This window comes from Triticum aestivum, chromosome 3D, assembly GCF_018294505.1.
Source record: "Triticum aestivum cultivar Chinese Spring chromosome 3D, IWGSC CS RefSeq v2.1, whole genome shotgun sequence".
Lineage (NCBI taxonomy): Eukaryota > Viridiplantae > Streptophyta > Magnoliopsida > Poales > Poaceae > Triticum > Triticum aestivum.
The window spans coordinates 526,320,479-526,390,843 of NC_057802.1; the positions used below are offsets into that span (position 1 = coordinate 526,320,479).

The 70,365-nt window shown below is 45.7% G+C and overlaps 4 protein-coding genes across 10 annotated transcripts; 2 read left to right on the top strand and 2 right to left on the bottom strand.

The window, feature by feature from the left end:
* The first annotated feature begins 26,337 nt into the window (after positions 1-26,337).
* Positions 26,338-33,231, top strand: LOC123080227 (protein BLISTER). The gene is made up of 13 exons (XM_044503128.1): positions 26,338-26,706; positions 27,058-27,703; positions 27,787-28,337; positions 28,953-29,072; positions 29,680-29,745; positions 30,037-30,147; positions 31,045-31,121; positions 31,360-31,427; positions 31,693-31,806; positions 31,890-32,071; positions 32,192-32,260; positions 32,481-32,633; positions 32,815-33,231. Exons 1-13 carry the CDS (start codon positions 26,635-26,637, stop codon positions 32,890-32,892), a joined length of 2,307 nt encoding a protein of 768 aa, XP_044359063.1. The 5' UTR covers positions 26,338-26,634; the 3' UTR covers positions 32,893-33,231.
* A 120-nt stretch (positions 33,232-33,351) lies between these two features.
* On the bottom strand, positions 33,352-39,565 carry LOC123080228 (uncharacterized). Its single transcript, XM_044503129.1, has 13 exons — positions 39,355-39,565; positions 39,163-39,274; positions 38,818-38,900; positions 38,651-38,716; positions 38,400-38,500; positions 38,050-38,168; positions 37,684-37,724; positions 37,129-37,217; positions 34,729-34,909; positions 34,500-34,616; positions 34,245-34,289; positions 33,853-33,984; positions 33,352-33,756 (listed from the first exon to the last, which is right to left on the bottom strand). Exons 1-13 carry the CDS (start codon positions 39,460-39,462, stop codon positions 33,622-33,624), a joined length of 1,329 nt encoding a protein of 442 aa, XP_044359064.1. The 5' UTR covers positions 39,463-39,565; the 3' UTR covers positions 33,352-33,621.
* Positions 39,566-45,871: 6,306 nt separating this feature from the next.
* On the top strand, positions 45,872-51,684 carry LOC123080229 (snRNA-activating protein complex subunit). Of its 6 annotated transcripts, none has more exons than XM_044503131.1 (11): positions 45,872-46,515; positions 46,613-46,665; positions 46,785-46,851; positions 46,942-47,030; positions 47,414-47,888; positions 48,438-48,526; positions 50,134-50,233; positions 50,329-50,424; positions 50,516-50,641; positions 50,730-50,990; positions 51,201-51,684. In XM_044503131.1, exons 1-11 carry the CDS (start codon positions 46,366-46,368, stop codon positions 51,480-51,482), a joined length of 1,788 nt encoding a protein of 595 aa, XP_044359066.1. In that variant the 5' UTR covers positions 45,872-46,365; the 3' UTR covers positions 51,483-51,684. The 6 variants fall into 6 exon arrangements, with proteins under 6 accessions (XP_044359066.1, XP_044359065.1, XP_044359070.1 ...); XM_044503130.1 differs by having other exon boundaries at positions 45,873-46,521; XM_044503135.1 differs by having other exon boundaries at positions 45,873-46,515; positions 46,942-47,018; positions 47,423-47,888.
* A 1,118-nt stretch (positions 51,685-52,802) lies between these two features.
* On the bottom strand, positions 52,803-54,549 carry LOC123080231 (acyl-[acyl-carrier-protein] desaturase 4, chloroplastic). Of its 2 annotated transcripts, none has more exons than XM_044503136.1 (3): positions 54,299-54,549; positions 53,675-54,221; positions 52,803-53,569 (listed from the first exon to the last, which is right to left on the bottom strand). In XM_044503136.1, exons 1-3 carry the CDS (start codon positions 54,430-54,432, stop codon positions 52,994-52,996), a joined length of 1,257 nt encoding a protein of 418 aa, XP_044359071.1. In that variant the 5' UTR covers positions 54,433-54,549; the 3' UTR covers positions 52,803-52,993. The 2 variants fall into 2 exon arrangements, with proteins under 2 accessions (XP_044359071.1, XP_044359072.1); XM_044503137.1 differs by having other exon boundaries at positions 54,308-54,539.
* Between the last annotated feature and the right edge of the window lie 15,816 nt (positions 54,550-70,365).

Below are 70,365 nucleotides of genomic sequence, written 5' to 3' on the forward strand. Positions count from 1 at the left end.
GTTCCCTCCATGGAGAAGACGATCGAACAATGGCAGAAGGAAGGGTGAAGGCAAATGGAGGAGGGAGGAAGAGCGTGCGACAGCAGTTCCAAATCGAGAGGGAAAGGCGAAGAGTCGGTGGACGGTTGCCAGTTTGCCACGGTACACGAAGAGGCGCCCCGGCCTACACGTCCTTTCGGAAATTGTACAAAAGGACTCGCCGTCGTCTCACTGACATGTTGGAACGGGACCACATGTCAACGAAACATCGTGTGTAATTTCTCGTGCAAAATGCGATCTGGCCGCGTTGGCCCGAGGTGCCGCATTATTTCTCGACTTTATTTTTTTAATGGCGTGCCGTTCAGTATTGAAGCACGACTAACTGGTACTGTTTGCAGAGAAAATATAAACTACTCTACCACTACTCCACCTCTAGTACTAGTAGTATAAAAAGATATATAGGCTGGAGCTTCAGAGCTTTCTTGCTAAGGGCTGCCCACTTGCTTCTCACACTATCACCCTCTCTCCAGATCTAAAAAAGACGGCCTCTCTCTCCCTCCTCACCGGTGGTCACAGATCCGCCGGGGAAGAAAAGGGCGTGCAGTGTTGACGCACTCGTCGTCGGCGAGCGAGGTCACGCACTGACGACAAGGCTGTCCTCTCAGACCTAGCGCCCGCGCGGGATGGCCTCCGTCCCCAAGCTCGCTGTCGTAGTGCGTGTGGAGGATGATGACCACGAGCGAAGCCACTTCCCGCCGACCCTCAGGTATGCTACCTATTTTCGAACCACACCCTTGTTCTATTGCCCCATCTGCCATGTCGCTGCATGTGGATCTTTTTCCACTCCACCATCTTACCAATTTGCTATCCTCTGCTCTGCTGGTCACGTAGACGAAAACCTTAATTTCACTATTAAAGGAAACCCTACTTCATGCAGACTAATCCATGTCTAGGTTGAATAAGGAAAGGAAGGGAGACTGTACTGTCCAAGAGAGTAGGCATCGAACCCGCATCTAGGTTAAGAAGGGGAAAATCAGTAGCTAAGGAACGAGTCTCGTGTCTCTTGGTTGAAGAAGGGTAGAAAGGCATGACAACGCAATAGAGAATGACCAGGTCGATCGGTTTGTTGTCCACACATAAGAAAAAGGTGGCTAAACATAACAAAAATGGGACGTAATCCACATATGCTGCCTGGATATTTGTTGCTCTGGGCAACCATACCTCCCTCACCACTCTATGCGTCCGTGGAGGTACATCGTACTAGTGCGCCCACTGTCCGAATGGGCCTCACATGCTCTTAGTCTAAGTTTTTTGCTGTTAGTATAACGCCAGCAGTCAAGTCAAGCAATGCTACTACTAAAGTGATGCCACATTTAACTAATGTCGCACTCAGTCTAATGCCACCGATAAATTTAAGCAATGCCATTTAATGTCATTGGATTATTTCAGGGTTAGCTGTTGATTGTGGATGTATTAAAGATTTTTCAACTAAGGCATTCTAATGATGTTGCACAGCCAGTATACCAATGATGAAACTTGTTACTACCTTCAGATTTTTGCACTGTTAATGCTTATAGATTACATACCTCACTTTCATGAGATAAGTTAATTTTTTTGTACAGTGTCACCAAAATGCCAAGGCGCTGATGTCATTTTATTTTGGTTAAACTGCACAAAAAATTATGAAGACAAGAGGAAAGGTTAAGAGTGGGCACCTCCTCCTCCGGCTGTTCTCTTGATTCGTCCGATCAAGTTTTTATGTTTGATCGATTATCAAGATTGGGATAGCAATTTTCTGGCCAACACTAGGTGCTTCATTGCTTCAGAAAGAACTATATATGCCTTTCTGACATTAGCCTCTGTTGCCTTATTTATTCCTTCAAAAAGGTGGTTAGAAACAGTCTTGCTACCTTTTCCCATTAAGAAATTGGAATGCTTATATTTGTGAGTCTATGCTTCAACTAGTGCCACTTTTATAGTAATCACACTTTCAATATCTATGCAAACAGGGATGCTCGAGTTTAGTGGAACTGCACAAAAATTCCAACTGGTTCAACATTAGGAGCATGTTTTCTCCCAAACCTTTATATCCAATTGGTGGCACTATGAGCTGTTCATTAAGCAGGTACATGGTTTGCTACTATCTTGCTACTCTTTTTGTACTGTCATTAGATAGTAATACTAGTGGTTTGCATGTGAATTTATTGGCAGGGTGGACCTACATTGGAGGTGCAGGACATGATTCAATGAGTGGATGCTCAATTTCGGTTGTATCGATTTCACCTCTTCCATCACTGCGAACATGGATATCCTTGGTCTGATGAAGAATAGGCGCTATATTTCTGCTCTGAACAAGCAAATCAATTCAGTATGAAATTGTCTAGGGAAAAGCATGACTGTATCAAATTGTCCAGTGCAAAACATGACAAATCTAAGCGGAAGAGACATGTTTAAACCGAAAATACAAGGTGGGGTATATGTTTACTAGCTGCTTGATATTTGTGTAGACAGAGATGTCTGCCCGTTGCTATTTAGCAAACACACAAAGTGACCGCAATTTTGGTTGAACTGCACAAGAGAATAGTATAGTCACTGCATGCAGTGCCATTTGAAAATAGACACAGAAAGATTGGATAGTCACTTCATGTACTGCAGAAAAGTAGTACTGTACTATTTATTGGCCAACACTAGGTGCTTCATTGCTTTGGTCTGATTATACAATGGGCATCATTTCGCCTAAGTTAAAGTTTGTATTCCGAAAATAGTCTCGCCGTGTGATCAAGAGAAGACCAAATCATATTGCAGTGGATGTTCCTCCATCATGCGTGGTTCATTCCCATGGTTCCAACTGTTGGTGAAACCACTTACGTTTGCAAGAGGAATTGTATACTTCACAAACAAATTTTTCATTCAGTCTGTACTAAATGTTGGCCAAGAGAAGCATCCATGTTAGTAGGAAGAACATATGTTTTTTCTAGATCTTTGCTTTTGGAGCTACATATTTGTATATGATCTGTGAATCATTGAGATGCATTAACATGTTGATCTTATGTATGGGAATCGTACTAGTTGGTTTTAGTTGTGGCTGATCTTTGCTTTTGGAGCTACCTATTTGTATATGATCTGTGAATCATTGAGATGCATTAACAGTTCCTTATATTTGTTCGCTCAGTGTTTACAAGTTACCGATCGATCACTAGCTAGCCTACTAATGCGCTCCTGGCTGTTTTAGTTGCGACGAAAGATCCGAAGTGGCAGTTTTTTGAATAGAAATGCCTACCTCTGAAGAAACTGACAAGCTGCTCTGAAGAAAATGCCATGCGAATCTAAAGAAACTGCTAGCAAAAACGTTCGCAAATGCCTTATCTCCCAGCTAAAGTTCATAAATTAATGCCCTTGGCTGCGACTCGTTGCATGCTGCTCTGCGTACTGGCTGCGAGCGATTTTGAGTGCCCGCATGCAGCCGGCCGTAATTAAGGCAGCTAACTGATGCGAAAAAAGATGCGCTTTAATTGTTGCGGGCCTTTTAAATCCGTGGAATCATTATTGACAAGGAGGGAGATGATTCGAGTGCACTCGTTTGACCGTAAGGCCGGCGTGCGACCCAGCACGGACGGGACAGGACGGCACAGTCAGAATTTCAGTTTCTCTAGTTTTCCACGGCAAGCTGGCACGCTAAGCCATGCCTGCTTCATTATGCATTGAATTCCGATGACCGTCGCGCTACCTTCCGCTTATAAGTACTGTTTCTCGGCCTTCTATGTTGGCACCGTGACCCAACTCGCCCTATCCTCATAAGCCCCCACCGGCCCGACGTTGCTCGCCACTTATCCTCGCTCTCGCCACGTCCGCCATGCCCCCGCCCGTCCGCGATAGGCGTGGCCGGAGGCGGTCACCGCCGGAACTAGTGTTCGGTTTTTCACCGAAAGGCAGACAGAGGGAGGAGGCATTCTATCAGTCTTTAGATGGCAATGCGGAGATCAAGGACTTGTTGGAGCGCGACCGCCTGGCGGAGGAGCAGGAGTTGTTGGAGCGCGACCACTTGGCGGATGAGCAGCGTATCACCGATTTGCGCCGCCAGCGGGACATGGAGCAGCAGCGCACCGACGCTCCGAGTCGCGAGTAGAGCGCCCGCACGTGGGCCGACTATGTGGAGGCCGGCGCCCGGCAAATAGCCCTGGAGGCTGTCGGGCACGCACGCGTTCACGACGCCGATTTTTACTACCAGCTCGTCAAGTGGGTTTCCCGCTTAGAAGCCGAAGCTTCGGTGGACCACACCGGCATGGAAAGGGCCAACGCGCGCGAGCAACGCGCCCTATCGCACCTCTGGCAAGTCCGAGGCGAGGTGGAGGACGCCGGTGCCGGCGTTTAGCGTGTACCGCAGATGGCGGCCGGCATCGTCTAGTTAGCTAAGAGTAAGTTAGTACTTGTACGCTACTAGAGTATTAGTCAAAGTAGATAGTTAACTTGGCTATGATGGTTGTCAACGTGGAAGTTCAGTACTCTATATGTGAATCAGACCTATTACTTTGCTCTGAATGTTGAACTTTCCGTTTGAACATATGGAATGGGCTATTATTTTTTTAAATGGGTTGTATTTGTCCTCCACGGGTTTAGAGGCTGACTTGTGGGCCTACCAAGTTGATGCGTACACAACCAGGAGATGATTGTACGTGGAGAGGATGACAGCAGGGACCCGCCAAGGTCATGGCAGTACGCAAGCAAAGTGCCTCCTTATTTCAATCCAATAAAAAAATGGCTCCTTGTAATGGATTTCTGACATCTGGGTCCCATGCCATTGTCAACGTAGTCAATAAACGAGAGAGTTGCACAACGAGCGGCTGACATCAGGGACCCAGCAGCTCGCCCAGTTATTTTTGTTTTGGGTTAATTTGATAAATGCCACTCCAAATCTGGTGTTTCTAAGAAATGCCATTGCAATTTCCAAACTTTGAAAAATGCCATTTCATGCCATCCCCAGTGGCATTTTTCGAAGTCTGGAGTGGCGTTTTTCAAAGTTTGCAAATTGCAGTGGCGTTTTCCAAAGTTTGCAAAAATTGCAGTGGCATTTTTATGAATCACCATATTTGTTGTGGCATTTATCTAATTTGTTTTTGAGACGGAAGCAGGGTGTCAACTGGGCTGTGCGGGGCACTCTGGCATGTCTAGACAGCCTTCTCTTTTATGTTTACCACAGACCAGCCCAGTAGTTTTTTTTCTTTCTGAAAATGGCTAGCCCAGTTTTTTTGTGATTTGCCAAGTAAGTCGCTTTGTCAAGCCTATTGGGCTGCAAATCTTTCAAGACGAGGAGAGCTTCATTCGGCTGGACGAGAAAATGGCCTATCAGTAATGAGGAATGGGCTGTACATTTTTAAAACACATCAAACCGGCAATTACTTTCAAATTTCTTTTTTTCATTTCAAGATTTTAAATTGCATTAATTTTTATGCGTGGACAATTTGTTGGATTTTATATTGATATACATTTATTTTTAAAATCAGTTTGAATGTGACTCAAAATTTCGGGATTAAAAACAGTTCGGACCGCACCGAAATATGCAACATTTCGTATAATTTTTTAACCGTGGCCACAATATGGGCTGTAATGCTAACAAAAAGAATATGGGCTCCAAAAGAAACCTTCAGAATTCGCAAATGGGCTGTAAATTATTAGAAATAATGGCAGATGGGTTGTATGCTGTTTTCCACAGATTTGAGGCTTTCCTAAAAAAAGGTTGACGAACAAGCAGTGACTGTTGGATGGCCATCCAACGGCCGTCGTGCTTCTTCAATCTCTGCTCTTCCTGCTCCAGCCGCTCAAACAAGCGTCGGCGGGACTGCCTGCTCCCTCCTCCCCGCGGCCGGCTCTGCTGACGCGCAGGCCTCACCGCCCCATCGTACTCCCATCGCTGGCCTAGTCATCCCTCTACTCACCCACACCTGCTATTATTCTCCGGTGACGGCAGGCGAACCAGTAAACCCTCGTACAGTCGTACTCCCCTCCGCGTGGGAAACAACTGCCGAGTCTTCCCTGCCTCCGCGTCGTTCCCTTCCTAGGCCTCGCCGTCATCCACCGCCCTGGTGCTCTCGGCGCGGCCTGGTCAACGTGGTCAACGACCAACATGCATCTGAAGTGGACTGTACGTGGAGAGGTCGACAGCTGGGTCCACGGCCGCACGCAAAGAAATGCCTCCTTATTACGCGCAAAATAATGATTCCTCCACCTGACATCAGGGACCTACCGAAAGGGCCTCTGTATTTCACGAAAAAAACGTTACCGCCGCTGACAGCTCGGACCCACCAGCTATATCTTCGCACGCAAGGAAGTGCCTCCTTATTACGCACAAAAAGATGAATACTCCCCCTGCTAGCTGGGACCCACCATGGTGGGAGGCTGACTTGTGGGCCTACTAAGTTGACTGGGACGGGGCCTTTGTCAACTTTAGTCAATATGAACGATTCTAGCTCCAGTGACCGTACGATGTCCATCCAACGGCCGTAGTGCTTCTTCAACCTCTGGTCTTCTTACTCCAGCCGCCCAAAGCAGCGTCGGTCGTGCCGCATGCTCCTGCCTCCCGTGGCCGGCTGTGCTGCCACGGAGGCCTCACCGCCCCCTACTATTCCCACCGCTGGCCAGGCCCTGCGGCGACGGCAGCCTCACACCGTAGCCGAACCAGTGAACCCTCGTACTCCTCTCCGCGCGGGATTCCACTGCCGCGTCTTCCCCGGCTCCCCGTCGTCCCCTTCCTAGGCCTCGCCGTCATCCACCGCCCTGGTGCTCTCGGTGCGGCGTGGTCAACGTGGTCAAGGAACGACTTCCATCGGACGTGGACTGTACGTGGAGAGGCTGACTGCTGGGTCCACGGCCGCAGCAAGGAAGTGCCTCCTTATTACACGGAAAATAATTATTCCTCCACCAGACAGCTGGGACCCACCGGACGGGCCACTTTGTTTCGCGAAAAAACGTTTCCCCCTGACTGCTGGGACCCACCAGCTACATCTTCGCACGCAAGGAAGTGCGTCCGGGCAAAAAAAACGATTCGCCCCCCTGACTGCTGGGACCCACCAGCTACATCTTCGCAGGCAAGGAAGTGCCTGACAGTCGGGACCCACCTGGTCGAAGCGTACGTAGCATTGTCATTCTGGTCGCGAACGTGTACGTACTATATACTGGTGGATGTAGAGGCGTGCACGTGTCGTAGTATAGGCGCGTACGTGTCGTAGTAGAGGCGCGCACGTAGCATGTACACGTACATACAGCGGCCAGGGTGCAAGAAAGAAAATACGGCCACGTATGTGTACATACGGGCGGGGTCTCGAACGCCTACTCGCGCATACGTACGGCCAGGGCTCGTGTACATGGCTGGGTCGGAACGGAGAAACAGCATCGTCGTCGTGTTCATGGGGAGGCAACGGAATGCGTTGTGTTCATGGGGAGGCAACGGAATGCGTCGTGTTCATCGGGAGGCAACGGAACGCGTGGGAGCCAACCGGCTGGGTCCGAACGGAATGCGTGGTCGTGTTCATCGGGAGGGCTTGGACGGAACAGGCGATGGAAACGAGGCCTGGCGTACCGTAGAACGGAGGAAACAGACCTCCTACGGTCGAAATGGGGGTCCTGTTGATCGGGAGGGGTGTGGTGTACCGCAAAACGGAGGAAACGGACCTCCTACGGTCGAAACGGGGGTCCTGTTGATCGGGAGGGGTGTGGCGTACCGCAAAACGGAGGAAACGGACCTCCTACGGTCGAAACGGGGGTCCTGTTGATCGGGAGGGGTGTGGCGTACCGCAAAACGGGACTCCACGGGATACTGTTCATCTCCACCGTCGACCTCCTCCAGCCTCCACGGGCTCCTGTTCATCCAGCCTCCACCGCGCGCTACTCCACCGGCTACTGTTCAACCACCCCTCCACCGTCTACTGTCCATCCAGCCCTCCACACCACGGGGTCCTGTTCAACCACCCCTCCACGGGCACCCCTCCACCGTCTACTGTTCATCCAGCCCTCCACACCACGGGGTCCTGTTCAACCACCCCTCCACGGGCACCCCTCCACCGTCTACTGTTCATCCAGCCCTCCACCACACCACGGGGTCCTTTTCATCCAGAGGCAACGCCACCGCTCACTGTTCATCCAACCCCCCCTGCAACGCTCACTGTTCATCCCAGAGGCAGCATCGATCGGCTTCAGTTAGCAGCAGTAGCGAAGGAATCGCTCGATCGGGTTCAGTTAACAGCCATCCATCGATCGCTCGGGTTCAGTAACGCGTACCCTGTAGTGCAATCGCTCGGGTTCAGTTAGAACCCAACGCCTCGCTCGGGTTCAGTTAGAGCCAACGCCTCGCACACATGCGCGTACGTGTACGAGAGAAACGCGCATCGCTCGGCCCCCGACCTCCCACCGTAACCGGGAACTCCCGAAATTTTCCTCGCCCTCGCTTCTACCACGGTTTTTTCCGTCATGGACGGCCCAAAGAATGTCATGCAGCTGCGTCTCCGGCCCGCCCAGGACGAAAAGCCCATTTTCTGTCATGATTTTTTGTCATAGAAGTAGGAGCCCACCACATCTATGATGATACCGGGTTTTGTCACAATTATCGTCATAGAAGTGTCATATGTATGAGAGAAATTTTTTTCGTTCGGCCCAAAATGTCACGGATGTGTCTTTTTTTGTAGTGATCTCACACCGCTTCCCTAGGAGGTAATGTCGCCATGTCTTCAGGGCATGAACCACTGCTGCTAACTCAAGATCATGAGTAGCATAGTTCTCTTCATGAGGACGTAGCAGTCTGGATAGATATGCAACGACTCTGCCTTCTTGCATAAGAACACCTCCAAGCCCGGCTCTCGACGCATCACAATATATCACAAATTCCTTGTGTATATCTGGTGTGGCCAGAACTGGGGCAGTGGTCAATCTCATCTTAAGTTCCTGGAAGCTTTCTTCGCACTTTGGCGTCCATTCAAACTTTTTGTCCTTCTTCAAGAGCTGGGTCATGGGTTGGGCAATGCTTGAGAATCCTTCAACGAACTTGCGGTAATATCCCGCGAGTCCGAGGAAGCTTCTGACTTCCTTCACATTTCTCGGGGTTTGCCATTCAGTCACGGCTTGGATCTTGGTGGGATCCACTGACAATCCTTCGGCAGTCAATTTATGACCCAAGAATCCAACCTCATGCACCCAAAATTCGCACTTGCTGTAACTTGGCGTACAGTTGGTGCTCTCGAAGCTTGTCTAGGACCATCCTCAAGTGTTGCTCGTGCTCTTCTTCCGTCTTCGAGAAGACAAGAATGTCATCAATGAAGACGACAACAAACTTGTCCAAATATTCCATGAAGACCTTATTCATGAGATACATGAAGTAAGCTGGGGCATTGGTCAATCCAAAGGACATGACCGTGCACTCATACAGGCCGTATCTGGTTACAAATGCCGTCTTGGGAATATGTTGGGGTCTGATTTTCAGCTGGTAGTACCCAGATCTGAGGTCGATCTTGGAGAACACCTTGGCCCCATTGAGTTGATCAAACAGATCTTCAATCTTGGGAAGTGGATACTTGTTCTTGATTGTAACTTCATTGAGGGAACGATAGTCAATGCATAAGCGGATAGTACTGTCCTTCTTTGCCACAAACAGAACAGGTGATCCCCAAGGGGAGGCACTAGGGCGGATAAATCCCTTCCTCAACTGCTCTTCCAGTTGCTTCTTCAACTCTGCTAACTCTTCTGATCCCATTCTATAAGGCTTCTTATAGATGGGTCCTGCTCCGGGCATGAGCTCAATAATGAACTCAATGTCTCGGTCAGGAGGCATTCCCGGTAGCTCATCAGGAAAGACATCGGGGTATTCGCATACTACCGGCACTTGCTACAACCCAACTTCAGTCAGACAGTTGACTTGGGTAACTTGGGCAGAAGAGGAGTTGGAGGTAAATTTAACCTTGACTCCTTGGTCATTGGTCACAGCGACTATCCGGTTGGCACAATCTAACAAGCCTTGGTGCTTAATGAGCCAATTCATTCCTAAGATCACGTCCAAGCCTTGTGATCTTAAGACGATAAGAACTGCTAGGAAGTCTACCCCGTTAATGATGATTCTGACTCCCTTACAGCCTACCTTGGCTCTCATCTCTGCTCCGGGGGTTTGTACCACCATAGGGTTATTCAGGGGTGTAGGGGTCATGCCACTTTTTAATGCAAACTCTTGGGTGACAAATGATTGCGTGGCTCCAGAATGAAACAAGACAGTTGCAGGTGCTGAGTTAACAAGGAACGTACCCAGCACGACGTCCGGGTCTTCCTGGGCTTCTTCTGCAGTGACATGATTCACCTGACCCTTGCCATTGTTGGGCGGGTTGCGGGGAGCCTGGTTCCTTGGTGGCATTCCGCGGCCTTGTCCTGGGTTCTGCGCATTGGGGCGCGGGGCATCGGGCTTCTTGTTGGGGCAATACTTAGAATAGTGTCCTGGCTGACCACATCCAAAGCAAGTGACTTGATTGGGGTTGTTGCTCTTGCCGGCATTGTTATTGGGGTTGTTGTAAGCTGGCCTGGGGTTGGCGTACTGCTGAGGCTGATAGTTGGTGCGGGGTGCAGGGGCTCTTGGCTGCTGATAGGTTGGCTTGACCGGGGCTGGCTGCCACGGGCGAGGCTTCTGGTTGCTGGAGCTACCCTTGCTGATCATCTTGCGCTTACGGGTATCATCCATGGCACGTCGCTTGTCCTCAAGCATGAGTGCCTTGTTCACCAAATCAGGAAAGGTTGGGCAGTCACACACAACAAGTGAGTACTGCAGAGTCTGGTTAAGGCCTTCCATGAAGCGCTCTCTTTTGGCAGCATCAGTGCTGACATCCTCAGGAGCATACCTTGACAGAACACTGAACTTCTGCATGTACTCCTTGACAGTTCTACTTCCTTGCTTCATGGCTCGGAACTCACGCTTCTTGATGGCCATGATTCCGAAAGGAATATGGGCCTTGCGGAATTCTGTCTTGAAGTCATTCCAGGTGATGTTTTGCCCAGCATGCATGACCTTGAATCCATCCCACCAAGCTCTGGCAGTTCCCCTGAGACAGTGGGCAGCATATGCCACCCCCTCGCGGTCTTCAGTGCAGTCAACTAGTTCCAACAGATCCTCAATGGTGCGGACCCAGTCGTCTGCATCCAGGGGTTCAGCAGTCTCGATGAAGGTGGGTGGTGCATGCTTCTTGAACTCTGCCAACGTGGAGCGTCCATTGCCGTTCCCCGCCGGCTGGCGGTTGACAGCTTGAGCAATCATCTGGAGGGCTGCAATGCTGGCTTGGCGTTCCTCTCGGAAGGCTTGGAGAAGCTGAGCCATGTCCATGTTTGGAGGCGGTGGTGGAGCTTGTCCTTGGGTTTGGTCTTGGCTGGCTCCTGCTCCGGTTTCTTGCTGCTGAGTAGAGGTACCAGTACGTGTTACAACAGGCATCCTGTTGGAGCGGTCAAGGTCTCATGATTGGGAAAGATGAGGGAAAGCAATATAGATGGGATGCCTAGTAAGGGGGTGGGCGTGACACAATTTTAAGTCAAGCAAGGGCCAAACTCATGCATTAAAACCAAATGGGGGATGTAGTTGTTTACAAGTTCCCGAAGGGAAGGTACGACTTCCATCAAAATAAGTTGAAAGCAAACACAACACAACATGGTTTCATTTGAACCATTACATGGACTCGACTTCGCATAAGGGGTACACGACCTATCCTACCTTAAGGGTTACGGACTGGCCTATCCTAGTCCTGAACGGTGTCTAAGTGGTGGAATGCTCGGTCGCGTATTCCGGCTCCTCTGGGTCTTCCTCCTCATCTTCATCTGTCTCAGTATCTTCGTCACTTGAGGGAGTGGGGGAGTGGAGGAGCTGAACACGGTGCTGCTTCGCCGGTGGCACCATGAAGAGGTTGCAATATTCCTTCGCCGTCATACGGCGTGGCCGAGATGATCCCTTGGCATGCGTAGCCTGTGGGGGTCGCTCGCCTCGATAGGCAACAACGGGCTGTCCAGGGGGTGCACCATCCTTCTTGATCCTGTCCGCCTTTGTCTAAGCTAGGCGGAGGAGTTCCTTGGTCTCATGGAGTTCCCTCCGAAGCTCCATCGACTCCGAGGCCAAGTGTTGTGCAAGGCTGTCAGCACACAAGCTGAAGTAGGTCTGGAAACGGAGGGGAAGCCCCTCGTCCATGGGTGGAGCTGGTGCGCTGCTCTCGTCATCACCCTCCTTACGATAAGGTAGGTAACGAGTGGCTGGCTCACTTGCCATCTCTGGCAGAAGATCTCGCAGGCGAGTCAGCGCCTTGAGTGCAGCAGTCTCAACGGCGAGGAGAAGGGTCGCCATCTGGGGTCCTTCAAAGAACCAGCTTGTCAGAGAGTCGTTCGCCCACACGACTACCTCCACGTGATACTCCTTCTTGGTGTTGTTGACCCAGTGCTCGTGATAGGAGAAGGTGGGGGCTCGAGTGAATTGGCACTTCTTGAGGTTGTCCTCAAGAAGCATGGGAAATCCAGTGGTCAGGAGGTCCTCGGGTACGACGGCCATCTACAAAAGTGGAAGGGGAAGGGTCAATAGAGGAGATATGACCCATGTTTGGGATATTTTTTTTAGAAAACGTAGGTATATATGTAATTTTGTAGATAGTCTCACTCTAACTAACGTCCATGCTAACTAAGGCTTCCTACAGTCAGGATGGCTCTGATACCAGCTCTGTGGGGACCCCGACTCATAAGTCGTGATCACCGAATGCACGTGCACAGTGATCCCAGAGATCAATGCTCGCTGAACACACAGAAGCTGAATAACAAGAGTCTTACATCCATACATACCGTATTACACAAATTATGACCATTATGGTCAAGTCTTACATAGATAAAGCCACAAGGGCTGAGTACCAAATAAACTTAAGCAGCGGAAATCTTCGTCGATAAGTAGAACCCATGCCATCTGCCTTAAACCTACAGGCATTCTGACTGGGAAATGTCCTAGTTCGCATGTTCGTCTCCAAAGAACTCTTCTTCGAACTCCTGTTATTCCATGCCTGGCCAATTAAATAATCAGTGGCAAGCCAATGAGTACTTTGAATGTACTCGCAAGCAACCCATGTTTTGGTTCAAGATACAACAATGCATGATATAGGTAAATTTTTGCAGAAATCTAGTTTTTGTTGTGCTATGACATGTTCAACAATTGGCAAATCATGCATCATACAATTTCAAGTAACCATAGGGTCTGGTTACAGATATCAACATAAATGGAGTGCGCATCAACCCGACTCAATCATGTCAAGTCCTTTGACTTGACCCCAGTAGTTCTCCCCACTTGTCCAAACACACACACTGGTTTATAAACATGTGGACGTAGCCCAAGAGCGGTTACCCAACTGTACTTGACCATGGACACGGCTATTCGAATAGTTTTACACTCTGCAGAGGTTGCACACTTTACCCACAAGATCCGGGGAACTTTCGTGTCATCCACGACCCGCGGTACCTCAAGTACCCGGGGTAAGCACCCGATCACTATCTTTCCCTAGACGACACTAACATAGAGTCCACTCGATTGGTAGTAACCCCCGTGTCCAACATTTCACATCTTAAAATTGTGGAGCCTCGCTCTCATACTCATCACATACCACAAGCACGGGGTACCAACGGTGTGTCCGGTGCCCTGTAAAAACAGTCATGGCCGCCCTACCTGGCACGGCCCCATCCCGAGAGAGCGCAACAACAACTCTCCCATCACTAGGAATGCGGGCTCCAAGCTAGTATCGACATAGGTAATCAATAATGCCCTTTCCCATATAAGGGTAGAGTGGTTGCGCATGTAAGGTTGGAATAACGGTCGCAACTTAAACCAATCCATTTTGAAAACAACTCACACACTTGCCTCGGTACACCACTTCGTCATCAAGTGGCTACCCAACTCATCATCTCTCCCCCGGGCGTAAGTGGCACCCGATGGGGTTTTTCAAAAGTCTTTTTGGAAATACTTTGTCTCCATCACCATGCATATTCCTGCCCCTTTTTGCGTAGCAACTACTTTAGCATCCTGTCTACTCCCACCGGCACAACCCAAGGAGGTTGGGTCATGCACAATGCAAGTATCAACAAGGAAGTAACGAAGGCAAACCATCAAAGTGGTTCCACCTCATCATGATTCTGTTGCAACAACAACATGGTGCTATATGTCATGCATAAAAAAAGGGTTTCATAGACATGGTCAAAGGGCTGCTTGCCTGGCTCAGCAAAGTCTTCTGGGTCTTCAAAGTCTTCTGGTCCAAATCCTTCGTCATCAACGCAATCTATCGTCGCAAAATAATAACGAGAAAAATAAGGCAATAATAAAACAGAAAAACCAAAGTGCTCAGAAAAAGGTCAACTCATTTTTTTTAAATACTAGGGTTAAAACTAAGAAAGGGAAAATTCTTATTTTTGGATTTGGAGCTACAGGGACAGAGCAATGGATTTTTAAACAAGGATTTAATTGCTCATATTTGAATTTGAATTTGAACAGTACGGAAAAGTTGGTTGGGCATGTATGAAAACTACACCATTAAATAGGTGGGACTTTTACAAGATTTTAGGAACTGGAATTATTGCATTTGGATGAATATTTAATCCTGTGGAATTTTTGCAAGTCTAACAGAAAAGAAAAAGGAAAAGGAGCACTGTGCAACTAGGCCAGAACAGCCGCAGCGCAGCAGGCCCAGTCCGAGAGGCGGCCCAGCACACTGGTGCACGCGCGCGCGCCAGGTATAAAACTGACGGGCGGGGCCCAGGTGTCAGCAAGAGAGAGAGACGATGGAGGGGAGAGGCCGACAGGCGGGGCCCGTCTGTCATCCCTAACCCCGAGTCCAGACGGCCGGCGAGCTCACCGGCGACGATGTAGGGCACGGCGAGGTCGGGCGAGGGCACGGCTGGGCTCAGCGTCGTGTCGCTGTTTGGGTGGAGGTGGACTTGGTCACCGGAACAGCCTGGTTCGCCGGCGACGAGGTCACGCGGCGGAGGTGCTTCGGGCGTCGGTGGGTCCGGCCGTTCCCGGCTGCAAAAAGAGTGGGGGAAGAGAGGGGAAGGGTCAGTGGTACCGCGCCTGTACCGTGCGAACACCGACGAGCCGAGGCGGCGGAGCTCGAGCTCGATCTCGAGCTCGAGCGGCTCTGGAGACAAATGGGTGGTGCGGGAGGTGGATTAGGAGTGTGGAGGAGCGACAGGGAGTGAGAGAGAGGCTCGAGGTCGCCTTATATAGGCTGGCCGAGGTCCACCGTAGGCGCAGCCTACGGGTGTCCGCGGGATCGGCTCGGGTGGCCGTCAGAGAGGGAATGGAGGGCTCGGGGGTGTTCGTGGGAGTGGTCTAGGGTGCCAGGGAGAGAGAGGAGGAGCGGGACGAGCTGCGAGCGGGCCACAAGAGCGGCGCAAGCATTGGCCGAGCAGGGCGGCGTTCTGGCGCGAGCTGCAGGAGAGAGAGGAGGGCGCGGGAGCAAGTGGGCGGCCTGATGGCATGGAGCGGACGTCGAGGGGCATCGACTGGCGCGCGGGGGAGGCTCGAGATGGCCGGGAGACGCGGCATCAACGGTCGGGTGCCCTGCTAGGCGCTCCAGAGCGCGACTTTAGCCGGCATCCGCGGCTTTCCCGCGTCCGCGCGCATCCACTTGCGTCTGGCAGCTGAAGGGGGCATGGGAAAAAGCTGGGGAGAGCCTTGGATGCTCTGGAAGGCTGAGAGGAGAGAAGGAGGCTGAGAGAGAGGGAGGAATCCACTGTCCAGAGAAGAAAAATGGGGTTCTCCCCCCTTCATCATTGCTTCCTCGGGCAGCAAAGCACACAGGTGCTAGAGGGGGACTAGGAGGGGTCATGGCAGAAAGTTGAGCCCACGGAGATTAGTGGTAGAGGTCAAAAATGGCATTTTGGAAAAGTGTCAGAAGGTGTTTGATATTGGTTTGGGCAAGTATACGATTTCCATTTGCCATGAGACTCCACAGGGTGAAATGACACATATAATTAGGGCCTTCCACCAATTTGGAGCTTATTTGGGCAAAGTTGCCAATGCAACTTTTGTAAACCCTAGAAATTAGCAGAAATGAACTTGTGTAGATCTAGTTGAGCAAATCACTTCTCCTTGATCCACCACTTAGTTTAGTGGCCTCATTTGGTCATGTGAACATGCTCACAAAAGTTGGGGTCAAGGAGAGAAAGTTGGTAGTACAAAGTTGTTCATATTTGATTCTGGTCAGAGAGGGTTCTGGGGCATTTTGGTGAACCAAAATGACCTTGATTGATATGATGCTTTGCAAGGTGATCACAAAATGCATTTGTGACTTGCTGGATTTTCCTTGGATTTTTATGAAAATATTTCCTGTAGAAATATTTCAAATCCTTGAAATGGGCAGAAATGGTTTTGGGAGGTTTTTTCCAATATTTTGAACATGACCATGTGTTGAAACTCTTATATATGGAAAATATATGTCCACTGAGTTTCCCTGATTTTTTTCAAATATTTTTGAAACAATAAAATATTTTTCCCCTATTAAAGACCATTTCTGGCCTTAAGAAAAAGCTTTTAAATAAAATAGTAAAATAACTTTTAAAATTATATTCTTGTGGTTTATGGGAATCCTATATCTAATAGGTTTAATATATACTCTTTGAAATATTTTTCATACCCCAAATTAAGTACTTGTAGTGCAAACCTCAATTCAGGGGGTTTTGGAAAACTAATTTTTGAAAATACTATTTGGCCAATTTATTTTTGTAAGAAAATACTATATTGCATTATACACATGGCATGATCACTGGGCAGAAGTTTGGGGCAAGGAGATGAAGTACAGAAGGTGGAGTAGTTGACTTTAAAGAGCACTTGAAAAACCACACAGAGAAAACCAACTCCAGAATAAAAGCCAAATAATGCAAAAGTTTTTGTTGGTTCAAATCTTCATGCTTTATTAATGCAAAAGACATGTTACAAAATGCAGGGTGTGACAATATGCTAGGGTGATGGTGGATGAAATCACAGAAGGATTTGAGGACCTCCAGCTTGACCACCCTACGGGTGAAGGGGAGACTCGGCTGGGTTCTTGTCTGAAGACTCCATGCCTATGGCAGAAGGAGCTCATCAACCTTCCGAACTGGATGCCTCCGCCTTCTCCTCCTCCTCCTCCGGTGAGTCAGGGCACTCCGCCTCCTCCTCCGGCGAGTGACGATCAGGGCACTCAGCCTCCTTCTCCGGCGCGTGGCGGCACTCCGCCTCCTTCTCCGCCTGCGCCGGCGCGCCCGAGCAGCCACCAGCCCCCTCCTTCTCTGCCTCGCCAGCAAGGGCGGAAGAGACCCGCCGCTGCCCCGGCTGCTCCGGCGCGTCGTAGTCCTTCTCCTCCGCCTCGTAAGCAAGCACGAAAGAAGACAGCCGCAGCCGCTCCGTCTGCTCCGGTGTCTAGCAGTACAGCCAGAGGCGGGAGGCAATACAGATACGGTCCACCTCTCAAGCCTCTAGAGAAGTTACCGTACGAGATGACCACGGAAGAAAATAAGAAGATCGTGGAAAAAGAAGTGAAGGACTTCTTTGAAGGGGTGAAAGCAAAGAGACATCCACCTCCGGAGGAGAAGGTAGATCCGGTGAAAGCAAAGCGCACTATCGATGCCCTTAGGAAACCACCAAAGTCTCCGCCAAAAACCAACTATGAGCGCATTACTTTAAAGGCATATATCGAAGCGGAGCGGTCGGGAAGTACTGTCAGTGATCAAAGGTTAAAAGAACGACGAGCAGCTGGGAAAAAAATTGCCCAACTCGGCGAACAAGCGAACCAATCGTCCCCCCCGCTCAATGTGTCTAGCGACATCGTCGCTAATGCTTCAGGGATGGTGCCCGGTTATATCAATCTTGGAGATTACCTGCCCGACGATGTACATTATGATTTCTTGGAGGTGGACGAACACAGATACGAGTACGGGAAGCCTCTCGTCAAAGATGAAAAATCTCTAACAACGATGATGCGAAGATTCCATAATTGGTACATGAAAACCTGCAGAGAGTCTGGGGGGACGAATACTTTGTATCTGAGAATTAAAGAGGAGCGCGACCTCGTTGGAACTGATCTGTTGCATGTTCCGTTTGAAGAGTTCTTCTAGTTCTTCAATCAAAAGGCCCTAGATAAATTAACGGTCACTTGCTACTGTCTGTAAGTACTACTTCTATCATTAAGTCTCTATATATAGCTCAGCTCTTTCATTGCATGTATTTATAATTATCCTCACTATATTATGCAGATTGAAGATCGTCGAGTGCAAAAAAGCAGAAATGTATGATATTGGGTTCATTAACACAAATCTCATAGATGAATTTTAGGTTAAAAAGAACGCCGAAGAGGCCGAGGCCAACTTGCTCAAATCATTGTTAATAAATCAAAACAAAGATTTAATACTCTTTCCTTACAACTTCAAGTGAGTGTTACTGTCGTGTGCATATTCGGTTTCCCTTATTACTCGAGCGAAGTTATAGTAATGTAATTGATGAGTTATGCATGCGTGCGCAGCTTCCACTATATTCTCCTGGAGATTAAGCTTGGGCGGGGACTAGTAACCGTCTTAGACTCGAGACGAAAAGATCCCGAAACCTATGCGGACATGACTAAAATTCTCAACAAGTAAGTTCAATCGATCATTAACGCACCATATCGGCAACTTTTTGTTCGTTTCCTGATATCTCAAGTAATAATTATTTTCTTTGTCTTGCAGGGTTTGGAAACAGTTCACCGCAGAAGCTCCGGGACTGCCGAAGGAGCTGCGATATACATACCCGAAAGTAAGTACTACTAGCTAGCTAGTTGCGCGCATCTCCCGTTGATTCTAGCTACTTTCATCAATGCCATTTATAATGCTTCATTATCAGTTTGATTGACCTCTATTTCTCGTAAAGTGCTTGTGGCAGGAACAAGGGAATGATTTTCATCTACAACGCGACTTTGAAAAATAAGCGGGGCTACTCTAAAAGACAATATGAAGTGCGTAAGCAATAATATTCACAATTTGATTTTATTACACCATCATTTCTGTTGAGTTTCATTCATATATATGTATTAACCCCCTTCTTCAAATTAGACGTGGCAGATGCGGAATGAACTCCTACCACAAGATCGCATGAAAGCAATTCAAGAGGAATTGGCGGGATTCTTTCTTGACCACGTCATCAATAAAGCCGGAGAATACCATGTGGAAGTTGAGTTCAAATGCTAGGGGATTGTAAGAGATCTTACATATTGTATATGTATGTAGCCAGTAGCGTCGGATAGATAATACGAAAACTTGTTGTTCGACCAATCTCTCGGAGAAGGAGAGGTCGATCACTTCTCTCGGTTTGCATGATGAACTTCTGTACTTAATGGTTTCCTTCATTTTCTTACTAGCTAGCGTGTCGAGGGCCTCTCTATACGTATAGTACGTAGCGTCGACCAAGCACGGAGATAAGAGAGGACACTTCTCTCTATATTAATTAATTAGCTACCTAACACAATATATGAAACACCTTAATTAACCATACAAAACCCCCAAATCCACCCCACTTTCAGAAGAAAAAAACCCTAGCCCCTGAACAGCTAACGCGTGGATGCCTATTGGTCCCGGTTGGTGCCACCAACCGGGACTAAAGGGCCTCCTGCCTGGGCTCGCAGCACCGGCCACGTGGAGGCCCATCTGTCCCGGTTAGTATAAGAACCGGGACTAAAGGCCTAGGCATTAGTAACGACCCTTTAGTCCCGGTTCCCCAACCGGGACAGATGGGCCTTATGAACCGGGACAAATGGCCCTTTTTCTACTAGTGCTTGTGGCCCCCTCGGGGATCCCCTGACCTATCTCTTTGTCCTATATATTCACATATATTCCAAAACCCTCAAAGGAGTCCACGAAAATACTTTTCCACCGCCGCAACCTTCTGATCCCGTGAGATCCCATCTTGGGGCCTTTTCCGGCATCCTGCCGGAGGGGGATTCAATCACGGAGGGCATCTACATCAACCCTATTGCCCTTCCGATGAAGCGTGAGTAGTTTACCTCAGACCTACGGGTCCATAGCTTGTAGCTAGATGGCTTCTTCTCTCTCTTTGATTCTCAATACCTTGTTCTCCTCGATGTTCTTGGAGATCTATCTGATGTAATCTTATTTTGCGGTTTGTTTGTCGAGATCCGATGAATTATGAATTTATGATCAACTTATCTATGAATATTATTTGAATCTTCTCTGAATTCTTATATGCATGATTTGATATCTTTGTGTTTCTCTTCAAATTATCGGTTTGGTTTGGCCAACTAGATTGGTTTTTCTTGCAATGAGAGAGGTGCTTAGCTTTGAGTTCAATCTTGCGTGATTTCACCCAGTGACAAAGTAGGGGTAGCAAGACACATACTGAATTATTGCCATCGAGGATAAAAAGATGGGGTTTTCATCATATTGCTTGAGTTTATTCCTCTACATCATGTCATCTTACTTAAGGCACTACTCCGTTCTTTATGAACTTAATACTCTAGATGCATGCTGGATAGCAGTCGATGTGTGGAGTAATAGTAGTAGATGCAGGTAGGAGTCGGTCTACTTGACACGGACGTGATGCCTATATGCATAATCATTGCCTTGGATATTGTCATAACTTTGTGCTTTTCTATCAATTGCTCGACAGTAATTTGTTCACCCATCGTATTATTTGCCTTCAAGAGAGAAGCCTCTAGTGAAACCTATGGCCCCCGGGTCTATTTTCCATGATATTTGTTTCCTATCTACTATTTTGCAATCTTTTATTTTTAGATCTATAAACCAAAAAAACCAAAAATATTTAGTTATCTTTTATTTAGTTTTATCTATCTCTATCAGATCTCACCTTTGCAAGTGACCATGAAGGGATTGACAACCCCTTTATCGCGTTGGGTGCAAGTGTTTGATTGTTTGTGTAGGTGCATCTATTGGGGACTTGCGCGTTTCTCGTACTAGATTGATACCTTGGTTCTTAACTGAGGGAAATACTTATCTCTACTATGCTGCATCACCCTTTCCTCTTCAAGGGAAAAACCAATGCAAGCTCAAGAAGTAGCTGGAAGAATTTCTGGCGCCGTTGCCGGGGAGATCTACGTCAAGCCTACCAAGTACCCATCATAAACTCTCATCTCTCGCATTATGTTATTTTCCATTTGCCTCTCGTTTTCCTCTCCCCCGCCTCTAAAACAATTTTCAGAAAAACACAAAAAGATTTGCCTTTTCATTCGCCCTTCTTTTGTTCGCCTTTTCGTTCACTTTTTGTTTGCTCGTGTGTCTCAAGAGAATACCAAGTTGTGTGACTTTTCCAACACTAATAATAATGATTTATTAGTACTCCGATTGCTCCCGCCACTAGTGCGGAATCTTATGAAATTAATGCCGCTTTGCTGAATCTTGTTATGAAAGATCAATTTTCCGGCCTTCTGATACGTCTCCAACGTATCTATAATTTTTTATTGTTCTATGCTATTATATTATCTGTTTTGGATGTTTTATATGCATTAATATGCTATTTTATATTATTTTTTGGGACTAACTTATTAACCTAGAGCCTAGTGCCAGTTTCTGTTTTTTCCTTGTTTTTGAGTTTCGCAGAAAAGGAATACCAAACGGAGTCCAAACGGAATAAAACTTTCGCGATGATTTTTCTTGGGCCAAAATACACCTATTGGACTTGGACTCCAAGTCAGAAGACCTTGGAGTAGATGACAAGCCACAGGGGCATGCCCTAGGGGGGTGGGCGCGCCCCCTGCCTTGTGACCTACTCCAACACCCCCTGGCCTAATTCTTCGCCTATATATTCACATATATTCCCAAACCACCAGAAGTATCCATGAAAACACTTTTCCACCGCCGCAACCTTCTGTTCCCATGAGATCCCATCTAGGGGCCTTTTCCGGCATCCTGATGGAGGGGGATTCAATCACGGAGGTGAAGGAAATATGCCCTAGAGGCAATAATAAAGTTGTTATTTATATTTCCTTATATCAGGATAAATGTTTATTATTCATGCTAGAATTGTATTAACCAGAAACTTAGTACATGTGTGGATACATAGACAAAACAGATGTCCCTAGTATGCCTCTACTTGACTAGCTCGTTAATCAAAGATGGTTAAGTTTCCTAACCATAGACATGTGTTGTCATTTGATGAACGGGATCATATCATTAGAGAATGAAGTGATGGACAAGACCCATCCGTTAGCTTAGCATATGATCGTTTAGTTTTATTGCTACTGCTCTCTTCATGACTTATACATATTCCTTCGACCATGAGATCATGCAACTCCCGGATACCGGAGGAATACCTTGTGCGCTATCAAACGTCACTTCGTAACTGGGTGATCATAAAGGTGCTCTACAGGTATCTCCGAAGGTGTCTATTGAGTTGGCGTGAATCAAGATTGGGATTTGTCACTCTGAGTATCGAAGAGGTATCTCTGGGCCCTCTCGGTAATGCACATCACTATAAGCCTTGCAATCAATGTGACTAATGAGTTAGTTACAGGATGATGTATTACAGAACGAGTAAAGAGACTTGTCGGTAACGAGATTGAACTAGGTATGGAGATACCGACGATCGAATCTCGGGCAAGCAACATACCGACGGACAAAAGGAACTGCGTATGTTATCATAAAGGTTCGACCGATAAAGATCTTCGTAGAATATGTAGGAACTAATGTGGGCATCCAGGTTTCGCTATTGGTTATTGACCGGAGAAGCATCTCGGTCATGTCTACATCATTCTTGAACCCGTAGGGTCTGCACGCTTAACATTCGTTGACCATATAGTACTATATGAGTTATGTATGTTTGTGACCGAATGTTGTTCGGAGTCCCAAATAAGATCACAGACATGACGAGGAGCTCCGGAATGGACCGGAGGTAAAGATTGATATATAGGATGATAGTATTTGGTCTCCGGAAGAGTTTCGAAATGCACCAGATAATTATCGAATCACCGTAAGGGGTTCCGGAAGGCCACTGGGAGTTATTGGGCTTAACGGGCCAAGAAGAGGGGAGCGCACCAGCCCACAGGGGGGCGGGCGCGCCCACCTCCTGGCCGCCGGCCCTGGGAAGGAAAGAGGAGGGGCTGGCCCCCTCCTGCCTTTCTCCACGCAAGAGAGAAGGAAGGGGAGGCGCCATAAGGCAGCCGCCCCCCTTTCCTTCCCTCCCCCCACGCGCCAAGAAGGAAGGGGGCGCGCCTAGGGCATGCGCCCTTAGGGCGGCCTCTGGCCCCCTTGGGGTGCACCTAGGGTTGCCTCCCCCCTCCACCTATATATATATGAGAAGAGGGGAGGGGCGCCACACACCACGAATCCCCAAGCCTTGTGCGGCGCCCCCTCTCCCTCTAATTCGTCCTTCGCTCTAAACTGTTGTGCTTGGCGAAGCCCTGCAGAAATAGTTTTCACCACCACCGTCACCACGCTGTCGTGCTACCGGAACTCGTCTACTACTTCGCCTCTCTTGCTGGATCGAGAAGGCGAGGACGTCATCGAGCTGAACGCGGAGGTGCCGTGCATTCGGTGCTTGATCGGAACAGATCGTCAAGTTGTATGACTACATCAACCGCGTTGATAAACGCTTCCACTTAGCCATCTACAAGGGTATGTAGATGTTCTCCCCTCTCTCGTAGCTACGCATCTCCATGGATAGATCTTGCGTGTGCGTAGATTTTTTTTGTTTTCCATGCAACGTTCCCCTGCACTACACACCTTTTTTCATGGTGTATGAAGCCGAGGCCGTCCTACCATGTGATCTCATTCATGATGCCCCTAGGGTGCGCATGTATGAAGAGAGGGAGGCGGAATTGGATCGGCAGGACGACCTCGATACCCTCGAGGAAGAACGAGATGTGGCTCGGGCACGTTTCACGTTTTACCAACAACAGGCCCGGCGTTACCAGAGAAAGGAAGTCCGGAATAAAGCATTCAATAAAGGCGATCTGGTCATGCGATTTCATCCGGAAAAGTAGAAGCACAAGCTCCACCCAAAGTGGGATGGTCCATTCATTATAGACCAAGTACTCACTAGAGAAGCATATCGCATCCGAGACCCCGCGGACAACAAGCTGGAGCAAAACCCTTGGAACACCGCCCTGCTCCGACAATTTTACGGTTAACCACAACCACTCCCAACTCACCCTTCATCAACAATTAAATAAACGCCAATTTTCCTTTTCTTTTAGTGGTTAGAAACCTCCTTTTTTAGTTATGCTCGGTCAATCTGAAGTGATGTACTCACATCGGACACATATTAAGTGTTCGGCATACACTATGCCACTGGTTTTTTCAAAACCCAAGTGTATCTTTAGCACTGCATGTGCCTCCTCTCGAATACAGTCGTTTTTTTGCCTTTATATGCATCAACTTGCCTTGAGTTTTGGCCAAGTTGGTTTGCTTGGCTCCTATGATTACCCTTACGTTCCTGATCGTTAGGCTAAGGGGTAAAGGAAGCACCTCTGCGATTGTTGCTACCGGGTCAATCGAATTGGCACCTTAGACGGGTGAAGCCGAAAGCTAGCATTCTTAAGAAAATAGTTGGTTTGTAATGATGGAAAAAGGAGTACTCATTTATAAATGAAAGTAACCGGGGGGTTTATGCCCACCTCGGCTATATATATACTTCGCTTGATCAGGCGGATCGTCATGATCACACATGATCACCTAAGAAAAGGAACCGTTGGAGGAACTATTTTTCTTGGAATATTTTTCTTACGCCTAAACGTAATATAACATACGCACTGGTTCACTTTGTTTTTCGAGCCCCATAGCCGGATTGCCTCGCTTTTCGAAATACCTATTCCGCTTGTTCGGATTAGAAGTAGGAAGCACTCCTCGGCCCATGGCCAAGGAGGGAGAAGCGAAAGGCTGGCTAACAAAGTTTGTACAACAACTACAGTTGGAATGACGTAAAGTACATCAATACATACAGAGTCATTGCACATATCCAAAAATTTATCAAGCCCGTCTATTAATGATTTAAGGGAACAGTGGAGTTCTAGGTGGAGGGGAGTACAAGGGTTGACTGGTTAGGCTATGGGGTGAGGCTGCCGTCGTCAAAGGATTACGGAAGCTGCGGGTGAGTAGAGGGATAGCCTGACCAGCGGTGGGAATTTGGTGGGGCGGCGAAGCCTGAGCGGTAGCTGGCTTCCGATGCCGTTTCTGGACTGATCCTTGGATCAACGGGCGGCCAAACTGCGGAAATTGCTCCCTTTGTCTTCGATCTTATCCCGCGACAGTGTCAAAAGACTCGCATGGTGTGTGACGGGCTGCATCAACGGACATGGGTACATGACATTCAAGGCGCCCTTGGTCCCATGGTGATGTTATAGTACGTGGACTTCTGACGGCAGGTGCGAAAAATCCAACTCTCTGACTCCACCAACGAGATACACTAGCGCTGGACTTCCTCAGGCCAATACGCTGCCAAATCCTGCTACAAGCAGGTGTTCGTTGGCTCCGTTCTTGATCCCTATTGGCGCGCTTGATCTGGAAGGCATGGGTGCCACTCCGCGTCAAGGTTTTCCTATGGCTCGCTCTTCTGGACCGATGTTGGACAGCTGCTAGGCCCGTGCGCCACAACCTCCCACACGGCGTGCCTTCTCAGCGATCAAGAACCGGAATGCATGCAACATTTCTGGCTCGCTGCTCATTCTCGCGTTGGTGCAGGCTGCCGATTCCCCCGCCAAGCTTTAGAGACGATTTCGTGGACCGGTTGGAGCACTCCAGCGCTCTAGTTCCTGCTTGCGCACGCAAAGGATTCAACTCCCTCGTCTTGCTCATGGCTTGGAGCTCTGGAAGCATAGAAATGGCAGCATTTTCGATGGCTCGCGCCTCTCCGTCAACCAACTCATAGAGACAATTCGTCAGGAGGCGCGTCTATGGGCTCGTGCCAGAGCCATGGGCTACATAACATAGCTGGCATAGGCTGATTTAGTTTTCTAGAGTTGAGCAGTCCTATTCTTTTACCGACCCCGTCGTTTTGTGTACATATCTAAGTGTAACACATTGACCTTGTATTTCTCTCCACCTATCAATGAATGGTACGCAAGCTTTACTTATTTGTGGAAAGAAGGCACCGGAGTAACACGGTGCCAACTGCCAAAAAAAAGAAGAAGAAAGTAGTGAGCTGAGCCATATCTGCACACCAAGTTTGCCATGTGGTGGACAGACGAGCCGTCGGATCGCCCCCGACGAACCGAAACCGAACCTGACGAGCGAGCGGGCAGTCGCCGAGAAGAAACTCAAACCACCAGCAAAGCAGCCGTGCGACCGCGACGACGCAACCAACAGCAGCAGTGCAGCAGCAACCCGAGGAAAAAGAAAGTAAAAATGGTCGGACTCCACAGAGACCGGCCACGAGGTGGGAGGGTAGAGGCACCAAGCACGCACCAAAAATAAGAGAAGGGGAAGGCGAGGCCGAGGCCCGAAAAATTACTTCGGGGGCCGGGGCGGAAGCGCGAATCCCCCCGAATCCCTCCCTCCCTCCCCGATCCCGTCGCCCGCCAGATCTCGCCCCTCCCCCGGCGGGCCCGATCGCCATCGGCGGCGGCGGCGGCGGAGGCTGGACCGGCCGGCCGCGGGCGGTTCCGGGCAGGGAGATCTCGCCGAGATTCGGTTTGGGGCGGGAGGAGCCGGGTGCCCATGGCGTCGGCGTCGGCCTCCACCGACGTCGCGTCCTCGCGCGAGGCGAGTCGCCAGGCCGGGAAGAAAGCGGTAGGTTCTCGTCGTTGGCCTGCTTTGCTTGCGTAGCCGTCGGTCGCCACCAATTGCTTGATAATCAACACCATTTTGGCCCCGGGGCGCCCGACGGAACAGGAGAAATTGGATGTGCTGCATTGCTTAGCGAGCTAGCATTACGATTGTAGTTCAAGCAATCGTTTTAGCTCATCCTAGAGAAGCCAAATGGCACCGGATTCGCCTCCCATCATGCCACCCTCATGCTGAAACCACATATATATTTAGTTATCTAGGCCTCTGCGCCACCAATTTACGTTGAATCCTAATTCGGCACGATTTTGAGTAGAGCTTGGCTCTAGAATGACACTGTCCTGTTTTCTGAACCAGCTGGAGGAGTTCCGTAAGAAGAAGAAGAAGGCCGCGAAGAAGGCCACCGCCGCTGTAGTAGACCAGGCAGCGCCTGTGGTTCCCAGCGTAGTGGAGAACCCCCTGCCAAACTCCAATAATGGCAACCCTGGACAGGGTTTGGTGTCTGATTTGGACTCAAGCACACCAAGCACATCATCTGCGCCATCTGCTTCCTATGAGAATGACCCAACCACTTCTTCCAGAGTCACCGGATTTCTGTCAAATGGTCCTGTAGTTGCAGATGCATCAGCTAATGTTACTACTGTTGCCCCCCTGCAAGATTCTGTTGATGACGGAGGGAGCAAGTTTTATGGAAACTTGAGCTTTTCTGATCTAGTTAATGGGCATCACGATGATTGGAGAGGCGATATTGCCCATAAAAGGGTAGAGCTCAGTCCTGACAAGGATCTGCCTTTGACATCTAAATTAAGTGCATTTGGAAACACTGACAGTGGTTCCCAGTCTACCGAGGTCTTGTCAAAATGGGGAGGAAATTCTTCGTTGAGTCAAGTACATGGTATCAAGCAATCCAGTTCATTTTCATCTGGCAACCTTCTTGGGAAGTCTGAAAGCACTTTCTCTCAGGATTACTCCCCAGAAAATGATATCTTTGGCCGCTTACGAGGTAAGATTGAAGCTCTATTTTCATATGTGATGACTGCCTTGACTATGCAGATCTTTTAACCTTTGTTTCTTCCCGTTGTGCAGCTACCTCCAAAGACTCTTCCCAAGCAGGGCACTCCGCATATACCAGCAACCAGGACTATGGCAGTATCTTTAGTAGTTCTAAAGTTGCTGATGGTTTAGGTCATGATGCAAATATCGGAATGCTTCGGAATGCATCAGATTCCACATCTACCAATTTTGATAAACAGGATCCTTTTCTGTCAACTGCTTATCCAACTGCATACAATCGATCTCGGCCATCTTTTCTTGATTCTATTGGAGTACAAAGAGCTCTTCCAGCAGAAGCCCCGTACGTTGAACCTTCAAAAGCAAGCAACAAGCTATTCAGCAGTTCAAATTCCGAGAGTTCTTCTGTTCAGCAGCCAAACCAACAATCCACGCAAAACAGTGTTGTGGATAATTCTGTTATAACAGGGAGACAAGAGTATAATAGTGAAAAGGGGCCATATGACAATTCCGTACTTCCTGATTCCTTGCCTTCCAAAGATGAAAAAAGTCTGCATTATGGTAATCAAATGTTCCAAGATTTCACAAGTCATGAGAAAGATGACGGTTTTGCATCACTAGAGCAGGTGATGAATGCCAACCACTATCTATTTATTAACTTTGTTTTCCTTGATATACAGAATTTTCAAATATGGACCAGCATTGCCGTAGCAAATTTGACAGCAAGCATAATATGAAGAGTAACCTTTTTTATACGAAAGTAGATGTTAACTTAATGCTATTAGATTTAATGCCAGTTACACCCAGAACTACTCCCTCCGTCCCATAATATAAGAGCGTTTTTCACACTTGTCAGAAACACTCTTATATTATGGGACGGAGGGAGTAGTTGCAAACGAAAATGTCAAGTTGTGACTAAATTAACTGTTGGTGTAGTTGCTGTCTGTACGTAACCCAGAGGTTGCACCGCAGATTATATTTCCACTGATTGTTTGTCAAGACTCCAGAAGGTTCTGTTACCGCATATACTCTTGGCTCCTTAGATGCAATCGCTTCTTTGTCTGCATTCTGTCGCTTGTAATTGTTTACTTGTGTTTTTCAGTAGTCCAGATTTCTAACCAACACACTCATAAATTGATGTGCTGTGACAGTAGTTCTTTTGCAATTAGCAATTTAGCTTGCACATTTTGTTATTAGGCCCTTCAACATAATGCTCATAGCTGCTCCGGTTTGGCTACCAGCTCATCGAGGATTTGACAACAGAGAAGTTTTCGTTACAAAGGACTTTAGAGAAATCTCAAGAATTAGCACAAAATTTGGCAACGGATAACTCAGCATTGACAGATAAGTTCAACCAACAGGTATGTGCATGTTCACAGAATTTTCTGTGGAGGTTTTCTTGCAATCAGTGGGAGGTAGATATGGTATCGTCAGTTGATGAAAAAAAAATCATCTATGATTTACAAAAAAAAAAATCCGTAATAGTGAGATGTTTTCACATCAAAGTAGTAACAAAGAAGTTGGAATGTTAGCATAATTCAGTTACTATCTTCTGATAGGGCATAGTAAACTTAATGTAAAAAATTCGAGTTTCGCTGTCCCAGGAGTTCTGCCTTGTGTTAAGGTATCTGAAGTTAAACTAGCACAACATGCCAGCAAAGTGGTTGCCTACTAATTCTCAACTACTCTGTGATGAAGCTCAATTTTAGTTTGATTCAGATTTCTTAGTGAGTATTTTCACAAGACATACCTGTAAAAGTGGGACATAAGACATAGTGTAGACAAAACAAAAAATTGAAGTCACATCCCCAGGTTTTAAATGATTAAAATAGCAAGATCGATCAATAGATCATCAAATTCTTCCATGAATGCGAATGACAGTAAGCATGAATAAATACTTACTATCATTTGTTCTACTCATTTTTAATTGGTTAACTTTATGCATTTTTTTTCATCTGCAAATATCAGGCACACGTTATCAGCCAGTTGACCTCTGACATGGAGAGGTTGCAGGATGAAATTCAAGCTCAACTGGTTAGGATTCTTCCGTCATTTCTACCATTCGAAATATGTGAATATTTGAAAGTGTTCTCGGTTGTAGGACTCACTAAATGCTGATGTTGCTTTTGCTATGTTTGACTTGTTGATCTGGTCGTGTATGGATCATCTATGTGATCAATGCAACATGTAGTATAACTCCCATATTAATTTGAATATTATATTTGTTATGCAACATGTTTTCTTCCCCTTTGAAGCCTTTATATTTCCACATGCTACCTTGTAATAATCATTTTTAGTTTCTTTCTAACTCTATTTGCACAACAGCTGGCACTTGAGACCATCAGATCGGAATATGCCAATGCCCAACTAGAATGCAATGCTGCAGATGAGAGGGGCAAAGTACTCGCAGCAGAAGTCATTCTATTGGAAGATAAGGTGCCTTTCTATCTCCTCGATTGCTTCTTGTGCATTAGCTATTTAATCTTGCAAATCGACCTGCCCTCTAAGGAGGATACTATGGTTGATGCTGTTTGAGAAAATGAGTTGTTTTGAGTATGTGATGCCCCTGTAGTTCATAACAATCAGATATATCGTGGTAAAAAATTCAAGTAACAAGAAATATCCCATCCAACTGCAGCACGTCACATAAACCCAGTCTGCAAGTCTTGGGATTTGAACTCCAGTCGTATCCAGGTTCATCACATCTTAGTATCTTACTAACGAGTGCACAGCCGTGTCTGGTTAGTTGCGCAACTTTTTTCTAGCATGTCAGGCACACAACACCAACTCCGTATGCTATCTGGCCTCAGTATAGCTGTTTAGTTTTATGTTCATTGTAGCAATGTTGTGTCCAGCATTTAACCAGAGTTGAGCTGTTGTGTACTGTACCAAGGTGCAGAACTGGGTAAGCACCACCAGGAAGATGGCCAGGTGGAGTTGGCTTGGTAGGTGATGGGATTAGATCATAGGTGAGGTAGACAAACTTGGGGCGAATTAGATTGATTTCTCGTTGCTTCAATACTTTGAACACAGTGCTTAGCCTATATATATAGCTGGCTGGGCATATAGAGTTGGAAATAACTAACAAACCCAACCTCTAATTGAAACTATCTAAACTATTCGTAACTACATGATAACTATCTATGCTACGTACTTGATAGCTTTCCTATAAGGCTATAACTAAGATATATGCACAACTATTGCTTTCCACAAGAATGCTGCCATCTTCTGTTTGCCGGCTTGGCCATGGGCTGCATCCTCCGCCCACAACATGAACGTAAGCATTGTTGGCTTCAGCGACTACCAATTTTGATACGTCTGTCTGTTCTGCAGGCTCTTAAACTTAGGTCAAATGAGTTGAAACTTGAAAAGGAAGTGGAGGGTTTAAATTCAGAGATCTCTTCCTACAAGTGAGTTTTAAGATATTTTGTTTTCCTAATCCCCATGTTGTAATTTTATGAATGCACCTTCTTTCAAGGATACGGTAGGAGAGTTCTCTTGTTTTTCATGGTTACCTAAAGAAAAACATGGATGCTTGAAATTGCTGTGGTAATAAACATGAGAATCATATGTTAACTTCCCAAGGGATGGAACTAGCTAACGACACTGATTATTTTCCTTCATTTTTTTCTTACTATATATACACAGACGCAAAGTTTCTAGTCTAGAGAAGGAACGTCAGCATCTTCAATCTACTGTCGAGGCTCTTCAAGAAGGTATATAGATGTGTACTTTAGTTTAGCACATACAGACAACATGTTTTCCACTAAACTTTCCGATCCTGGTCAACCCTAGAAAAACACTTTGTAATTTGTGTATTTTAGCCTCATGCACCCTTGTGGTACTTTGTTTCGCTATCTAATAATGAAAGTAAAACTAGAGATTGGTGTTTTTGGAATAAGACAGGTAGCGTGTAGATGTGACCTATACATGCCATTGTTGCCACCATTTGACTTTTAGTATCCACATATGTTTGGACAGAAAAGAAGCTCCTGCACTCTAAATTGAGAAACATTCCTGTGAGTGAGAAGGTAAATGTCATAGAAAAACCATCAGCCGACAAAAGAGATGCATCAACTGCGACGGAGGATTTAGGTGTGGTATTACACTCCATCTTTGCTTGCCCAGTCCATACACGCCGACTACCTTTCTGCCTGACGTCAAATATATTTGTTCAGATACAGGGGAAAGCAGCTCTTCACAAACACTGACCAGTACCAGTGACCCATTACAAGATGTTGTAACATCTGTTTCACAGTTTAATAATATGTCTGATTTTCCTTCCTTCGGAGACGCATCTTCTAGCATTCCAGAAGATCAGCTCAGAATGATTGACAACATCAACTCCTTGATGTCGGAGGTAATCTCTCGAGTTTTAGGGATACTTCCTCACATCAATGAGTTGTGTTCCCAAACAACCTTAACTTGATTTTGGACCCAAAATTTAACCATTCTTATGTTATTATCTTTTGCTTTGCAGTTAGCAGTGGAGAGAGAAGAGCTAATGCGAGCACTGAGAATCGAGTCATCAAACTGCTCCAAGCTGAAGGTATTCTTACGCGGCACATTTGTTTCAGTTAATTTTGTCTAGGGCTTTTCTTCCTGAACTGATATTGATAAGATGCCTGTACCCTATGAGATGATTAAGCCCTAGGCACTTCTGCGACAGGCTTTTGTACTTAGAAACCCTATTTACTGGTAGACTTCACTCAAGACACACTTGTGTTACAGTGCATCAATCTTATGCAAGTTACTCTTTTGTCTTGAAGGAGCTGAACAGGGATCTAACACAAAAGCTGGAGACTCAGACACAGAGACTTGAGCTATTGACTTCTGAAAGGATGGCCAATGAGAATGTCCTTGCAAGACAGGTCGACACACACTTCAATGATGCAACAATGTATGCTGATGAAGGGGACGAGGTATTTCCTACCAGCAGAGCTAATTGTGGATCTTTGAGAGCTTTCTTCATCTTAACATGCATCTAGGTGTTTGATTGTCTTTATCGGTGTGCCAGTTATATGAACTATACCTTTGCGTTACATCCAGAAATGCTCTGAACAGTTTATCTATACGTGCCTGACATATGATACTTTTGTCTAGGTTGTCGAAAGGGTGCTTGGCTGGATAATGAAGCTCTTCCCTGGCGGGCCAAAGCGTCGCACCAGCAAACTTCACTAGCGAAAATGAAGCTTTAGTATACAGAATGTCTCTTCATTTACATATTTTTTTTGCCCGGTTTTGGTCATAGCATCGTGAGAAGTTGTATAGTGGAGCCATTTCATGTAACCATTCTTTTTTCTTTCTACAGAAGATGAAATGAAAATGTTGGAGCTATACAACGTTTGTATTGGACAGTAAACAGAATAGCCTCCAAGAATCATTTCCTCCCATCTTATATTTTGTTGCTATGGGTTGGGGGTGGATATGTAAAAGCTGTTATTCAGCGACTGTTGTACGGTTGTACCAAAGGCATTTTCCTTTTCTTTCCAAACTCAATATGTTTACTTCTATTTTCCATGTTAACAGAAGCATAGAAGGAAGGATCCTTGAGTAGTTCTGAATTATAGACGTTTTGGATATTTCAATACAGATTGAAATGAGTGGACAACACACTAAAACGCAACTACATACATACGATTAGGAGAATTGTAAGTGAATTGGGCTGTGGCCTCAAGATGGTATTATTCACTTCCGTGCCATCAAACATAGAAAAGGCGGCAGCATATTTTTATTAAGAGAACTTGACTTCCAAAAGTCAGTTCAAACAAAATTTGACCAGCCTAAATTTCAGTCTTCTACAGGGAAAAAAAACATGAATAACCTGCTCTGGCAAATTGATTACTGAGTTGCGCGTCTAATGCAGGGCCTCATGGCAAACAGAAGAAGCGATGCAGGCATGCTGGACTACTACTTCTTGTTGTGGGTAGGCACACTGAGATAGAACTTTGTGTTCCTGAAATCATCAAGAAGTGGATTGTATCCATCTTTGGTCCTCGTCTTCAGTGGCATCCCAAACTCCTCCATAAAGGCAGCCGAATCAAGCTGGATGAAAAACAAATATATTAACTAAATTCGGATTCGGCACAAAGTGAGCTGTGCCGCAAAGGTAGGAAATTGGTATGTGCAAGCTGAACTTACTATGATTGTTCTCCTACTCTTCACTGGTTTAAATGCACCACGCTTCATCTGGTCTTTCGAGAAACCAGAGCAGTGGTGGTCGATCTGCTCCAACAGCAAGAAATCGGTTGGGAAGAAGATATCTGCATCGCCCTGAAAGAGTGGCAGGTGGCATAACCAAGTTTACTGATATACGGCGCAAAAGTTGTATTAAAAAGATGCACCAAACTACATCAGGGCTTGTTTTCTACTCCCTACATCAGGGCTTGAAACGCTCTTATATTATGGAACGGGGGGAGTATTTCTTATTCTTGGTTCTCTTTTCAAGAAGATTTACACGGCTACTCCAGTAAGAGGAATAGATTGTCTGCCTGCAACGTAACAGCTATGTGAATAAAGTGAAAATGACAAACCTGTGCATCAAGATAGTTGGGATGATCCAAAGTTTTCCCATCTTTCTACAAGAAGGAAACAAGATGAATGAGACATTTGAAAGTGAGCGCATGATCTTCACATCGAAATATGCTGGTAACTGCATGATCAACACATGACTCGAAAACATGGTTTTCTACCATTCTCAGTTGATATCATTGACACTGGTTACTGCCTTATTAGAGTGCACCAAATAGTCATAAAACTGAAATAATAAATCAATCAGGGCATATCACCTTTGAAGAAACCAATGGAGCTCTATCGCCAGGTATGCTAACATCAGGAAGATAACTGAAGTCTGAAGCAATAAGGGACATACTTGGCAAAGTTTGATGCAAAGTATCCAGTAGTTTCTGCATACGGTAAAAACTCTGGGTGTAAGCTGGCACATACACTGGCATCCAACATTAATGGGACAACAGTAGTTTATAATCTTACTAAGTAGCAGGGGTCTGAAATACATACCAAACATCCGGTTGGTAACCAAGCTCTCCTAGGCTTCGGGAATACTTTTGAGACGAGTCCTTTTGCAGCGAATGATAGTTTTTCTCTCAAAGATGGATTCTCTTCATTCATGCCAACAATCTCACTGCAGCGGGAAACTAATGGGTCTTGCAATGGTTTGTAGACCTCACAGACTTGTGAACTTTCTTAAGAAAAAGGCAAGAAAAATTGATTAGTATAAGAGATAAAGAGATAGAGTAGCTACTAGCTAGATAATTTCCAATAATAGTGAAAAGAGGTCTGTTCTCAATACAGAATAAACATGCATGTAATATTAATTAGAACAATAGGTATAGCCAAAAGCACAAGGAAGATGCTGAATTATTGATGTTCTTGAAGGAAAAAGGAGGCAGCCCTCCACAATAACATCAACCAAAATAAGGAAGTATACAACCTGAATCAAGTAAAAAAAGCACATGGGCCCTTGGCACGAGGAAATGTAAAAGAATACTATAATATTATTTTGCAAAGAAATTTCCCTAGTCTGGGAATGGAACACAACTCCGCCTATGTCGTCTCAGCGTAGCTGGTCCCAAGCCCGGGTAAAGGAGGAGGGTTGTGATAGGCTTGGCGAGCCAACATCAAAACTCAGCCACTCTTTTGGAGATGAAACCCAGAAGAACATCGTTGGGGCGTAACCCTCTTAGCGACGCGCCATAACCGAACCCGGCTGTGGCGTTCAATGGGCAAGGGCTGGGCCGTCACCCCCCTTGGTGGCACGCCGTATCTTGATCTGGATACGGTGATAAGTGAGCAAGGGTCTTCGCATTTGACTCAAAGGGCAAGGAAGCTAGCCGAGCCTAGGAGGATCCGCATAGGTAGTTGGAATGTAGGGTCCCTGACGGGTAAGTTACGGGAGTTAGTTGATGCAGCGGTGAGGAGAGGTGTTGATATCCTTTGCGTCCAAGAAACCAAATGGAAGGGACGGAAGGCGAAGGTGGAGGATACCGGCTTCAAGCTGTGCTACACGGGGACAACTACCAACAGAAATGGAGTAGGCATCTTGATCAACAAGAGCCTTAGGTGTGGAGCGGTAGATGTCAAGAGGCAAGGAGACCGGATTATCCTAATCAAGTTGGTTGTTGGGGACTTAATCCTCAAAGTTGTCAGCGCGCATGCCCTGAAAGTAGGCCACAATGAGAGCACCAAGAGGGAGTTCTGAGAAGGCCTGGAGGACATGGTTGGGAGTGTACCCAATGGCGAGAAGCTCTTCATAGGAGGAGACCTCAATGGCCATGTGGGTACATCTAACACAGTTTTTGAAGAGGCGCATGGGGGCTTTGGCTATGGCATCAAGAATCAAGAAGGAGAGGATGTCTTAAGCTTTGCCCTAGCCTATGACATGATCATAGCTATCACCCTCTTTAGAAAGAGATAATCCCATCTAGTGAATTTTAGTAGTGGCCAACACTCTAGCCAAATTCGTCCTATCGAGAAGAGAAGACAGACGTGCTTACCTAGATTGTAAGGTGATACCTAGGCGATTCGACCTGCGGTGTTGTATGGCGCTGAATGTTGGCCAACTAAAAGGCGACATGTCCAACAGCTAGGCGTAGCAGAGATGCCATGTTGAGATGGATGTGTAGCCACACAAGAAAGGACCGGGTCCGGAATGGCGATATATGTGAGAGAGTTGGGGTGGCGCCAATTGAAGAGAAGCTTGTCCAACATAGTCTGAGATGGTTTGGGCATGTTCAACACAGGCCTCCAAAAGCGCCAGTGCATAGCAGGCGGTTAAGGCACGTTGATAATGCCAAGAGAGGTCGAGGTAGACCAAACTTGACATGGGAGGAGTCCGTAAAGAGAGACCCAAAGGACTGGAATATCACCGGAGATTTAGCCATGGACGGGCACATGGAAGCAGAACCATGACTTGGTTTCCATATCTTGTGAGTTTCAACTCTAGACTACCCTAACTCGTTTGGGACTGAAAGGCGTTATTGTTGTTGTTGTTGAGAATGGAACACATATTAGCATAAAACTATATTTCCACCAGCATGAACGACAAATAGTATTGGAGTCAAGCAATAAGTTGCAAAATCCAATCCTTCAAGCTAATACAGAACGAGAATTCTGCAAAATACCAAAAAAGTTTGATTAAGGAATCATTTAAAATATGAAAACCAGCAGGCACCATAAGTTGATTATTTTATCATGTTTTCTCAAGTCAAGTATCCCATTGAACTATCATCCCACATAAACAGTGGATCTAAGAGCAAAAAGAAGGACACTTGAGATCGTGTTTGCCAGGTCTAGGAATCCACATCATTGACGCAAATTAAGACTCTTCAAATATAACACAGCAAAGGTTCTAGCTAAATTTTGCTAGGGGGTTTGGAAGTTGAAAAACAAAATACAAACCTGCCATTTACTTTTTCAATCCACACCTCCATCCATGGAGAGACCTGATCTGGTGAATAGACAAGGTCATGAGGTAGATTGTCAAGTACCTGACATTTCCACCAAAAGAAAGTTACTGCTGCATGAATATCTCCCTTAAGATACGACTACAAAACTAAATTTATATATGATTAGCTTAGTTCCCTCAGAACCAGGACATATTAGCAATGTAAATAATATAGCAGACAGAATCAGCCAGTAGTACCACCATGGCAATAATACGATGGCATGCCTGACATGGCTGGTGACCCTATTTTGGACTGTTAAATATGTAAATAGTAAGCAAACATAAACGGAACACAGAAAGCATCAGCGCTCTTTTGCAATGTCATGTCCAAGTAGAGATACTAGTGATGGCACAAGAACTGGGAAGTAGTCTTACAAACATCTTACATTGTCAAAGTTTGACACACACAAAAAATGCTTCTAGCCAATGTGAACCAGTTACTGATACACTTCATGACAACGGTGATGGCGTTTTGTTTCTTTGACTACGCAAATCCTAGCAGTACATACCTCAAGCATTAGCACCCAGCATGGTTGAGGGTCCTTGCAGCCTGCAAACGGAAATAGGAAAAACCAATCATTATAAAGGCAATAGTGATTAGTAAATACTGAGACCCTGAGACTGAATGCTGGATATATATGTGATTCTGAAATGGAAATATAAGCAGATAGGGAGCCAGTGACATCCCCAATTATTTATTACATCTGTCAGCACAGCATAAAAGTAAATCTAGGGACTTATATATAGTATAATATGAGCTATTGCAGGTTGAAAACAATGCAAAATGGTGATCAAAGCTCAGGTAACTGATCTTAGACAAGGGTTATTGTAGGAAAGCTCCGACATCGATAGCTAGGCACAAGAAGCCAGCTTACCCCATCCAGCTATGTCAGTTGCATCACGATGCTCCACTGTGAACTTTGACAAATGGCTCTGCACTTCACCGACAGTTTCCAACTGCTTTTCAGCAAGGGAGGAGCTAATCTCTACTGAGCTAGCAAATGAAGATGAAAGGAAGGTCAAAGCATAATTGATATCATAAAAGAAAAATGCTGGAGAGGGTGAGAATATAAGGCAGCATGAAAGTAGCCAGTATTATGAATGTTGATATGACGATACATGTACGTACCACGTTGTTTGGCCTTACCAAACAAATAGGACTCTGTAGTCTCGCTGAGCAACTTCAATTAAGTAGGACAAGGAAAATGACAAAAGAGCTGCTTACATGTATTTCATATTATTGTAGACTTTTGGCGGAGCATTTAACATCATGTAATCAAGTATGCACTTTGCACATGTCCCGGATCCACCTCCGATTTCATATATCTGATCATTACAGGAATCCAATTCAGATGGCTTGGTAAGAAAAGAAGTAAACATGATAATGTGTCATGATATGGAAAATTTCACAAGTGAATCTAGAAGCTTCGCCCATCGAGATGTGAAGCTATAAAGACAGGAAAATTATGAGTGCACCTTCAATGGGACTGAAAGATTAGCCGTGCGAAGGATTGACGCAGCTATTGCATAGGCATACCATGGCTGCACCAGAGTAGGAAAACATGCATCAGTGGCTAAATTGGAAAGAAAATCGAGATCACATTCTCTTTTTAAGTTTTAACAGCTCAAGCACAAAAGGACACCTTGAAAAGCTCCACTGGAGTAAACCAAGAGATATCATGCATCTTATACAGCTTATCAAGATGCTTCATGTACGCAGTCCTCCCTGCGTGATATAACACCAAATTATTTGCAGCTATGCGCACATGTCCGAGTTGTCAACACAGCATTGCACATAACTAGCACTGACCAATACGTACATGAATAGTGTTTAGACTATTCTACTCCGAGAACACACGCATACAACATGTTTGTGGAAATGCCGCCTCAACAAACAACTGAAGAAATCCAAACTTCGTCGATCAAGTGTACTCCAACAGACTGAATTCGGCAAAGGGGCAGGGGGGTTGGGACAGAGCAAGCCGTACCCTCGAGCTTGTGGAAGCGGATGGCGGAGTCGAGCACGCCGACGGGCCCCGACCGCTTGGAGAAGTAGCCGTGGTTGGGGTTGTAGAGCGCCGACCTCACGAAATCGCGCACCTGCGATGGGAATCTCCCCTGTCAAAGCAGCAGCCACTACAGGGAGATCTCGGAGTGATCAGAGAGGCCTCGACGTTTACCAGAACGGGCTTGTCGCCGGCGACGATCCCCGACGAGAACAGCGCCGCCGGGGCCCACCGCGCCGCGCGCCGGAGCGCGTGGATGGTCGCCAAGTACGCCGGCGCCATGCCGGAGGGAGCGGTGTCGTTGCGGCGGCGGCGGCAGCGGCGCTTCTGGACCTTTCCTCCGAAACAGAAATGAAATGAAACAACACTTGCTGGGCCGTTTCGGGTGCTTTTTGGCAGAACGTTTCGAGCCCAACTCCGAGCCCGTCTCCTCCCCCACACTGTACAAGAAGAGAAGCCCACGGCCGCCGTCGGGTCGTCGGCTCACACAGACAGAAGCGAAAAGTTGGGAGCAGAGAGAGAGGGAGGGAGGGAGAGGGAGAGAGGGAGAGAGCGATGCCGCGTGCGCTTGGTGGGAAGGGGAAGGGGAGGGGCGGGGCTCCGGCGAGGCCCATCGCGGCGATCCCCGTCGCCGACGGCGGCAACCGGCGGATGGCGTTCGAGGTGCGCAAGGCGGGGCTGATGAGGAAGGCGAAGGAGCTCGCGGAGATGGCCGACGCGCCCGTCGCGGTGCTCTGCTCGGGCCTCGACGGCCAGGGCGCCCTGCAGTGCTGGCCGTCGACGGAGACGGCGAGGGCGGTGGTGGCTCAGTTCCTCGCGCTCCCGAAGGAGGCCCGGATCGTGTTCGATCACGCCAACTACGTCGCGGGCGTGCGCGACGTGCAGCGGTCCAGGCTGGCCAGGGTGCGGGCGGGCGGCCTCGCCGCCGCGCTCGGGCCGTGGGAGAGCCCGCTCGACGGGATGTCGGAGGACGCGCTCCGGGAGCTGCTCGCTTCCGTCGGCAAGTCCCTTGATGCCACGCGGAGCAGGATCCGGAGGCTGCAGACCCAGCGTCGCGAGAGCGTGGCGGAGAACTTCGTGGTGGCGGGGGAGGGTCACGCGAGCGGCGAGGTGCAGGGGACGCAGAGGCAGCCACGGGGCGCCGCCACGGCCCCCGGTGCTGCGCGGAAGAAGCAGCTGGTGGAGAAGCCCGCCGCCGCCGACGGCGCTGCGCGGAGGAAGCAGCTGCTGAAGGATCCCAAGGAGAAGCCCGCCGCCGCCGACGGCGCTGCGCGGTGGAAGCAGCTGCTGAAGGATCACAAGGAGAAGCCCGCCGCCGCCGCCAACGTCGACGCTGCGCGGAGGAAGCAGCTGCTGGAGGGTCCCAAGGAGAAGCCCGTGCGCGCCGCCCCGTTCGACCCCGGGATGATCGAGCACTACATCAACGTTGGCTGGTACGTGATGGAGCGCGACGCCTACGACTTCATCCGGTACGACCTCGGGATGCTCCCGCCCAGCCTCGAGCCCGAGCCGCCGGAGCCGGACTACGACCAGCCTCTGCGGCTGTGGTCGTGGGACGACTCCTCCTTCCCCCAGAGCGCGCCGCCGCCCAATCGAGCCGCCTACGTGCTGGCCGCACAGAACGGGTGGTGTGACGACTGACGAGTTCGCCCAATTTTGGAGCATGGCATCGTAGGGCTCTTAGTCACCGCTGCCGCTATCTACTCCCTCCGACCGGAAATACTTGTCATTGAAATGGATGTATCAAAATGTATTTTAGTTGTAGATACATCCATTTTAATGATAAGTAATTCCGGACGGAGGGAGTACTAGCTTAGCTGGGTTCTGTAGTGCCTACCGACAATGGCTTCACCGGCCGGTCTCGCCGCGCAGTCTCGAGAAGTAGTAGTACTAGTAACTGTAGATCGAAGAAACATAGATCAATGAAATGTGGTTGGATAAAAAGCCGATTTCGGCTTGGAACATCAAAACCTTCCTCTGGCGAACTTGAGCAGCATCGCACCGTTTTGAATGTGTAAGTTGATCACTCCAAGACCATCATGTTTTCGGGGACGACAAACCATGTCGCAAGCGGCCAGGGAATTGCATTTCTCACCATTTTCAGTTTTCTTATTCCACAGGCAGTGACGTCTGATCTTGTCCAGTTGAGCTAGGATCATTGGATGTAGTTGTATGGTGCCCATGGTGAATGTTGCCACGGAAGTGATGAGAGTTTGCCACAAACACTTTTTTAAAAGGGGGCAATCAACTCTTGAATTTTGTTATTTCCATCGAATCGTACACAATATTTGTAGGTATTTTACAAAGACAAAATCCAATTAAACAAAGTAGTTCATAGTGAAATGACCGACCAAATCAACATTCAAATAGGTGTCGTGGGTCGAATTGAGGGCAACATACGGTGTGGTGCATGATGATGGGCGCGCTAACATATGATGCCTTTGGTACATAATCACAATGCCCATAGCCTAAACAAACTCAGCTATAGAAATACCGTAAAACAAAAGGTGATTGGAACCTATGGACCCGGAGTGTATTTTTGCATATAATAACAATAAAAATTGTACCAATAATTTAGATGTTTGGTTTTATTTTCTAGGAAGAAAAAACTCAGCCCCCTAACCGAAGGCCCTCTCTTGTGAGCGACTTTGGCACAAACCCTGCATGAAAGCTATGGTCCAAAACAGAGGCGTGCAACAGCAAGTGCGGAGCCGGAACCTCTCGGCTAAACAGAAGCGTGCAACAACATACCCTGAGGCTCCATGAAGACCACACAGAGGGTGTCCGAAGGTTCTGGACTAGCCCGGAGGCTCTTGGCACACTCGTCTTAGGTCAGATTTGAAGGGCAGGGCGGGATTTTGTCTTTTTTATGAAAAATTCCAGTCGCCTCATATATAGATGAGCGGTGATGGCCGATTTAAAAACATGTAATCAACTGAATCAATCTAGTACTTTTCCATCTCCTATTTTCCCCTCCCTCATTCTATGCTTCTTGTTCTTCATTATTCTTAGTCTTTGATGACATTAACCCCTAGGCTCTAGGGGCAGCCAACTCGAACTAGTTGGGGCGGCCCATAATCGTTGTACTCTCTGATGGGGGCGTTCCTGAGCGTGTGGGGTTTTGGGTCTTCAAGAATCCTTGCTAGTGTGTATTGCATATTGCGCTCTCGACGAGGCACTTGTAGCGACATGTCGTGCACATCGCGCTTGACGCGTGCGAGGGCGGTGGGTACATGGGCGACATGTTCATGTGCGGATGCACTCTTCCGTGACTCCACTCCTGTGACAATTGTTACTACAAAGGAATCTTGATGAAGAGTTTGCAATATTCACTGTTAATATGGAAAATACTCAATTTACTTATATAGATGTACATAATTCGTATGTTGGTGCTGCTATATCTTTTGATGAGCACGCTGTATCGACTAGCCCTAGAATTTTAATAACACGCACATGTGCCGGTATCAACACAAAACACCTTATGCGGATGAACAACATGATAAATCTGCTTGATCATCATACTATGGTTAGGAATTTTAATAACACGCACATGTGCCGGTATCAACACAAAACATTGCACAGAATCAGCATCGAGCAAACATGAGTATTGTTTAGCATCCATCCAGGAAAGAACAATCGAGGCCCAGATGGTTCTACAAGCTTGAACAAAAGCTATTCATTTCGGAGCCCGTAGGCATGGTCGCATGGAACCTGTTTGTGGAAATGCCGCCCCAGCAGACAACTCGAGAAAACTAAACTTCGTTGATCGGGGGCTCTTTCGGGTGCTTTTGGAAGATCGTTTCCGGCCCAACACCGAGCCCATTCGAAGGCACGCGGTCCGTATAAGAGAAGCCAACTGCCGCCGTTGGGTCGCCGGCTCACACAGAGGCGAAAAGTTGAGAGGAGAGAGATGGAGAGAGGGAGAGCAATGCCGCGCGGGCGTGGTGGCAGGGGGAGGGGGAGGGGCAGGGCTCGGACCCCCGTCGCCGACGGCGGCAACCGCGGGGAGGCGAGCAAGGCGAAGGAGCTCGCAGAGGCGGGCCAGGAGGACGCGAGCGGCGAGGCGCACGACTGGGTAGAGGTGCCGGTGGTGTGGAGGCAGCCGCGGGGCGCCGCCGCCGCCGACGACGCTGCGCGGATGAAGCAGCTGGTGGAGGATCCCAAGGAGAAGACCGCCGCGGCCGACGACGCGGCTGCGCGGATGAAGCAGGCGGTGGAGAATCCCGTGCCCGCCGCCCCGTTCGACCCCGGGATGGTCGAGTACATCAACGTTGGCGGGTGCGTGATGGAGCGCGACGCCTACGACTTCATCCGGTACGACCTCGGGATGCCCCCGCCCAGCCTCGAGCCAGGCCACGACGAACCGCTGCGGCTGTGGTCGTGGGACGACTACTCCTCCTTCCCCCAGAGCGCGCCGCCGCCACCGCCGCCCAAGTGAGCCGCCTACGTCTACGTGCAGGTGCCGGTGGTGTGACGAGTTCGCCCAGTTTTGGAGCATTCGCATGGTAGGGCTCTTGTCGCTGCCGCTATCTAGCTGGGTTCCGCCGTACCGGCAATGGCTTCACCGGCGGGACTCGCCCTGTACAACGACGGCATGGGAAACCAATGTAGACCACCGTCATTGCTATAGTCTGTAGAAGTAACTGTAGAAAGCTGTAGATGGAAGAAACGCCGTAGATCGACGAAATGTAGTGTATAAAAGAGCACCAAGGATCGTTTACCCCTTGAAACATGGAAAACTTTCTGGTTATCACGCTTGGGAGGAGATATTCAGTCTGCAAAACATTTGAGCATGAGGTTGCAAAAGTGAGCAGCAGCAAAATGCAAGGGAATGACTATAGCTCTTAGATATGTTTCTTGGTCGACGTTGTTACCGAAATCAACCATATACCAGTATTTTGGTCATGTTCAAAATGTTGGCTCTTATTTGGATGGTTGCTAATGTTTTTCTTGTCCATAATTTTTAGTCAACTCAATTTTTGTGTGTGTGTTAATTTTGTAACAAAAGGGGGCAACGAGAACATGGATTATACTGTATGTTACTTTATCGCAAAAACAGAAATAACTATATGGTTTCATGGATGTGTAAGTGCAATTTTTAAGATATTTTTGCATGTGTACGTGGCTTAGCCAATTACATGTTTATTATTTTTCACTGGCCGAAGCAACCAAAGCCGTGATGGGAACTCGATACTTCAATTTCCACCAATTAGGAATAGTAGTTTCTTTTTGTCTTAGTTAACAAAATCATCTATACAAATTTGTTTTGGCCTTGTTAGCTAACTCTACTTTAGTTTTCTTGTCAACATTGTTAATGGGCAACCAAGACGGTGTTTTTTGGATTTTCATGAATTTGTTTGTAACATTTAAAGTAATTTACAAAATATGATATTCAATTAAATAAAAAAGTTGTTCATAAATCCTAATAAGTAAAAAATGCAACAAGGCAGCATTATGTGTTGCGTGTGCTACCGTTACACTTACTCATTACTCGGGCGTCTTTGGCACATCGATGAGTCGGCGGAGGTCAGACGTAGACTTCTGCCGTCTTCTTGGAACGACGAGATTAAGGTTTTTCGATACGTGCGGGATGGCGAGATCTGGTGTTAGGCATTTCGATCAAATCAAGGGTTTAGCGTCGACGACTGTGACTCCAGAGCATATGGTTAGGTCGGCTCCGGAGTGGCAACAACGGCTCGATGTAATATTTTGTTTCGGTGCTTTGCATTTTCAGTGCACATAACAGATCCGTCAGGAGCAAGTTAGAAGCAGAATCATCATGGTATTGTGGTGCAGCGGGCACCTCCGCAATGAATTAGAACACGGCAAATCTATTCCTCCCCTGGAGGTTTCGTGCTCCTTCTTGGTCAGCTACTACAAATCTTACAACCAGATTTCCCTGTCAATGGAAAAAATCATCAAGGGTAAAGCCCCGTTAATGTTGAACCCTCCAGGGACTCAAGAGTAGCCGTAGCCTAATACAATACCAAAACGGTGACCAAGACCTCCCGCGGGCGTATTAGCATTATCAGTGGATGGTTCTTTTAATGGCTTAGATGGTTCCGCGGGTTCCGGTATGATACTGAGAGATGATAAAGATGGGGTGATCTTTGTTGCGTATCGTAAAATTTTCAATTGTAACGAAGCCCTTGAGGCCGAACTACAAGCTATGGCGGAGGGACTCAAGTTGGCGGCCGAGCACTCTTCAACTAATATTATTCTGCAGTCGGATTGCTCCTTAGCACTCAAGGCGATGTAGGATGATTCATTGGATAGATCCATGCATGGCCATCTGGTTAGAACTGTTAAAGGGTACATGAATGATAAAAGTCATAGAGAGCAAAACAGGGTTGTAGATTCGTTAGCGAATTATGGTAGATGTGGGGATAGCACAGCATGTTGGCTGAGTTGTTCTCCACCGTTTGTCAGCGTGCTTATCGCTGAGGATTGTAAATATGTAACTTATTGGACTTTGGAGTAATAAACCCTATGATTCTTGGAAAAAAAAAGAACAGATCCGCCCGTGTCTTTTCCAGGAAAAAGAAAAGAAAAGACCACCAATCCAAATCATCAAGAGAAAGAAATCTTATCAAAAATAAAAATTCAAACAGATATAGCAAAGGAAGAAAAGAGGGAGGGACAGGCCCAGCGCACGGGCACGCCACGGTCTCCTCCGCGCAGGAGCACATCCAGCGCCAGGACCGCCGTCGCCCCTACGACCCTACCGCCCCCCGCCGTCCGAAATTCGCGCCCCCCTCGTGGCCGTCCGGTCCGGTCTGCGTTCGGCAGCGTTTTCGGAAAGGTTCCGCGTAGAGGAAAATAAAATCCCCACCGCTCGCCGTTCTCGCCCCGTCCACCCCGCACTCCTAAGCCCTAGGCCGCCGCCGCCGCCACCGCCACCTCTATCGCGCCGACGGGCCACCCTCCACCTTCCTCTACGTCTCTCCCTAGGTCGCGCCCTATTCCCTCCCTGGACGCAGCCCAATAAAAGCTCTGCTCGACCCTTGGCGGCGGCCAGTGAGGCGACGGCGCCGCCCCTCGTTCCACGCGACTCCCCGCGCCCTCGGCAGGCTCGGTCCTAGTTAGAAACCAGGATACAATCGACGTGGGCGTATCCAACTCGACGTGCTTCCGTGCTCATTGGCGGCGAAACCCCGGGAGGGGGAGAGCGAATCGCCCGCGGCGATGGCGGCGGCTGCCGAGGAGGCGGAGTGCTCCGCCGCCGCCGAAGAGCGGCCGCGCGAGCCCTTCGCCCGCGGCGGCCCGGTGTTCATCCCCTACATGGTGGGCCCTGTCTGCACCGTCCCCGAGTTCATCTCCTCCACCCTCCGCGAGGTTCAGGTGCCAATCCACCCCCTTGTCCCCAAACCCCAGCTCTTCGATTCGCCCTAGAGTTTTGGTCTAATGGCATCTTGTTTCCGTTTGCGTGCAGTCCCTGCGTGACGAATTGGGCGACCCGGGGGACGAATTCGTTGACGAGCTCTGGTAATCCCTTGATTTCATCATGCCTTGTCGACAGAAATCCTCTGCAGTCTGCTTAGTGTGTACTTTCATATTAAGGATTTGACATTGCGTGCTGTACTTTGTTTGTGTGTGTTTTGCAGCGTCGATGACCTGAGGGTGCTCTCTGAGGAGGAGCTTGTGGAGCGCGCTCTCCGGGAGGCCATGGAGGTGACCTCTCTACTGCTAATCCACTTGCTCTATTCCCTTTGGTGTCATTGGTATCTTGGTGATGCGAGTTTTTTACCCATGCGTTTGTAGGAGGGCTGGGACTGTGGCGCTCTATCACAATCAGCAGATCAAAGTTCTGGCGCTCCATCACAGCCATTGGATCAAAGGTTAGATGGGGGGTAAGCAGTCTGCTTTGGTTGATGCTTGGTTGCTGTATTTTTTTGGTGTGGTTGATTTCTTATCTTGTATGATGGCTTAGGCAAGTTGGATTAAATGCAACATGAGCAGAGGATGCTTGGAAAATGTTGGCATGGTTGTTACTAGTTAGCCGCCATGCCAATCAAAAAAATTAGCAAGGTAGGCTTTCCCAAGGTGTCTGCTGTAGTATGTTTTACATGTCATGACATGCAAGTCAGAACTCGTAGCAAGAGCACCTGAGAATTAGTGTTGTAGTGACACTTTTGTGAACTTACGCTACCCCTAGCTGCATTTTTGACATTTGATAATTCGCTTTGTTATGCCTTATATGGCTGATATGATCTGATGTGTTCTTTTGGTCTAGCACATGCAGAATGTCAGCGAGTTCCACCCCTGGAAATGAGACTGTCACCTCAAGTGCATCAGCTGAAACACAAAGTTCAGTATCAGCTCCCGGTGATATGGCAATTGGACTGCATGAACCAGAAGGCAGCAATGGGAAAACAAGAGGTGGAAAGAGGAAAACCAGAGAGAGGAATGGAAACAATGGTGCCCTCACCTCAGATTCAACAGCTGAAAGAGAGACATCTGGATCACCTGTTGAGTTGGCGATTGTACCACATGAACCAGAAGGGAGCAAGGGGAAACCCAGAGGCAGAAAGGGTAAAAATGGAACCTCTTCAACTCCATCAATTGAAAGTGAAACACCTGTATTGCCTAGTGAGGATATGTCAGTTGTTCCTCATGATCCAGAAGGCACAGATGGGCAAACAGAACGTAAAAAGGGCAAAAAGAGAGGCAGGCATTTTGATCGGGAAGTTCGAGCGCATATTTTACAGGTATGAAACTCCATTTGTTGCCTACGTGCTTTGTTAAATACATTTTTATAAATCTGTCTTGTGTAGTCAGTGGTAGTTGCTTTATGACTTTGTTGCATCAGTTCAGTTGCAGCATGTTCCTCCTAGATTGCTTTAGGTTTCTGGCTAAGAACCAATGATATACAGGGTTTGGCCATTTTGACAATATGATCAGCTGGTTAATAGAAACTTCTACTGGCGCTGCCAGTTGGTAAGTTTGAAGATAATAAAACAAATCTGCGATAGTTGAAAAAGAACCTAGTTTAATTATGACTGCTATAATATCCAAACATTTCATATTTACCTATTCTACTAGAATAGATTGAATCCTGCAAAATATATCATAGAACCAGGCTTTAATGAGGATTAGGCCCAGGTTTCAGTGATATACATGTACATTGTAAAACATTTCCTGAATATTAGTTAGTGGTAGCCTGTGTGTTCTCTTGTCATTTAAGTGCATTTATAAATGCATCTGTTTTAGCACCTACAAATACTGATCGTTGTTTTGCATCATATTATCATAATCAGGGAAGCTATCTTACTAAAGCAGAGAAGATGGCAGAGATCATGCTAAAACAAGAAGATGACAAACGGGCAGCAAGGCTGCACTCATTCAGGTAATCATTGAATTTTCTTTGCCAATCATTGAATTTTGTTGAATCTTGGTGGGGTGCTATTACCCAAGCCATCACATAGAGATTCGGCCTGCACAACGCTAGATGTAATAACAGTTCGATACTAACTTAACTTTCTGGCATCCTCAATCTCTTACTTATAGAAAGACTTTAGTTTCTAAGATATGTTTTTGTTCAAACATAGCTGCAGAATTTTACGAGGTAGTATTCAGAACCAGATGTGCCCAGTTCATTTTTGTTCTGACTCTCAGATTGAACTCAGAATTCTCGAAGCCTTGGGAACTGCTGAAGAACCTCAATTAAACATAATTAACAGCCTATTATACTCCATATGATTCACATATGTCCTCACCGTGATGTGCGCGCAGACAAAAAACCATTTAATTGAGTTGAAAATAGACTATGCCAACCCTAATCAAAGCACTGAAAGAAACTAATCGCTCTACATCAAGCTACCATGCTGCCCACGCTTCCTCCACGGCTCCACCAACATCAATCCAGGCATGCGTGCTTGTCGTTTAGCAGTGCCCCAACCAGCTTGCTCCCTGAGAAAGCCTTCCTGAGATTAAAAGGAAAAGGTTTGAAGGTTGATCTCTGGGAGACAGCTTTGATAACTAGCTTTCGGATCGAACCGATATGCTACTGGTCCCCGTTCCAGTTTCAAATAAGATGGTTTCTCCTTCTCAGAAAACTTGAGTTTTGACATTATTTAAGAGTAGTGTCCCCACAGCGAGTGCTTCTTGAGCATTTTGGTCAAACTTGCGCTAGTTTATATGTAGGTAAATTGTGGTGTGTTCAGGCAAATTTGGAGGCAATATTTTGTATAACACACCAAATAGATATTTTCCCTCTAAACAAACATAAAAGCAGCATTGTCAGCTGGAGTTGCATAAGGTTGGTTTCACTTCAGCCATTTTAGAATGCATAGATTCAGCCGTTCGTATGCAAGTGTGCGGGAGTTGTACTAATAATAGAGCATATAGATGGAGTAGATGAAATGTGACTTCATAACAGGAACTAGCATAGAGCCTCGTATGTGGAGACGTGGAATGCCAGGAGTACATGAATTGTGAGTTTTGCCTGGAACAAGGTTTCTTTCAGTAGCGTGAAGCTTGGGAAAACAGAAATCAGCATATATTATTTGGGTCACCAGGGAGAAAACTCGCTAATGCATCATACATGCAATCCATGGATAGATATATTGAAACAGGTGTCCTGAGGCTGAGGACACATAATGAAATAGAGGGGGTAATTTTTGTCTGAACTAACGAAAATCATTGTCTGTACTCAAATATTAGCTGGAACCAGCCAGACTGGATTCTTGTTTTCACTAAAATGCTGCTGGCTGAAACTGATAAGGACATTGAAGCTTGCCCTTAGTCTTTGTGTCAAGCTGGACCTAGCGCCTTTGGATTTAGATCCTGATGGCCATGTCGTCATTTACTATTATTACTTAATTACTGAATAACTGCTCAAGAGAAACTAAATAATTTTGTCCTTAATTATCTTATGTTATCCAATTAAGACCATAATATAGATGCTTTCGTTTGATCTGCTCTGTTCCTTACAATATTATTATTTGAGTACAGTGGTGATTCTGTGATGTCCAAAGGCTCTAAGGCATCAGCGGAGAAAATTGACTTGGCAAAATCTCTTAAATACAACGGTGCCCACAATGCCCCTTGGAAGGTATGGTTTTATCATTTGCGACATGCAAACATTTCTTTACAGAAGTTCTTTTTGTTTTCAGAAATTTTCTCTTCTCAACGTTTTTTTTGTTCCAGAACAAAGCTTCGAAATCTGACGAACACATACCTATAGTTTATCCAGAAGCAATTCTTTGTGTTGAAATTTATGAGCGCAGGCATGGCTCTGTGAAAGTAATTTCTTGGAACTTTAGTTACATGTTCTTATCTTTATGGTGAAATATGCGTAGATTAAGTTTTGTTGTGATCTCTTTCCCCTGTGCAGAATCAGGAATTTCTTGTTTTGGGGAGCCAGCTCCTCACAGATCTGAAGGACAATATTTACTGTTCGACTAATAAGTTGATGGAGTTGAACAAGCTACATAATCATTCTGGCTTTTTTCTTATTGAGGTACGCTTTCTTTAGTTCTTTTGCAAATCTATGATGACACACTATTACAGAAGGGTTGAGGCTTTGCTAATCTCCACTCTTTTATCAGGACACGTTCTACAATGACACGAGACATTATTCTGCGGTTGATTACAGTAAACCTATAGTTGACTGGCTTGACAATTCCAGTGATGAGGTGGCAGAGAAGTGGGACGCCATTAGTTCTGGCGTGTTAAAGAAACGACAAAAGGACTTATTGAAGGGCTTGAATATTTCGAATGTGCCCGAGTTTAAATCTGCGGACATGCAAAGTACCTACTTTTCAGACCTGCACTTCCGGCTTGGTGCTGGGTACCTCTACTGCCACCAGGTTCCACTCTTATTCTCTTCATTATATCTAACCAGTCTCATTGTTGTTGAGAAAAAGATTTGGTGTCTAGAATCTAAGATAAGATAACTTAGAACTGCCATACTGTGTGACGCTTAATATTCAATTTGTGCAGAAAAAAAATGCACAGTTTATATTAAAGAAAAAGAACCGGTATCATTTCCCTCATGTCTCTGGCCTGCACAATTTCAGGGGAACTGCAAGCACACGTTCGTGATTAGAGACATGAGGCTGATCCACCCGGAGGACACCCAGAACCAAGCGGAGTACCCTCTCATGACGTTCCACATGCAGAGGCGTTTCCAGAAGTGTTCAGTGTGCCAGATCTACCTCGCCACGAAGATGACGGTGGACGATAAATGGGCTCCCAATAATCCCTGCTATTTCTGCAAGCAGTGCTACTACCTCCTCCACTACAAGGAGGACGACTCGCTGTTATACCATCATACCGTGTATGATTACTTCCAAGAGTAGAAGGTTTCTTTTCTTTTCCATACCGAAAGCCATGAAGGCCTGGCTTTTACCGCTGGTTCTCTCTTTGTGTACAGTATATTCAATTTTGAAGGTTTTATAGGGAATTTATTTTTGAAGGGTTTGATGTGTATTTTTTGGCTGCATACGTTTTTGAATTTTGAAGGTCACTGGGTGTGTAAATATATGAACCGCCTTTTCCAAATTATACTCTCTATACTGCCCATTGATTGCTAAGGCTGCGGGAGCTTGTGGCACCTCTCCACATCTGTCTCCTTGGACACCGTTGTGGCGCCGCTGCTAAGTCTTATTTGAATTTTTGCGACAACATACATCGATGTTGTGTGTCAATGTATTAGTTTTTTTGAATTTTTTCAAATATTTTTGAATTTGCAACGGGTCCGGTGCACCGGTGGCACCATTTGCTCTGATGCATCACATGCGTTCTGTTGTTACTAAGCATGGGGCTATAGCCGTAGCTACCCCAAGCCTGTCTCTCCCATTGGGCCCAACCGTGGTAGAAATTTCGGTGTGTCTAGCGCATATCTAGATGTGCCTTAGTTATTGCACATCTAAGTGGGTGAATCAAGCATAAAAATAATAAAAAAAAGAAAAAATATCCACACAAATCTTGATGTAAGATCAATGAAATGGGGTTTAGATGTGCAATACTTATGGCACATCTAGATGTGCTTTAGCAAAACTGTAGAAATTTCTAGAGATTAGCATGGCCCTACAGCTAGCATGGTGTGAAGTATGTATCTGCAAGTTTTTCTTTTCTTTCAAGATTTACGGATAATAACACACTATATCCCACCTTGTCGTATAAACTCCTGTTGGCCTACCAACAAGCCGCTGGGGAGTTCTTGTGCTTGTAGTCGTAGCTAGGTGGTTTACGGATCTGGATGTAATTTTTATTATTTCTAGTATTTGTTGTATTACTATGATTGAAGATGAATAGATTGAAAGTTTTTCCCCGAAAAAAAAGAACATGCTACAGCATTTAAGTGATACTAGCTGAGTTATTTCTTTGAATTTATAATTAGTTCCCTTTAGTCTAGTGTCGAATCGACTAGGGAGAAACTATCTCATGTCAATTAGATATGTGTTTCTTGCTTATCATGGCTTCAAAATAACTTCAGACTCATCCACGAAAAACAACAACTTCAGGCTTACCCAGGAAAAATTATAACTTCAGTCTTGGTTAGAAAGCAAAGACTGGAGCAACAATAAACCGGAAATAGTTTGAAAAAAGAAACCCGGTAATAGAGTAGTCTGTTTTCATCCAGGCAGGTAAGCCACCTTTTTTTTGAGGGGCAGATATTTTTTAGAATCACAACGTGCTTTATTGCATGAGATAAGATCAACGTTTACAGGAATACATAAATGTTCCAGAGGGGAATCTAACCTTCTTATTTTTAGGGGCGGAGGGGAATCTAACCAATTTTTTTTTTGAGGATGGGAATCGAACCAAACATACGCAAGTCTACGTATAAGGCATAGAAACCCATGCTTCAGCCCACCATGACGTGCCTATCGAAGATCCAACTGAAGCGGGCCGGCCTGAGCTCGCTACGGGCCGCCCTCTGGTGTGCCAGCTCCTCCATCCTCCGTATCTTGGGCGGGAGCCCGCACACGTATTCCTGCGCGCGGCGGCCCTCTCCAGAGAGTCCGGCGAGCTCTGCCACCCGCCACCTGCGCACGAAGTGCTCCACCAGATCGCCGTAGTCCCTCGCCGTGTACACGCCGGCACGCTGCGCCACGGCGGAGAATCGCTCGAACAGGCTGCCATCGGCGTCGCGGCCGTCGGACATGAGCAGCCCCGGCATGGTGACCTTGCCGCGCATGACGTGCGCCAGCGCGCGCACCATGCCGTCGGGGTCCACCTCGAAGAGCTTGGCGCACACCCTGGTGTAGCCCGCCTCGTGCCTCTTCTCGTCGGCGGCAATCACGCCGCAGATCTTGGCGAGCGCCTGGTCGCCGTGCTGCCCGGCGAGCCTCGCCGTGTGCACGTGGGAGACGAAGGTCGCGCGCTCCTGGAACGCGCCGTAGATCACGCTGTGGTACGGGCTCTTGGGCACCAGCATTTCCTTCACAGCAAAACAACATATATAATGTTTAATTAACCAGTGCACAAGTTGGTAGTGCACTGAGTACGTATGGTGCAACTGTGTTTATGTGCGTATATTACGTACCATGCCGTTGCGGAGGAGGTGGTGGACGGTGGTCTCGACCTGGCGCATGTCGACGCGGCCGGAGAGGTAGAGGTAGCGGTTGAGGAGGTCGCCGTGGCGGTTCTCCTCGGCCGTCCAGCCGCGGATCCACTGCGCCCAGGGGAGGCTGCTGGCGCCGGTGTCATCCGCGGTGCCCTCCGTGCGGTTCCCCATGCTCTGGTACGACGGCAGCGCCTCTTCCGTCACCATATTACCCACCAGGCAGACCAGGATCTCGTCAGGCACGCCGGCGGCTCCCATGCGCAGCGCAGCCACGCCCTCCGTGAAGGCGGACAGGGCCTCCTCCTCCGACGCGCCGGGTGCCGCGACGGAGCACGGCAGGAAGTCGTGCGGCTGCCACGAGGACTCCACAGGGTTGAGCAGCGGGAGCATGTTCTCCGCCACCCAGCCGTTCAGCGACTGCACGATCTCCACCTGCTCCCGCGGCACCGGCGCGCACCCCATGTCGACGCTTCTCGGCGGGGCCTCCACCGCCGCGGCCGCGGCCGCGGTCCATCTCGTCGCCAAACTGGCCGCGGCAGAGCTAATTAGTTAGTGGAGCTGCATGCATATAGCTCGGAAGTTGCACACTTGCATTGCATATACCTGCTGCACCTAGGATTTGCAGGGAAGAGGATCCATCCGAGGCGCGTGGCTCTCCCCGAGCCCGCGTCGCTCTTGTTGGAGAAGAAGCAGGAGAACCTCGCCGACGTGCCTACTGCTAGCCCCAGCTTCGCCATCGATCACCAATACCCGCGTTGTTGCTAAATATAGGAATGAATCTTAGCTTGCACACAGGGTGCGGTGCACATCTATATAGGCGAGTCGGAAGGATAGAATGCACCGGCAAAAGTATGATGGGAAACAGGAAGGGGAGCATATGGAACAGCCATCCCCAATGAATGCGCCGCAGAGCTACGACATCAATGGCGCACATGCACGTATGACAGAGTGACAGTACTAGATTCGGCGCAAGTTCGTGTTGATCCCGGAGAAACGTTTCCAACCCACACCCCTGCCATGTCTGTGAGTCCATGCTCACGTTTGACTCTTGATTGACATGCAGAAGAAGTGGACACCACACTCTGAGAGCATTAAACGTTTCCAACCCACCCCTGCCATGTCTGTGACTCCATGCTCACGTTTAACTCCTTGACTGACATGTCAAAGAAAGGGATAGACTAGAGGTCAGTCGACCGAAAACTGATTTTGAGTCCGGCCATTCGTTTACAGCCGTCGGATGCAGAACCAACGGTTAGATGGCTTTCTTCAACCTCCTTTCTCCCCTTTCTTCTTCCCTAGAACACCACCAGTGGCAGATCTAGAATCTCAGCACTCGGGGTGCCACAATTCAAGTTTTGCGAAAATTTACACTATATATAGTACAATTTGGTCTAAACATCCTTGTAACCTCTACAAACAGTTTTAAAATAATGAGGTAAAAGCACCCCAGGTACCCTAACTTGCATGGAATGTGATAATTTAGTATCAAACTTGTAAAATGCAACTCCACCATACCCCAACTTGCACTGTATGTGACGATTTGGTCCCGGGCCTATCACAGCGCGACAATTGGCAGCCACGTGGCCAGACCGTCCTCGCCTGCACTTTTACAAAAAAAACACCCTGCCCACTTGTCTAATTAACCCGCGCTACAAATCTGTGTGAAGTTTCACACCGGATCTGAAACGGAGGAAATATTGACTCCTCGCAAAAACAAGTACAGGTGCAGAGCAAGCTGGCTCGCGGTTGGAGTGCAGGTGCGCACCAGGTAAGCTGGCTCGCGGTTGGAGTGCGTAGCGTAGTGTCCAGGCCAGCTGTTCTGTTTGTTTGTCCCCGGGCCAGCCGCAGCTGTGTCATGGCATGGTAGTAGCCACATCGATTCATCGCCCTACTGCCTCTGATTGTATGCAGCCTACTGCCAGCTCGGCCTCCACTACCGTGCCGCAACTCGCGCAGCATGTGTGTATAGCGCAGACGATCTTGCTATTTTTTTCTGCTGCACGAGCCATACACAACGTCACATCGGATGGATTCCATCAAGGTTTTTCTAGAAACCATACATGTATATTTTTAAAGATCATATGTTGCCAATCCTAAATGAAAAATGTACTCGTACGTACAATTTTCTGGTATACTTGCCTTACACGTGAATATTCCGCATGACCTTGAGAGCACGCCAAAACGTCAGGCGCATGAAATATCGATTCACCTCCGTCAATTTGAAGACAGACCAATGTATGTGTATGAATACATGTATAAATATGAGTATTGTGATGTGCAGTATAATAAGATCAAGTAGTGCCCCTACAACTTCAGATAGTTGAGACCAGTGGCGGAGCTAGACGGGGATGTTTGGGGGCCAAAAAGATAAAACACCAATTTTCAGGGCCAAAAATACCCTATGTTTTGAATCTCAGCCATCCCCCAAAAAAAATCTTCACAAACTAGTCAAAGCTGGGGGGGGGGGGGGGGGGGGGGGGGGGGGGGGGGGAGGGGGGCTGTGGCACCTCCAGCATTGTACATAGCTCCGCCAGTGGTTGAGACGGATAATTTAAAAAAAATCAGCTATGATTTCTTTTTCATTTTGTGTGTAATCCTGCCGAGAAAATGATATCTATTTTTCACTTTGTTGTTTTGAGAGTTGAGACTCACTCTGTGCATATGAAAACCGAACCGAAAAATCATAACGAAAATAAACCGAACCGAACCGAACTAATTTTACGGTTTTTATGGTTTCTGATTTCGGTATGGTATGAACTTTTCATATAGATTTGAACTTTGGTTTTTATGGTATATACCCAAAAACAAAACGGTTAACCGAATAAACCGAAGTAAAAAAATACATTTATATTTCTTGAGATGAACAACCATACAAGTTGTCATTTTTCTTGTACATGAGTCAAATTCCCTACTAAGAACATAACTTTTTCTTGTAACATAGTCATTTTTCTCTTTTAAAATGCTAAGCACGTCCATAACCATCAATAGATGAATCAATGCATGCACATATACTTACATATATAGTTATATACTATTTTTTGTAAAATAGTATGTGTTTTGAGTCATAAATTTGCAAATAATTATTACGTCATTTTCAATTTTGCGTCAACTTTGGTTATTATGGTATATACCGAAACCATACCAAGTAATTTGGTATATACCGAAACCGAACCGTATTTTAATTTCATACCATATTTACCGAAGTATTAATACCGTACAAACCAAAAAACCGTATAAACCGAACCATGTAAACCGAATAAACCAAACGCACAGAGTGAGTTGAGACCCTGTAAGAACCTCTATGATTGCGTTAATGAAATCAAGGAGAAAATCCCTTCCATTAGAAAACCCGTGAATATTCACATACACCTAGTAATTAGTATGTGCGGATGAAGATGTATGTGTGATAAGTGGTACGTAAATCGGCAATTTAATCATTTTCTTGTACGTCTCAGAAAAGGGGGCATCTATGCGTGGACGTGCAGCATTGGCGGACCTAGAGGGTGTGCCGTGGCACACCCAGCATTTTGCAGGGTTTTTTCACTATATGTCATCTTTTTCTGATTTTGTTGGTTTTACAGTAGTAGAACTAATTCACCTGAAGCTGTACACGTATATGCAAACCTAGCAAACCATAGAAGCAGCTTGATTGATTTTTTCTACTAGCAACACTACGTGTGTGTCCAGCCAAAGACTCCCGTAGATACATGAGCCCGGTAGAAGCTAGCTAGATCAATTCCATCGATCAACTCAAACTCTAGCTGCGACTCGTGTAGATTGCAAACAGAAAAAACGAAAAAAATTAGGACTCTTCAATCTACCATGTTATTTTTCGAGACAACTTTGATCTACCCCGTGATATTTTCAATGTTCTTTTTTGCAAAAAGGATCAAATCAATTATAAAGATTCACCGGAAGTACAAAACACCTCAAGCATAATAAAAATTACATCGAGGGCCATGGATCACCGAACGACCAGCCACCGTCAGAACGAGCCGCCGACGCGCCGCTATCGCCGCTCCCCTACCGGAGCCGGTCTGACCTTGTCGATAACAGCCGGGAAGTCTTCGTGCACGTGCCCCGAAGGACCGGCGCCCCGAAGCCGCAGTCGTCGCTGTTGAATCCTTGAATAGATCTGAAGAACCTGGCACCAAATATCGCCGTTGTGTGCGCACGACGAGAAATCCTAATCTCACCGCCCCGAGGAGCTGGTAAGAATCTATGCCGAAGCTCCATCTAATCCGTCCCAACGGACGAACTTGAGGAGGATCGGAGCTCGGAAGACTGACTCGATGAAGAAGCCTCGTCATCCGTCCAAGCGCCGCCCCTGCAAGAACTAAAACACTACCTATCTACTAGCCGGATTCGCGACACTAGAAATCCCTTCCCCGCCACCGGCCACCGGAGCGGCAGGCGGAGGGGAGGTGAATCCACGGACTCGCTGGTGAAGATCGAGGGGAGGAAGTCTTTCCCTAATTGCCTTGCGAGAGGGGAAGAAAAGCTAGGTATAACAAGATTAGATATTTTCAATGTTGACCCATACATTTTCTCCTGCATTCGTCCACGGACAAATGGGGATCAGTTCACGGACACGAATGCGGGAGCCAGCCAGCCAAACCTAATCACCCGTCTCGACTGCTCGTCTGCATTTCGGACATCGCCGCTCCCCATGCTTCCCTTCCCTCGGCCACTCGCCTTGTCGCCCGGTCCCTTCCCCTCCTTTCGCCACTGGCCGTCCGCCCCGAAACGCTTGCCATTGACCGGCTAGATGCATGGATCACCTGCCTCAGTTGCCCGCTGGTCCGTGGAAATAGGACATTGCAACCCATTTAAGCCCACATTCTTGTTCGTTTAAAGACATAAAAACTATTAATCATTTGAACAAAACAATCATCACTGTTTTGTTGTAATTGTAGGACTCTTAATTCTTGTTTTGTTGTACTTGCATAACTCAAGACAAAGAGGATTGGTAGTATTATGTCCATTTTGTTGAAAACATGAGGTCAAATAAAGAAGGTTGCAACTAAAGGGCAAACCGAAGTTATTCTTGTGTATCTTTCATGCAAGACTAGTTGTATTGTGATTTAGCAAATTTGAAATTATTTTCTGGAACGTAATATTGTGAGACTTGATTGAGCTATTTGTGTTATTACCCGTTTCTCTCTACCACGGGCAGTTCATCGAATATCGTCATTATTGCCTTTCACTTGCACGACCGAACGATAAGAAAATAATAATAATGCAAGAGTGCCGTGGACTAAGTTGGAATCTGCAAACATTTTATTCAACAGGAGAAGACAAGGTAAAATGGTCTGAGATCAACAATTATGCATATGAGAGCCACTCAACATTTCCATCGTGGTCTTCTCCTTGGTACGACTCAATAAACAGAAAAGAAATTCAGAGAAACACAATGATTTTTTTTTGAAGTTTTTGATTTTCTACAACAAGCAAATAAAAGGGAAAAGCAAAAACGAGAAAAACTATTTACACGGGAAAGCTCCCAACAAGCAAAAGAAGAACAAGGAAATCTTTTTGGGTTTTCTTTTTAATGCTACAGCTAACTACTCTAGAAAGAAAAATAAAAAAGAAGTAGGAAATATTTTTGGATTTTCTCAAAGTTTTTTAAACAGACAAGAAGAAAGCGAGAAAATAAATCTAACATGGATAATACAATGAAAAAGTGTGAACACCGACAACTAAAATGTGTGAACATGAATGTAAAGTCGGTGACACATACTCCCCCAAGCTTAGGCTTTTGGCCTAGCTTGGCAATCAATCAATAGCATGCATAATAGTCGGAGTGGTAGCTCACGGCTCTTGGTGCGGATGTCTCAGCCTGCCGTGCAGCCACAACCGCCGCATTGTGGGCTCGGGCCTCGATCTCAAGAACAAAATATCTTCCCCTGCTATGATAATCAAAGAGAGGAGGTGCAGGCAAATATGTGTATACGACGGACTCTTGATTAAACAACAATTTGTAGGTGAAATTATTAGGTTTACCCTTAAGGATCTTATCACACTTCATAGCATCAAAGTCTAAATACTGCGTGGGTAAAATAGGGTCATATGGTAAAGGTGGAACACCCAGCTCTCTTGCTAAGCGTGTGGCATAAATTCCACCATAAAAATAATCACTATTAGCGTTGTGTTGCAACCTACATGCAACAATCGCTCCAAGATTATAGCTTTTGTCACCGGTGAGAGCGGCGCGTATGAGGCTCAAGTCTGGGGCACAAAGTGTACTACAATCTTGTTTGCCTACAATACATTTCCCATTGAATAATGCAAAGTACTGAATTGCGGGAAAATGAATGCTCTTTATTCTACCTTGCGTCACTCCCCTATTCTCACCATAGCAAAGGCTAGATAAAAATGTTTCGAACTCAGCTCTTGGTGGTTTGTCAAGCGAACCCCAGAATGGAATTTTGCAGTGGTGAGCAAACCTTTCTAGTGATATGGTAAATGAATTTTCATACAGTTTAAATGACACCCTAGACTCACGGGGATGGAATTTAAATCCTTTGACAAATGACTCAGTGAGAGTGTGGTGTTGATTGCACTTATCTGAAATGTAGGGACCGAGATCGGCATTGTGAACATATTGTTCAAATTCCTTTTTAATGCCCACACTCACCATATACTCGTCGCATGGCCATAAGCATGTTTTGGTGGTAGCATCTCATATGGAACTCTCACTTGGTTCAACATAAGACCGACGAACAGAGCTGTCACTAGAGGATGCCTCCAAAGATCTCCTCTTCGAAGACCTCCTTCCAAAGAGGTTCATCATATTCACGTACAATGTTCTGAAAAAAATTAGGTGACAAAAGTTTATCAGCAAAACCTTACAAAATTGGTATCAACTGCTCATAGGGATGCCTAGAGGCCATAGCAAGCATTCAAACTACTTAGAACTCTAAGAATTCAACATGCAATCTCATCTATAGCAGCACCAAGAGTAGCTAATTATTCAAAATATAGACCACTAAAACAAAGACTAATTGGACAAACGGAGAAGTCACATACCAAGCAACAATCCCCCGAAACAGTTTCGGAAACGGAGCTTCGAGCAAAGAGATCAAAAACCGCTGGTTTGAGAGCAAGAACACGAGAGAGAGAGCAATGGTGATTTTTTTCTGGAGGTAGGCGATGATGTGGGATGAAGAGATAAGTGAGGGGCCCACGTGGGGACCAGCACCCACCAGGGCGCGCCTGGGAGTCCTAGCGCGCCCAGGTGGGTTGTGCCCACCTGGTGCACCTCCCTCTTATATTATTTGTGCCAGAAATTCTTAAATATTCAGAAAAAATTGTATTAAATTTTCAGAGCATTATGAGAACTTTTATTTTTGGGTTATTTTTTTATTGCACAGGAAATTCAGAAAACAGACAAACATGGCATTTTATTTTATTTAACTAGTAGGAACAAAAAATAAAAGGTAGGGACAAAAGGTAGTGCTCACTACATTCATCAACTTCATACCTCTAAAAAATAATCCATTAACAAGGTTGATCAAGTCTTATTAACAACCACTTTCGATTAGCATGAAACCGAAGAACTTTCGTAAATCACTAAGTTACCTCAACGGGGATATGAATGTCCCCAACAATAAGCATTTAATATTTCTTTTTAACAGTAGGTAGAGGTATTTGAAAACTTCCAATAGTGATTGTCGAAGATTTTTCAATAACATTAATACCATTCACTTGGAATTGTTTCTTTGGAAAGTGCACCGTATGCTCATTACCATTGATATGAAAAGTGACCTTGCTTTATTGCAATCAATAACAGCCCCTGCAGTATTCAAGAAGGTTCTACCAAGGATAATTGACATGTTGTCGTCCTCGGGCATCTCAAGTATAACAAAGTCAGTCAAAATAGTAACATTAGCAACAACAACGGGCACATCCTCACAGATACCGATAGGTATGACAGTTGATTTGTCAGCCATTTGCAAAGATATTTCAGTAGGTGTGAGTTTCTTCAAATCAAGTCTTTTATATAAAGAGAAAAGCATAACACTAACACTAGGTCCTAAATCACATAAAGCAGTTTTCACATAGTTTCTTTTGATGGAGCAAGGTCTAGTTGGTATTCCCGAATCTCCAGGTTTTTTTAGGTATCCCATCTTTAAAAGTATAATTAGCAAGCATGGTGGAGATTTCAGCTTCCGGTATTTTTCTCCTATTAGTGATGATGTCTTTCATGTACTTTGCATAAGGAGGCATTTTCAAGATATCAGTCAAGCGAGTACGCAAAAAGACTGGCCTCAACATTTTAGCAAAGCGTTCAAATTCTTCATCATCTTTCTTTTTAGTTGACTTAGGTGGAAAAGGCATAGGTTTTTGAACCCCATTTCTGTTTCTTTACCGTGTTTTCTAGCAATAAAATCTCTTTTATCATATCGTGTATTCTTGGGTTGTGGGTTATCAAGATCAACAGCTGGTTCTATTTCAACATCATTATCTGGTTCTTTTTCATTGTTTGGTTGATTATCTTCATGAACATCAGCATTATCTTTTTCATTATCACTAGGTGAATGTTCATTACCAGATTGAGTTTCAGCATCAGAAATAGAAACATCATTATCATTATCAGGAGGTTTTTCTACTTCAGGTTCACTAGAAGCATGCAAAGTCCTATCATTTTTCTTTTTCTTCTTCTTTTTAGAAGGACTAGGTGCAGTGGTGTTGTTCCTTTGTGAATCCTGTTCAATTCTTTTTGGGTGTCCCTCAGGATAAAGTGGTTCCTGAGTCATTTTACCTCCTCTAGTTACAACTCTAACATCAAAGTCATGTATGTTGTTATTCATTTCAACAAGAAGTTCTCTTTGAGATTTAGCAACTTGTTCTAACTGGGTTTGTACCATAGAAGCATGCTTTCCCACACCTCTAACATCATTTGAGATTCTAAATAGCAAGTCACTCAAGCGAGCAATCATATCGGAATTATATTTCAATTGTGTCATAATATTTGCATTGAAGTGATCTTGCTTTCTAATATAATTCTCAAACTCATAAAGGCATTGGCTAGGGTGCATATTATGAGGATTATCATTATCATTGAATTTCATTAGAGACTTTACCTCTACCACCTTAGGCAGTGGTGGTTTATCAAGCCCATGTATTTCTTCAATAGGAGGTAAATTTTTGACATCCTCAGCTTTAATACCTTTTTCCTTCATAGATTTCTTTGCCTCTTGCACATCTTCAGGACTGAGATATAATATAGCCCTCTTCTTCGGAGTGGGCTTAGGCGGTGGTTCGGGAAGAGTCCAATCATCATAATTTTTCAATATGTTATTCAATAATTCTTCAGCTTGCCCAATAGTTCGTTCCCTGAAAACAAAACCAGCACAACTATCTCCCCTCGTCTTAGAGGGAAAAATCTTAGTCTTAGCATCCTTCAGATTCTTCATAGTGATAAATTGATAATAATCCAAAGAATATTTGTAAGTATTTGCAGCTGAGTTGTCAAAACCACACCTGGATATTAATTATCTATAGCACGGTGATCAGTAGCAAAGTAGTATGATAGTTTTGATAATAGTAGCAGCATCAATAGTAACGATAGCAGTAGTAACTTAGCATAAACAATATAGGATAAATTCGTAGGCATTGGATGAATAATTTGTTGGATGATATTCATCGTGTGACATTCATAACCTAGGGCGATACAGCACTAGCTCCAGTTCATAAATATAATGTAGGCATGTATTCTGTAAATAGTCATACGTGCTTATGGAAAGAACATGCATGCCATCTTTTGTCCTACCCTCCCGTGGCAGCGGGGTCCTATTGGAAACTAAGGGATATTAAGGCCTCCTTTTAATAGAGAACCAGAACAACGCATTAGCACACAATGAATACATGAACTCCTCAAACTACGGTCATCACCGGGAGTGGTCCCGACTATTGTACTTCGGGGTTGCCGGATCATAACACGTAGTAGGTGACTATAACTTGCAAGACCGGATCTAGAACATGGATATAATGTGATACATTGGAGTAATTTATGAAGTATTCATGCTATAATATTATCATTCTTGGATTTTTTACAATCATTTTATAGCAACTTTATATCATTTTTTGGGACTAACCTATTGAGCAAGTTCCCAGTGCCAGTTGCTGTTTTTTGCTTGTTTTTTACATCGCAGGAAATCAATATCAAACGGAGTCCAAACACCGCGAAACTTTTTGTGGATTTTTTATGGACTAGAAGACTCCCAATGGGCTAGAGCAGCACCTGGGGGGGGGGGTGCCCTGAGGGGGGCACAACCCACCAGGGCGCGCCTGGGGGCCCAGGCACGCCCAGGTGGGTTGTGCCACCTCGATGGCCTCCCGCACCCCCTCTTTGCCCTATAAAATCCCAAATATTCCAAAAGCCTCGGGGTTAACCTAGATCAGAAGTTCCGCTGCCGCAGGCCCCTCTAGCCACCGAAAACCAATCTAGACCCCATTCCGGCACCCTGCCGGAGGGGGGAATCATCTCCTGTGGCCATCTTCATCATCCCGGCGGCCACCATGGTGAGGAGGGAGTAGTGCACCGTCGGGGCTGAGGGTTTGTACCAGTAGCGCCCGGCGGCCACCACGGTGAAGAAGGAGTAGTGCACCGTTGGGGCTGAGGGTTTGTACCCCATTGTGGCACCCTGCCGGAGGGGGAATCATCTCCGGTGGCCATCTTCATCATCACGGCGGCCACCACGGTGAGGAGGGAGTAGTGCACCGTCGGGGCTAAGGGTTTGTACCAGTAGCTATGTGTTTAATCTCTCTCTCTCTCTCTCGTGTTCTTGAGATGTCACGATCTTGATGTATCACGGGCTTTGTTAATATAGTCGGATCATATGGTGTTTTTCCCCTATCTATCTTGTTGTGATGAATTAAGTTTCCCCTTTGAGATTTCATTTAAGGATTGAATACTTTTATGGATTTGAGATCACTTGATGTATGTCTTGCAATCGAATACTCGTGGTGACAATGGGGTATCGTATTGATTCACTTGATATATGTTTTGGCACTCAACTCGCGGATTCCCGAGGTGACATTGGGGTAATCTATGCATAGGGGTTGATGCACGTTCTTGTCTTTGTTTCTCCGGTAGAAATCTTGGGGCACTCTTTGAAGTTCTTTGTGTTGGATTGAGTATTATGAATATGAATTTGCTTTGGTGTTATTTTAGTACAAACTCTAGGATAGATCAAACGGAAAGAATAGCTTTATGTTATTTTAGTACGAACTCTTGAATAGATTAAACGGAAAGAATAGCTTTGAGGTGGTTTCATACCCTACAAACAATTTTGTTCTTATGTTGTCCGCTAGATATGAGCTTTGGAGTGATTCTTCCTTGCACTTTGAGGGATGGTTATATGATCCAATTATAGTAGCACTGTTGGGAGATTGCACTAGCGAAAGTACGAACCCTAGGCCTCATTTTCAAGCATTGCAATACCGTTTTGTGCCCGTTTACTATTTGCTACCTTGCTGTTTTTATTTATTCAATTTCTAAATATATATTTCTACCATCAATATTACACTTTTATTACCATCTCTTCGCCGAACTAGTGCACCTATACAATTTGCCATTTTATTGGGTGAGTTGGGGACACAAGAGATTTCTTGTATTTGGTTGCAGGGTTGTTTGAGAGAGACCATCTTCATCCTACACCTCCCACGGATTAATAAACCTTAGGTCATCCACTTGAGGGAAAATTGCTACTGTCCTACAAAACTCTGCGCTTGGAGGCCCAACACGTGTCTATGAGAATAAAGTTGCGTAGTAGACATCAAGCCCTTTTCTGGCGCCGTTGCCGGGGAGGTTAGGTAAGCGGCACTCACATCTCGTCAACGAAGCTCTTTTCTGGCGCCATTGCCGGGGAGATGAGTGCTTGAAGGTATATCTTTAGATCTTGCAATCGAATCTTTTAGTTTCTTGTTTATCACTAGTTTGGTTTATAAAAGAAAAGTACAAAAAAATGAAATTGAGGTTGCATCATATTATTCATCTTTATAATGTATTTCGTGAAAATGATGGAAAGGAAAATTGTGCTCAATTGATAGAAGAAGAATTCAATAGAATGTTTGGTATAAATGATGAGCATGATTGCAATGTTGTTAGTATGAATTCTTTGAATAGCCATGATGCTAATGATATGCAAAGCCATAAGCTTGGGGATGTTATGTTTGATGAAGATGATATTTTTAGTCCCCCAATATTTGATGTGAGAATTTGTTATAATGATTGCATGCCTCCTATTTATGATGATTATAATGATGAAAGTGGATTTGGAGAGGTCATGGCTTTATTTAATGATGAATTCACTATTTTGGATGAGGCTTCAATTGACTATGAGAACAAGGTTGCTATATATGATGATTATGGTGATGACATGTATGATATATTGAATAATGATAACCATGAAACTTGTCATCATGATTTTAATTTTCACTCTCATGATAGTTATTTTGTTGAGTTTGCTCCCACTACTATTGATGAGAAGAAATTTGCTTATGTGGAGAGTACTGAGTTTTCTATGCTTTTGTGTCATGAAAGGAATGCTTTATGTGATGGTTATTGTTGAATTTCTTCATGATGCTACTGAAAATTATTATGAGGGGGGAACTTATGCTTTGTAGGAATTGCAATAATATCAAGTTTCCTCTCTATGTGTTGAAAGTTTTGAAGTTATGCTTGTTTTGCCTTCCTATGCTAGTTGATTCTTGTTCCCATAAGTTATTTGCTCATAAAATACCTATTCATAGGAAGTGGGTTAGACTTAAATGTGCTAGTCATATGCTCCATGATGCTCTCTTTGTGTTTCAATTCTTATCTTTTATGCGAGCATCATTGAAATCATCATGCCTAGCTAAAAAGGCATTAAAGAAAAGCGCTTGTTGGGAGACAACCCAACATTTAACCCTATTGTTTTTGTGTGTTAACATGATTAAGCTACTGTAGTAATCATGTTTTATAGCTTTTGTTTCAATAAAGTGCCAAGTAAAGCCTTTGGGATAGTGTGGATGATAGTTGACTTGATTCTGTGCAAAAACAGAAACTTTTGCTTCCAGAAAAAGAATTGTTTAAATTCACCGGAACGTGATAAAATTCTGATTTTTTTACAAATGATTTATATGCAAATTCTCTATGTTTTCCTTCATTTTCAATTTTTTTGGTGTAGCAGAAGTATGGTTATTCTGCAATTCATTACAGACTGTTATGTTTTTGACAGATTCTGTTTTGGATGCATAGTTTGCTTGTTTTCTAGTTTCTATGGCTTATATTGCTCAATATAAATTGTGGAAATGATATGCTACAGTAGGAATTGTGTGGAAACAATTATGAATCTTGTCTTTGACATTACCAAAGTGAAATGGTTTGCTCTTTATCATACTAACCTATCTCACGAAGTTCCGTTAAGTTTTGTGTGATTGAAGTTTTCAAGTTTTGGGTGAGATGTCGATATGAGGAGAATAAGGAGTGACAAGACCCTAAGCTTGGGGATACCCAAGGCACCCCAAGTTAATATCCATGGAATATCCAAGCAACTAAGCTTGGGGATGCTCTGGAAGGCATCCCCTCTTTCGTCTTCAACATTATCGGTAACCTCACTTGGAGCTACTTTTTTATTCGTCACATGATATGAGTTTTGCTTGGAGCGTCATTTTATTGTGTTATGATTTGCTTGATGCTATTTAGAATAATATTTTGCATCTTTCTTTTCAATAAAAATGTCAAGTATAGCCTTTGCCATGCCTATCTTGCAAGTATATGAGTTGCTGTTTCAAAACAAAAAGTTTACTGCTGTTGCAAAAATTCCCTAGAAAAGTCAGAATGTGATAAAATGTTCAAACTTTTTGCATAATAAGCTCTGATAAATTCTCTACAGTTTGGTAGATTTTCATAATCTTTGGAGTTTAAGAAGTATTGATACTCTTTCATTCTTTACAGACTGTACTGTTTTGGCAGATTGCTGTTATGTTCGCATTGTTTGCATATGTTTGCTTGTTTAATGATTCTATTTGAGGATAGGAGTATTAAATATGCATAGGAATTTAGTATGCAACGCTGAATAATAATTTTAGTGATTTTCTACAGTAGAGAATGATAAGGTTTTTGCATTAGTTTATACTAACTTATCTCACGAGTTCTTGTTGAGTTTTGTGTGGATGAAGTTTTTAAGATTTAGGGAAACCGTGATATAAAAGGAATTAAGGAGACACAAAAGCTCAAGATCGGGGATGCCCAAGGCATTCCAAGATAATATTTCATTAAGTTTCAAGCATCTAAGCTTAGGGATGCCCTGGTAGGCATCCCACCTTTCTTCTTCAACAATTATCGGTTAGTATCGGTTGAGCCTAAGTTTTTGCTTCTTCACATGATATGTGCTATTCTTGGAATGTCATTTTGTTTTGTTTTGCTTGCTGTTTTAATAAAATGCTTATATCTGAAAGTTTTAAATAAGAGAGAGTCCTCACATAGCTATCTATTTACATAACTACCCGCTTGATCTTCACTTATATCTTTTTGGAGTAGCTTGTCATTTACTCTTGTGCTTCACTTATATCCTATGAGTAAGTTGTTGAATAAATTGAATGTAATGAAGTTGAAATTATATGTTCATATCATGCCTAGTGGTAGCTTCACATTGTGTTTAGAAAGTGAAATCTTTTGAGGCTTGACAATCACAATATTGGTCATACAAGCAATTCATGAATGATTAGTAGAAGGAAGAGAACTTTCATATGCAAATACACTATCTTGGAAATCTTTTGTGATTGTGAGACCCCATCAAAATATTATATGCCAAAATTGTTGACGTTGGACAAGGAAGACAACATAATGATTTATGTTTGTTCATATTGACATAGAAGTTATATTGTCATAGATCCTTCAACATGTGGTGCTTGCCCCCCATCTTTGCTAGCCAAAATTTCCGCACCAAGTAGAGATACTACTTGTGCATCCAAAAACCCTTTAAACCAAATCTTATTTTCAAGAGTCCACCATACCTACCTAAGGATTGAGCAAGATCTTTCAAGTAAGTTGTCATCGGTGCAATAAGGCAATAAAATTGCTTCTAAAAGTGTGAGATCATTTAGTGTAAGATAAAATTGAGCGTTGTACGAACTTGTGATGGTGAAGAATAAAAGCAATAGACTGCATAATAAAGGTTGCCATCACAAAGGGTAATACAACGTGATGTTCTTTTGCACGAAGAGTTTGAGCATACAAACAAATAAGCGCATGGCAACCTCTGCTTCCCTCTGCGAAGGGCCTATATTTTACTTTTATGTATTTACTTTTATGCAAGAGTCAAAGATTTTCTCTCTATTCCTTTTTATTTTTCTCCTTCGGCAAGCATCATGTGGTGAGGCAAGATCTAGGCGCATATGTCCAGTTGAATATGGGTAGCATGAGTTATTATTGTTGACATCACCCTTAAGGTGAATACGTTGGGAGGAGAAATTATAAGCCCCTATCTTTCTATGTGTCCGGTTGAAACGTTTTGCTCATGTGTATGCGGTGAGTGTTAGCAATCATAGAAGACTATATGATGGTTGAGTACGTGGAGCTCTTACTTAGACTCTGTTGAATAAGTTGAATTGAAATTGCTTGGTGACTGAGAACATAGGTTGTTGAGTTTCAAGAGAATTCATTGTTTTAACCTTAACATGTCAATTGGTTGCTACTTTAACATGAGGAATTTTATGACAAAGAATTGTTGCTATGATGCTAGGAAAAGTGATTGAAATTGTCATTGATCAAACTTGTGCACTTTGCTAGCATTCACACTTCATAAATTATTTCTTTTATCATTTACCTACTCGAGGACGAGTAGGAATTAAGCTTGGGGATGCTGATACGTCTCCAACGTATCTATAATTTATGAAGTATTCATGCTGTTATATTATCATTCTTGGATGTTTTACAATCATTTTATAGTAACTTTATATCATTTTTTGGGACTAACCTATTGACCCAGTGCCCAGTGCCAGTTATTGTTTTTTTGCTTGTTTTTTACATCGCAGGAAATCAATATCAAACGGAGTCCAAACACCGCAAAACTTTTTGTGGATTTTTTATATACCAGAAGACTCCCGATGGGCCAGAGCAGCACCTGGGGGTGCCCCGAGGGGGGCACAACCCAGGCGCGCCCAGGTGGGTTGTGCCCACCTCGGTGCCTCCCGCACCCCCTCTTTGCCCTATAAAATCCCAAATATTCCAAAAACCCACGGGGTTAGCCTAGATAAGAAGTTCCGCTGCCGCAGGCCTCTGTAGCCACCAAAACCCAATCTAGACCCCGTTCCGGCACCCTGCCGAACGGGGGAATCATCTCCGGTGGCCATCTTCATCATCCCGGCGGCCACCGCGATGAGGAGGGAGTAGTCCACCCTCGGGGCTGAGGGTTTGCACCAGTAGCTATGTGTTTAATCTCTCTCTCTCTCTCTCTCTCTCTCGTGTTCTTGAGATGTCGCGATCTTGATGTATCGCGGGCTTTGTTAATATAGTCGGATCATATGGTGTTTTCCCCCTCTCTATCTTGTTGTGATGAATTGAGTTTTCCCTTTGAGATTTCGTTTATCGGATTGAATACTTTTATGGATTTGAGAATAGTTGATATATGTCTTGCAATTGAATACTCGTGGTGACAATGGGGTATCATATTGATTCA

Coding starts and splice junctions, on each gene's coding strand:
- LOC123080227 (XM_044503128.1), top strand. CDS start 26,635: ATGGCGTCGGCGTCGGCCTCCACCGACGTCGCGTCCTCGCGCGAGGCG. Junction 30,148..31,044: donor TCATTCTATTGGAAGATAAG/GTGCCTTTCTAT, acceptor TCTGTTCTGCAG/GCTCTTAAACTTAGGTCAAA. Junction 32,634..32,814: donor ATGCTGATGAAGGGGACGAG/GTATTTCCTACC, acceptor ACTTTTGTCTAG/GTTGTCGAAAGGGTGCTTGG.
- LOC123080228 (XM_044503129.1), bottom strand. CDS start 39,462: ATGGCGCCGGCGTACTTGGCGACCATCCACGCGCTCCGGCGCGCGGCG. Junction 38,169..38,399: donor TACAATAATATGAAATACAT/GTAAGCAGCTCT, acceptor TTCATTTGCTAG/CTCAGTAGAGATTAGCTCCT. Junction 34,290..34,499: donor CTCCATTGGTTTCTTCAAAG/GTGATATGCCCT, acceptor TCCTTCTTGTAG/AAAGATGGGAAAACTTTGGA.
- LOC123080229 (XM_044503130.1), top strand. CDS start 46,366: ATGGCGGCGGCTGCCGAGGAGGCGGAGTGCTCCGCCGCCGCCGAAGAG. Junction 46,852..46,941: donor CTCTCCGGGAGGCCATGGAG/GTGACCTCTCTA, acceptor ATGCGTTTGTAG/GAGGGCTGGGACTGTGGCGC. Junction 47,031..47,413: donor GATCAAAGGTTAGATGGGGG/GTAAGCAGTCTG, acceptor CTTTTGGTCTAG/CACATGCAGAATGTCAGCGA.
- LOC123080231 (XM_044503136.1), bottom strand. CDS start 54,432: ATGGCGAAGCTGGGGCTAGCAGTAGGCACGTCGGCGAGGTTCTCCTGC. Junction 54,222..54,298: donor GCAAATCCTAGGTGCAGCAG/GTATATGCAATG, acceptor TGCCGCGGCCAG/TTTGGCGACGAGATGGACCG. Junction 53,570..53,674: donor ACCTCCTCCGCAACGGCATG/GTACGTAATATA, acceptor TTTGCTGTGAAG/GAAATGCTGGTGCCCAAGAG.